Genomic DNA, 72,089 nt, shown 5'->3' with positions numbered 1-72,089 from the left:
TTCACGGAACGTCCTAGAGACCAACGTTTCCGTACTAATGCTAGCTAGAGACAACATAAATAAAATCATAGTCATTGGAACGAATCATCGTTTCCGGAGTACATTCACAAGCTAAAAACTATCAAATCTGTGAATCCTGAGTTGCGGTACGACTGCTCCTCGGTAACGCCAGGGGGTCCTCCTCCGGATCCTCCTCGGGGTCCTCCTCCTCATCCTCCTCGGGGTCCTCCTCCTCATCCTCGCCCAGCTCCCAGCTGGGCAACAGAGTCTCTCTCTGGCCCTCGCCTGTCTCCTGCATGATCTGGGCTGAGCGGAAGATGTCGTCCATAATCTCACGGATCGGATCGTCTCTGGTGCGGATCCTGGCCGTGGTACGAGGCTTGATCGGAGCTGGAGTTGGCACGGGTTCAGGACGAGTAATCCTTATCGTACCATACTGCGCTGTATCGTCATCCTCCTGCATAGGGTATTTGCTCCTATCTAGAAACTCCCTCATGTTGGCCATGACCCTGTCGACATCTGCCATGGCAGCCTCAAACCTTGCGTCTATCGTAGGTATCAGTGGTGGTGGAGGAGTAGTAGCTCGGATCACTGAGTCAGGAGGCGATGGGAAATCCCTACGAGCCCGTGGACGAGAAGGGCCTGTCTCGTCATCGTGCCTACCACGGCGTCCTAGAACTGAGGCACGTGGTGGAGAATCTCGTGGCAAGGCCATCGGAGACTCAGGGGCAGTAGCGGGTGTCTCCGCTGGCATAGGCGTCCCCACTTGTACGTAGTCTCCCGGAAGGATGTAGGGCCCTAGAGGGGCGCGGCCCCACAAAGTGAAACAGATCTGAAGCTCCGCAATAAAGCTAGGGAAGTCTCCCATGAGGTCGTGGTAATCTTCTCGGCGAAAGATGTAGTGGGCAGAGATCTGCCTAGCCCATCCCTGCCACTCGGAAGGTAACAGTAAGATCAACCTCTGGATACCGTCATACCCTGATACTCCATGTGCACTCGCCTCAACCCAGTGTCTGTGAAAACCTGCGAGGAACTGTCCGAGGTTATCCCCGTGACATGGAGCATAGGTGCGGTAGGACTGCTCGACCTCCTCTGGACTAGCCCATGGGGGCAGTGGTCGTCGTCGGGTGAAAACAGTCCTCGCCATCTAACAAAGGAAGTTCTATCGTCAAAAATAGCACACGACAAGTAACTTAAGGCGATAAGGTTCTAAATATCTAAAATCGGAAAACAAGTTCGGTTCAATAACCATAACGTGCAAAAATACCTCATCATCTAAATCTAGCATTTACACAAGCCATACAGGTTCTTAATACTTAATTACAGATTACCAATTCGACTATCATATAGTTCTAGTGTCGTTGTTTACCGAACTTAGGGCTTGTTATGTGATGATGATATTTTCTTAAATCTAGCAACGAGCAGTAAAAGTTTCAACAAAATAAGTTCAAAAGGCCAAGCTAATTCGAGATCTCATCGTAGAAAAACACTCGAATATTTAAGCTATGCCCCTGCCATCAACGTACTATTGGCGTTCGTTATGCTGCTCAATCTTCATGCTCGTGGTTTCATCATGCGACCCTTCGTGTGATTCTTCTTTCTCTATTTCGACCGTCATTGTCGATGTCATCGTAACATGAAGAAAAAGTTAAGGCATCTCCCTAAGTTCTCTTCTATGTTCCGTCGTGAGAGTGAGCATATATAACTTAACAGTTCTAAGTTCTTGTGATTCATACAATAGTCATACTTATTCATGCTTCATACATTTCAAGAAATTAACTTAATTAAAACTTGAAAGTACTTACCATAACCTCCGTTGAACGTGACGAGATGTAGTGCCAAGCTTTTGTCAACTAGTTCAAAAGTGTATTAACTTACTTAATCTAGACTCAACTTAGAAGGAATGAGTAGTACTCAGAGCAAAAGAAATGCTCTGATACCATTCTGTCACGACCGCACTTGCTAAGGATAGCAAATTCGGGAAAACCGCGACTAAGGGAGGGAATTTAGGAGCGGGATTTAGAAAGGGCATATTCGTTTTCTTGATGACTCGACTTGTATAAAGAAATCAATCGAAATATCTAGATATCAACGAAGGCCACAAGGGGACCGTACATAATATTATCCCAAAACGGGGTACTCAATGGTTTTAGTACATTATTAAATAATACACATTGTTTGACAAATGACATAATATCTTAACATAATCAGTGTTTGCAGCGGAATAACAATAACTTGAGTATATGTATGAAGACATATACTCCACTCTGAGGTTCTCGTCCTAAATTGACAAAAGCTTCGCTTGCACACTACATCCTCGATCACAGCTCAACCTGCACATTTAAAAATACATGCAGGGCTAAGTACAAAAGTACTTAGTGGACACTTGCCGAAATTTACATACATGCATAATATTTTATTGTCAAGCCTTTCAACAGTAGTAATATACGAGGGTTTTCCTTTAAAGACTCGTATTTACCAAACATAATATCATTTCTTTCATCAATAACCCGCGCAGGTATTTTATATCATTAATCACCATATCAGTAACTCGTGCCGAGAGGGAGGCCTCCCTCTACGGACACTATGATCGGCCAACCCGCTAGATGACTCACGATCACAAGGTGTACACTAATTCCGAAGGGATTTGCGGTCCCATCCAGAATCCGAATTCGATTAACATCAGATAGGCAATTAATAATAAAACATAAAGCATTTAGGCATTGACAATATCATTTAAATTCATAAGCATAAAGTCTTAACAATTCTAATATATAATTTTAGTTTATACGTAGAAAGCCTACCTGAATAGCAGACTCACGGTTTAGCTCTAACTCTGGTGCTTGACCTTTAATCCGAGAAAATAAAATAAGATTCTAATTCTCGAAAAATCTCAATAAATGAGGATGCGTGAAATGATTATGCATGACTCATATTCCTTTAATTAATTTATGAGATGCTAATCCTATTTAAGGAATTAAAGCTCGTCTTATGAGGTCGGATTATTAATCTTTAATAATCTACTCATCTTAAAATAATCTAATTCACTTACTAATTAATAATTAGTAAGTCTTAAATTTTTCTCTAATTAAACTTAATAGAATAATTATGAAGGCCCAATTAAAATAAAATAATCAAGGCCCAAAAGGAATTTAATTCGAGTCCAAAAGAACAAATTCGAAGCCCAGTGCATTAATAATATTAGGCCCAACATCAATTAAATTCTAGAGCCCAACAAATGAGGCCCAAGATAATAAAATCATGAAGCCCAATAAGTGAGCCCATCATCACCCTTAAAATAATTAGTAAATTTTAATATTAATCACTAATTAAAAATAATTAGGATTAATAAAGAAGCCTAAAATAATAATTCTTATTGGGTTAAATAAATAAATTTCATTGGACTTAATCAATTAAATCGTAGGAGCCCAAGTAATATAAATTCGAGACCCATTATTAATAAATAATAGGAGTCCAAGTAATAATTAATGTGGACTGGAAAGAATTAATCTTAGTCCAATAGACACTTTAATCGGCCCAAATGACGAATTAACAGCTGGGCTGAACTAAACAAATCTGAAACAGGCCCAATAGAATTAAATAAATTCCAGCCCAAGAACATTAAATAAATTCGGCCCAGATAGAAATAAAAAGATGGCCCAATGAATTAATCCCCGGCCCAACAAATAAAATGAACTAGGCCCAATAAAAGAGTCCAAAAATTCTCCCCATAAGTCTTCACTCTCGGTTCTCTCACTACCGACAATTCGCCTCTCTCTCTCTCTATCTTAATTATCGGTTCTCTCCCTTTTTTTTTTTTAAAGCAGAACACACTCTCTCTCTCAATTATCGGTTCTCCCTTTTTTTTTATTAAAGTAGAACTCTCTCTCTCTCTCTCAATTAACAAGACTGAATCTCTCTCTAAATTCTCAAGAAACGAACGCTGCTCAACATCTCTCTCTCTCGCTCGATCCAGCTGTCGCCGCCCCGCGTCCTGGCCGTTCCGGTCGCCAGCGAGGCCGGCGTTAATCTGTCGACCACGCCGCCTGCTCCCTCATCTCCTCTCCCTCGATTTTTCTCCCCCCTCTCTTCTCCTCTATCTCTCTCGCTCTCTCGGCCGCTGGACCCAGGCGCAGCAGACACCACCACCGCGGTGTGCCGCCATCGCCGGGCCGCCGCCTGCTCCCTCATCCTCGCAGCAGATCCGCCGCCGCCGTTCAACGCCACGGCCGCCACCTGTTCTCCCTCTCTCTCTATCCCTAACTCTCACACACGCCGGCAGACACGGCGTAAGCCGCCGCCGCGCCTGGTGTATCTTCTCCAGCCGAAGGCCGGAGCTGCCGCCGCCACTGCTTCCATCGACCGGCAGCCTAAGGTAAGCCCTAATTTCTTCCTTTTCTATTTTCCCCCTTTTTCCATTTTCTAAATTAAAAATCTGAAATACTCATCTCTTTTTCCCTCTTTGGCAGATCGGAGACCACCTCGGCTCCGTCGCCGACCGTCGACCGCCGGCAGCCACCGCGGCTGCCGTCCCCTGACCTTGACTCACACACACAGTAGGGTTCAAGCCACAATTCAGTTCACAAAATAGCATAGGATTTTGAGCAAAAATCAAATACTGTAAATTTCAGTTCATACGTTAATACATGTAAATTTTTCTTTTGGATCATTCTCGTTTGGTGGTTCTCTGATATATTGGATAAAAGGGGAATACCTTGAATAGGTGTGGTGGAAGATATTTATTTCTGCAGATTTTATTTATCACTAAGATTAGAAACGTCAGTTGTGAAAAAAAATAAATTGAAAGAGATGAATATCCTCATTCTATTACCTTAACTTGCTGTGTGAAATTGAGACTGCAGAATTTAGAAATGGTGAAGTGGTGAGGTTTGGGTGAAGAATGGTGTAGATTATAAAAGAAAAATGGGGTGGTGAGGGTCGTGGAAATTCTTCAACTTACAAGTATGAACACTTCAGCTAGCTTTGTATGACTGAAGAATTTCTTCAGCATGCGTAGTAAATTCTTCAGCATGCTTAGGATTCAGCATGCTTAGGATTATTCAAATTAAAATATCTAAGAGATTAATATATTAATTATATGGTTCCAAACTCATTTAAATACATTAAGACATATAAGCCTAATTCTTATTGAAGCATAAAATCCATTTGAGCTTGCTTCTAACATAAATTAAATTACTCATGGGCTTAAGTAAACAATCGATAAAAGATTCATATTTAACACTTCAGTGTTAAATTCTCCACAATAAATTAATGGACTCAAAATATATTTTGAGTGCATCATCTATTGAAAATAAAAAAATAAATCATCACATATATAAATTATCAAATTCATATAAATTCGTATTTTATTAATGGATGCTGAACTCTAATCACCATAATCAATCCTTAAATTAGTAATTAAAAGTATATAATCCTTAATAAAAAGTCGGGTCATTACAGTGTTGAGCGGTGCCATATAAACCCATGTAAGTCTAAAGAATCAAACTAGACTCGACTCTTTTAGAATAAGGTTTCTAGGGCCAGAGCGAACGAACCGCTCTGATACCACTCTGTCACAGCCCGCAACCCTTAATGACAAATTTAGCCGGGATTATGACTTGGGATAAGAATTAATGAGTGGGAACGGATATGGACTATTACTTAACATTAAAGTATATGGAAATGTCACTCATAAATAAAATGCTAGGATCATATATGATCATTTGGATACTTATAAAACATACACATAAAGGAGAACTGATTAAGGTGGGTTACCCAATAACACGTGTCACAACTTCATAACATAGAGTTATTCTAATCAAAGTGGTTTGTAGCGGAAAACGTGTGAGATATACATATGAAGATGTATACTCAAGGTTACATTTCTTGAAATGTCAAAGGAACACCCGCTCAACATCATTCCATTCCATCAGCTGCTCAACCTGCATATTTAGAAATACATGCAGGGCTGAGTATAAAAATACTCAGTGGGCACATATGCCTACTATGAAATATAACATGCTTCGTAAAGATTTAAATTGTCATGCCATCATAAGCAGTACAGCAAGGGGTTTTTCGCTAAAAAGGCCCAAGCTTACTAAATTCAGTTGTGATTCTTAAAGTTCGACTGCAGTCTAAGTTCTCTTGTAATCTATCATATCTGGAACTGTGTGCCGGAGAGGTGGCCACCTCTCACGGTCACTTGACCGGCCAACCCGCTAGATGACTCACGGTCACTGGTGTACACTAGCCCTGGCAGGATAGCTATCAACTGCTCAGGACCCGAATTCGATTGCATCATTGGCAAAGCCAAAGCAGATAGATATCATACTAAAATTTAAACATTTTATGGCAAGACAATACTTGAAATAACTTTAACTCAAAGATTTTGTCATGAAATAACTTGCTCAAAGGTAGCATTAAACTCGTTTGATAGATATATAAAACTGAAATTAACAGTTAAATCATCTCACGCATTCATTCGTATAAGAGGCCTACGACACGCAGGGGATCTCTATATACGTATAGTAAAAGTAATGCCCACCTGATTGCAGTGTTTTGCTACTTAAGACAATGATTCTCTTTCCTTAGCGCGATAGGTTACTCAGACGCTTTTGTTTATTTGAACCTTTGATAACACGAAAACATGTGTTCGAGTGAATAATAGAAAATATAACAACAAATGCAGTGAATCACTATTCACTCATTTCTCTAACTACCCATATTTCCTTAAACGACTATATCTAACTCATATACAATCGTTCTTCCTTTATCAAAATATTTCATGTACCTTTGAGGATGTAGGAAATTCCATTTTATATTATTCATTTATTTATCTATTATAAATAAAGAATAATTCTATAAACATAAAACGTTTTCCTTTTCCCCATTTAATAATGCCAATCACCAATATATATATATACACATCAATAGCTCATTTATAATCTAAAAGTGATTTTTTATCAACAATAAAACTTTAAAATCCTTAATAGGAATTATTTTGAATCATTTCCATCTCAACAAAACTGTATAGATTCAACTTCAACTAATAAACTGTTTTTACTCCGAACTCGTATGGAGTCGAATTTCATATCAATAGAAACCTCTTTGAGTCTAGTTTAATTGAAAAAAAAAGTATGTTGAAAAACTCCAAGTAGTTTAAGAGATATAGCGATTTTCCCATCGCCTACCAGATTCGGCAGTTTCTGCCAACTGAAAGTCCAGATTTTTGAAAAAATAGCAAACGTTACCGGAATAACCTCAAATTTTATATGCAGATAGCTAACACATATATCTTCATACAATAAAACCTTGAGAGCTAAATATCAACATATGGTTACTGAAATAATTAACCTAATCATCTGCCTCACGACAGTTTTAGCAGATACGGGCAGTAGACTTCTCGAATTTTAAAAGGGTAGTAAACGAGGTTCAAATGATATGAAACTTTGTACAAATATTCACCACACTCCCATCTATACCCCAGAAATTTCCCATAATATAATAGAAACGGGAATGCATCGAAATAAGGGCGTCAACTTACCCTTGTCCAAGTGAGCACTAATGGAAGTTGTTCGTCGGGGGTTTTCTGGTCGTCGTTCCGCTATGGTGTTTAACCGCGAAGGTCTACGACTTAGTCTTCCTCGTGCGAGGTAGATCAGGCTACACAACGGTGGTTTCTCGATCCTTTTTCATCGTAAGGATAGTGAGAAACGAAAGCCGTAAGTTGGCCGGTGGCTAAGTCGGGAATTCGACGTTGGCCGCCGAAGGATATTGCGGTCTTTGGTCAGGGAAAAACAGAGAAGGCTTCGACCTTTCGATTGTTGGATTTGGTAGCCTGAAGATGGAGGAACGAGTACACGTTCTCGGTTCAGAGCCTAGTGGCCGGTCGGCGAAGAAACAGCCCGGCGAAGGGAGCTCACTTGAGCTCTTGCAATGAAAAATTTAAGAGTTTTCAATACAATGGAGTATTGCTTTTGCGGGAGTGAAAGTGATGAGTATTGAACTGACAATTGTGAGTTTATATAGAGGAGCTTCCGCAGACAACGGAATTTATGATGGTTGAAATTTTTGAAGGGAGTAGGAGAATTTAAATGCAGCTTTTGAAAATTGTAGATTGCTGTAGATTTTCTCCTGCCATCTTTGAAAACTTGTAGATTGCTGAAGATTTTCTCCTGCCATCTTTGAATATCTTCTCCTGAAATTGGGGCTTTTGGGGTGTGATGGATTTCAACAGCTTTTGAAAACTATGGATTGATCTGCTACAGGAAACTTTGGGGTGTGATGGAGTTCAGATATGGTACAGGAAGAAATCTGCAATCTTTAGAAAAACTTCTGCAGTAATGGTGTATTGGAGGGGAAGGTTTGATGTGACTATTTATCGAGATCTAATTTCTCATAGTTCGTATTCGTTTCTTAATAATTATCCAATTCTTGCTAATTAAATACTCGTCGTATTAATTAAATCCTTAACTTGGGATTTAATACGTGAAAGTCGGAATTAATTCGCGACTTAATACTAAACACATATAGCGTGAAATAATAAAATTATTATTCACATAAGCTCAAGTTATAATTCTAACAATTCGATTTAAATAACACGATTTATGAAATCGGTTATAAATCTAAAATTTCTAATACTATTGATTAAATCAATCAACTGGTAATGCAAGGTCTCAAACGTGTAGCTAAACCAATAATTTAATTATTGGTTTGATTCATGATTGAATATTAAATCGCAGCTCTGTATCTCTTATACAGACTTTTGCTGAAATAATATTATCTGAACAAAATAATCACAATAAATAATTAAAAGAATTTTATAACTAATGCACATATTTAATCTAATATATATTTAAAAGAGCGGGGCATTACATACTACCCCCCTTAAAATAAATTTCGTCCCGAAATTTGTATACCTGGTATTCTAGCTTGTGATACTAGTCATTCGTTTCATTCATCTCTTTTGTAGCCTTTTCCATCCTGTGATGGTCCCACTACATGACGAGAACAATATTATTGCCTCGTAACACTTGAACCTTGCAATCTAGTCACTAAACTGATTTCTCTTCATAACTTAAGCCCTGAGCTTGGACTATCTCATCTTTCTTAATCACATACTTTTCTTAACTGCGAGACGTAATATTCAGTGTATACATCCACAATCCTCCACTAACCATTAGTGCACTATTCCTGACTTTCGTGAATCCTTTCGTTTTTCTTATTCTTGAGGCGAGACACATTTTCTCACCAATATCCATTTTCATTTCGTGCTTTCATAATCCTTTCTTGCAATTCACACTTAACTATTGATGCAACTACACAGCTTGATATTGTCTCCGGATGGTGAACAATTACTAAACCGAACAAGGCAATCACCAATCAGTACTTCATATTTAGTGGTGAAACATCTTATCTTAATTTCCAATTGATGGTACCATCATAATTCTTCACTAATTCGAATCGTCTCTGTTGTCTTACATTGAAATCTCTTTGCTCGAAAAAGCACTTCAAATTCTTGTCAGCTATAAGGACCTCACACTTAACTCCGTAGAGATAGTATCTCCAAATTTCCAACACGTGCACAACCACAACGAGTTCTAAGTCATAAGTCAAGTAATTCAACTTTGGGGCTAATGAGACATAGTGCTCAAGTTCTCTGAAGTTTAAAACAAATACTTGCTTCCTATTGATGGAGCTTTTGAACAATCACCCTTCTAGTGTGAGGTTGTTGGCTTTGAGGTTGGGTTGGATCTTAAGTCTTATTCTAAAGTTCTTTTTCTATGCTCGAATTTTCTGTTGTTTTCTTCATTCCATTTTCTTTCCTTCACCACATCTTGAGGTGGTGTATATCCAGATTGTGTCGGAGTCTTCCCATTCTCCCTTGGTAGCAGTGATTCGATGGTGAGAGTCTTGCTCGTTGGTTGCTCCTACGTAATATTTCTTTGGCTTGGTAGGGGAATTGAATATCTCATGACGCCATTCGTTTGCGAACTCCTTCACGCGTTTCTCATAAGTGTCCACCACATTTGGAGCACGTCCTGACATTTTGTTGAAAACTCTATCATACTAGTTATCTGCCCTGGTTCTCCACTTGGGATTCCAGAAGTTGCTTTGTTTCTACCGACTGTCGGTCAAAAGATAGGTTGATGCTTAGTGTATCTTTCTAACTGTGAGAATATCACCTTCTAGTACTTCGAGAACTGACAGCAAACTAAGTCATTCTAGTCATTACTGTGCTTATCGTGGTAAAATAAGATCTTATTGTGACAACTACATAGTGTGAGTCTATACATTGGGATGACGCCCTACTCAAGGTCAAACTCCTAATTGACAATCACCGAGATCTTAGTTATATGGGCTGGCCAGACCCAGCACAATGAATCACTCAGTCAAATGGGAGCTTCGCCCCCAATCATGTCAACTTCTTATCTCTTATAAAGCTCTAAGTCAACTTCTAACTTAAAGCACTTACTAATAAGTACTTCATCATAAGTTACTGATACCATGAAAGTCCATTCTATGTTGTTCTAGCCAAGCTATCACGACTAACATCATAATCATAAGCAACATAAGTTCTTATGTGAAAAACTTAATCTCACCGCTATTGAAATAGCTCAAGTGAATCCTTAGTCTTAAAGCATTGCCTCTATGTTGTAACATCTCTATGTTAAACATTTCTATCTTACCAGTCTTTACTTAAATCGATCAAGCGGTGCTATCACGATTAACATTCTCAAAGCATTCTTGGGTGGTACTCAAACGGTTTGTAAGAGGACCCATCATTCTAATCGTATAGGCAGCTAGCCTAAAACGACAACATAAAGCTTTCTCATTCTTTCATACATACATACTTCTGTTTCTTTTGAAACCTTAACATATATGGACATTTAATGTCCCTTTCATGAAAACTTTGCTTATGCCGGAAAGATTCAAGGAATCTAACTCGACCATACATACATACATACATTGATTCGTTAAGGGCTCGGGTTGTCCCAAACACGAAATACATTCATTGAGTCGTTATGGGTTCGGGTAGTCCCAAACATGACAAAAAGCATTCACATAGCATCGTAAACATAAGGCGCACATTTTCTTGAAAAACTTTCATAACGTCTGAAATACATATATGTATATTTTTGAAACTATTATTGTACCTTTGTTGCGGCAGTGTGACTGCGAGCTGGGGGTTACTGACATTCTTAGAAGTCTAGAGATACTATTCTAGACTTGACATCAAAAACTTATGGTTATCAGAGACATGAAAGGAAACTTATGCTCTATCTCATATTCTATCTCCTTACTTAACTCTATATAAACTCTCCACTCATCTCAAATCCTTAAGTTCAAGGATAGGTTTCAAGAAAATCATGGTTCTAAGTCTCGATTTGTCTCTCATATAAGGCTCTTCTAATCTCATTCAAACACATAGACAACACAATCACCTAAGGCCCATAAGAAAACACAATCAAACATTATCAAAACATGCTCTGTGTTTACACTGACTCAACTTCAAAATCTAACCTGTTCTGACTCCGACACCTCTTGGACTCGAGACTCATACCAAAAGAAAGGTCTTCGAGTCTAGTTTCATATAAAAAAAAGTAGAGTCAAAAACTCCAAGTATTGTAGGAAATATGACTGTTTTACTACAGTCTACCATATTCGGCAGTTTTGAGCAATCGAAAACTTGGATTTTTGAAAATTAGTAAACGTTGTCAAACTGGGCTCAACTTTGGTGGATATCTAGCTAACACAATAAGGTTAATACCATAAAAATGTTGAAATCTAGATCACACAGGAAGCTACTGAAATGAATGACTCTTTCTCCTGTTCTCTGAAATTCTCGGTAGTAATGTGCAGTTTAGGTTTTGTATTTTATAAAAAAATAGTAAACGAAGTCCAAATGACTTAAAATTTTACCGGTGTGCTTAAGACTCATGTAGAGATTTGCTATAAAATTTTCAAAGCTATTAGACATCTAAAAACCATCGATCACAGATTCACAGTAGGTCAGTAGGCCTACGAAATTCACCAAAATCTCATCTCAAACTCTTAAATGCTCAACCCAACATCCCTTCAATGAAAACCAATCAAAGCTCATTTTAAACACATATAGCACTTGAAAACATTCAAACACATTATAATACTCATCATACTCAATCTTGACTCTCTTCTTACATCATAACCTCAAATCTTAAGTAAAACATTTCAACGAACGCATCATTAAAATTCTCTTCTCATTTTCGTGCTCAAAATTACTCAAATACTCAAACATGATCTCATTCATCATATAAATCATTATACACATATAGATTCCCTTTTATCATGTAAACTAAACTCTAATGAAACTTCATGTATCATCATAAAACTCTTAATAAAACATGACAAACTTTCACATAATGGTCATAAAGCAATTAGACCTCATTTTATCAATCATCGACTTCTCAAAATATGAAAACTCAAAAACTCATACAAACTAAACTAAGTAAAAAATTTTCTTAGCCAACAAAAGACTTACTCAAACATAATTATACACTAATATCATGCTCAAATACATATATCTTAAGCCAAAATCACTTAAATAACACATAGGCAAAAAGTCCTAATTTTTATTAAAGTAAACTCTTTGAAATTTAATAAACACACATGATACCTTAATCCATTCATAGATCTATCAATCTTAGCCAATTAATCTCACATATAACCCATCAATTTATAAATTAGAGCATAGATACACATATCCCTTATTTTATTAAACTAACTCATATCAAAATCATCAATTGACATCATATACTCAATTTACTCCATCAATCATCATCATATACATCTCATGGACTCATCTTCATCATCTATTAATCATCTTAACCATTGACTCAAAAGTTCCCAATTTTGGGTAAACTAAACTCCATCGAACTTTCACATCTCAAGGCATATACTTCACACATAACATCATACAATCTAGATCTATAAAAATAAGAATCACTTAAAACTATCGTAGACCAATTAACTTAAGTCCTCGTACTCGAACACTATATTACGATCTTAGCTTGAACTCTGAATTTCTATCATAATGAGTGGTCGATATCATTTATAGGACAAAGACTAATCTCAACTAATTACAATGAGACACAATTATACGAAGCCATAATTTGGGTAGTATACTACGTCAGTAGACTAACACTTCTTAGTCTTATCAATCAAGGGGATCTTATTATGACAACTCACGAGTTGCTAGGCTCAAACTCAACACAACATCAAAGCAAGGTGTTGTAGAAATTGTTCAAGAGAATCAAAAGAATGACCAGAGGGTATGAAATGATTAACTACTAGGTCGAACAAAATGACCTCGAGTATGAACCCATCTGCTTTTCAACCGAAAGTTGAAACACATGGATTTTCAACCCAAAAGACGTCTACTGAGATTTGGATCATGTGGACTGGCCAGGTCCAACATCATCACCTCCCAGTCACACGGGAAACATCGTCCCGAACTTGGAGAGCCATGAACATACTATACATAACAAAACATAAGCTCATCATGACAACTAAACTTATCTTAAGGTTCCCTATCCTATTGATCTCAAACCCTAAACCTCTCTTAAGACATATACACACAGACATACGTACACAGGCGAAACACACTATTCTTAAAATCTATCGTATAGCAAAAGTCGATTCGATGTTCCGTCGCACTTGAACATTCGAACGTAGAGACTATGGTTCAACCTTTGATGCAACGTTTACCTTGAATTCGTCGCGTATCATCATTCTGTGCTTTTCCTTTACCTCGTACATATCTTTTCATTCCTCTTTGTAGTTCAAAAGAATCATTGTTTTCTTGAGGGAGCTGAAATGCTCTAAGTTCTCTTTCATTCTTCTACATCATCACCTTAAGAATCTAGATTGTAGAGATATCCTACTAACCTAGTAGTCTATGTTCTTTTTGAAATTGTGATCATGCAACTTATAGCAATCTATGTTCTCTGGGAAAACATATGTCAATTTTTCTATTATTCGTCTGATCATAACATCATAGATTGCGAAAATATGCCATGAAAGACAAAACATTCAACATTTCATCATAGCATGCTCTTTACATAAACATATTCATAAAACATCTTAGAACAATAACATCTTTAACACGTTGAACTACAGTTACCTTCTTTCCTTGATTGAGCACGATGCAATGGAGTGTTGAGCGGTGCCATATAAACCCATGTAAGTCTAAAGAATCAAACTAGACTCGACTCTTTTAGAATAAGGTTTCTAGGGCCAGAGCGAACGAACCGCTCTGATACCACTCTGTCACAGCCCGCAACCCTTAATGACAAATTTAGCCGGGATTATGACTTGGGATAAGAATTAATGAGTGGGAACGGATATGGACTATTACTTAACATTAAAGTATATGGAAATGTCACTCATAGATAAAATGCTAGGATCATATATGATCATTTGGATACTTATAAAACATACACATAAAGGAGAACTGATTAAGGTGGGTTACCCAATAACACGTGTCACAACTTCATAACATAGAGTTATTCTAATCAAAGTGGTTTGTAGCGGAAAACGTGTGAGATATACATATGAAGATGTATACTCAAGGTTACATTTCTTGAAATGTCAAAGGAACACCCGCTCAACATCATTCCATTCCATCAGCTGCTCAACCTGCATATTTAGAAATACATGCAGGGCTGAGTATAAAAATACTCAGTGGGCACATATGCCTACTATGAAATATAACATGCTTCGTAAAGATTTAAATTGTCATGCCATCATAAGCAGTACAGCAAGGGGTTTTTCGCTAAAAAGGCCCAAGCTTACTAAATTCAGTTGTGATTCTTAAAGTTCGACTGCAGTCTAAGTTCTCTTGTAATCTATCATATCTGGAACTGTGTGCCGGAGAGGTGGCCACCTCTCACGGTCACTTGACCGGCCAACCCGCTAGATGACTCACGGTCACTGGTGTACACTAGCCCTGGCAGGATAGCTATCAACTGCTCAGGACCCGAATTCGATTGCATCATTGGCAAAGCCAAAGCAGATAGATATCATACTAAAATTTAAACATTTTATGGCAAGACAATTCTTGAAATAACTTTAACTCAAAGATTTTGTCATGAAATAACTTGCTCAAAGGTAGCATTAAACTCGTTTGATAGATATATAAAACTGAAATTAACAGTTAAATCATCTCACGCATTCATTCGTATAAGAGGCCTACGACACGCAGGGGATCTCTATATACGTATAGTAAAAGTAATGCCCACCTGATTGCAGTGTTTTGCTACTTAAGACAATGATTCTCTTTCCTTAGCGCGATAGGTTACTCAGACGCTTTTGTTTATTTGAACCTTTGATAACACGAAAACATGTGTTCGAGTGAATAATAGAAAAGATAACAACAAATGCAGTGAATCACTATTCACTCATTTCTCTAACTACCCATATTTCCTTAAACGACTATATCTAACTCATATACAATCGTTCTTCCTTTATCAAAATATTTCATGTACCTTTGAGGATGTAGGAAATTCCATTTTATATTATTCATTTATTTATCTATTATAAATAAAGAATAATTCTATAAACATAAAACGTTTTCCTTTTCCCCATTTAATAATGCCAATCACCAATATATATATATACACATCAATAGCTCATTTATAATCTAAAAGTGATTTTTTATCAACAATAAAACTTTAAAATCCTTAATAGGAATTATTTTGAATCATTTCCATCTCAACAAAACTGTATAGATTCAACTTCAACTAATAAACTGTTTTTACTCCGAACTCGTATGGAGTCGAATTTCATATCAATAGAAACCTCTTTGAGTCTAGTTTAATTGAAAAAAAAAGTATGTTGAAAAACTCCAAGTAGTTTAAGAGATATAGCGATTTTCCCATCGCCTACCAGATTCGGCAGTTTCTGCCAACTGAAAGTCCAGATTTTTGAAAAACTAGCAAACGTTACCGGAATAACCTCAAATTTTATATGCAGATAGCTAACACACATATCTTCATACAATAAAAATTTTAGAGCTAAATATCAACATATGGTTACTGAAATAATTAACCTAATCATCTGCCTCAGGACAGTTTTAGCAGATACGGGCAGTAGACTTCTCGAATTTTAAAAGGGTAGTAAACGAAGTTCAAATGATATGAAACTTTGTACAAATATTCACCACACTCCCATCTATACCCCAGAAATTTCCCATAATATAATAGAAACGGGAATGCATCGAAATAAGGGCGTCAACTTACCCTTGTCCAAGTGAGCACTAATGGAAGTTGTTCGTCGGGGGTTTTCTGGTCGTCGTTCCGCTATGGTGTTTAGCCGCGAAGGTCTACGACTTAGTCTTCCTCGTGCGAGGTAGATCAGGCTACACAACGGTGGTTTCTCGATCCTTTTTCATCGTAAGGATAGTGAGAAACGAAAGCCGTAAGTTGGCCGGTGGCTAAGTCGGGAATTCGACGTTGGCCGCCGAAGGATATTGCGGTCTTTGGTCAGGGAAAAACAGAGAAGGCTTCGGCCTTTCGATTGTTGGATTTGGTAGCCTGAAGATGGAGGAACGAGTACACGTTCTCGGTTCAGAGCCTAGTGGCCGGTCGGCAAAGAAACAGCCCGGCGAAGGGAGCTCACTTGAGCTCTTGCAATGAAAAAATTAAGAGTTTTCAATACAATGGAGTATTGCTTTTGCGGGAGTGAAAGTGATGAGTATTGAACTGACAATTGTGAGTTTATATAGAGGAGCTTCCGCAGACAACGAAATTTAAGATGGTTGAAATTTTTGAAGGGAGTAGGAGAATTTAAATGCAGCTTTTGAAAATTGTAGATTGCTGTAGATTTTCTCCTGCCATCTTTGAAAACTTGTAGATTGCTGAAGATTTTCTCCTGCCATCTTTGAATATCTTCTCCTGAAATTGGGGCTTTTGGGGTGTGATGGATTTCAACAGCTTTTGTAAACTATGGATTGATCTGCTACAGGAAACTTTGGGGTGTGATGGAGTTCAGATATGGTACAGGAAGAAATCTGCAATCTTTAGAAAAACTTCTGCAGTAATGGTGTATTGGAGGGGAAGGTTTGATGTGACTATTTATCGAGATCTAATTTCTCATAGTTCGTATTCGTTTCTTAATAATTATCCAATTCTTGCTAATTAAATACTCGTCGTATTAATTAAATCCTTAACTTGGGATTTAATACGTGAAAGTCGGAATTAATTCGCGACTTAATACTAAACACATATAGCGTGAAATAATAAAATTATTATTCACATAAGCTCACGTTATAATTCTAACAATTCGATTTAAATAACACGATTTATGAAATCGGTTATAAATCTAAAATTTCTAATACTATTGATTAAATCAATCAACTGGTAATGCAAGGTCTCAAACGTGTAGCTAAACCAATAATTTAATTATTGGTTTGATTCATGATTGAATATTAAATCGCAGCTCTGTATCTCTTATACAGACTTTTGCTGAAATAATATTATCTGAACAAAATAATCACAATAAATAATTAAAAGAATTTTATAACTAATGCACATATTTAATCTAATATGTATTTAAAAGAGCGGGGCATTACAATAATTAAGTGTTATTGGAATATATCATAATCTAGTCCATAATATCTTTCACAATAAATAAATATCGCATTTATTGATCTTAATCATAAATAAAAGAGCGGGCTACTACATAAAAATTACGGGTATTCCAATCTCACTTGTCAAGATACAACCGTAGATCTTTTATATAGCAATAGACCCGCGCGGTTCTATACTAAGAGCATCTCCATCGTTAGTGTGAAGCTCAGCTCGAGCTGATACCATGGGAAGGGTGGCGGGCTGACGTGCCGCTGCGACTCGAGCGCAGCAGAGCCCATCATGTGGGGCTGTAATAGCCGCCATTTTTCTTTATTTTTCGATATTTTATATATATTAATTATTTAGTAGAAATTTAAAACTTTTGAAATTTTCTAAATTAGGGGATTTCTAGTTGTGTTTAAAGGTATTCTACCTCCATTGAGAACGTGAGATTTACCAATACCTTTTAAAACGTACACACACACACATACACACACACACACACACACACACACACACACACATATATATATATATATATATATATATGTATGTATAGGGTGGAGATCTACAAATAATCCCCTTAGTCTAAAGATTAAATAATTAATCTTAATCGTACAATCTGAACAGATTAATAGCCAGGATTACATCTAATTAATTATTAGTTTCTTTTTAATTTTTTCTGAATAAGCTAAAAAATCAGTAAAAAGTACGTTTAGGGGTGTATATGTGTAACACCCCGCCCATTTATATTAAGTTTAGAATAATTTTTGAACTTAGATTTAAGATGATTCACGCCGGATTGAGAAAAAGAAATTATTTTAATTCCAACAAAAATGATTTACAAAAGCATTTGTAAATTTAGTAATTAAATTTATATGCTTTGCATATTTATTTAATTAAGCATTTTTATGAGTGAGCTTTAATTTTATTTGGGCCTTAAGCTTTTAATTGCTTGAGTTTGAGTATTCGAATAATTCGAGATAATTATTTGAATGAGAACGGTGAACTCGGAAGTGAGATCTGAGTCCGTTACGACGTTTTTGGAATTTTTGACTTTTTGACGATGAATAGTAAAATACTGCTATTTTGTCTTTTTGTCGACTTTCAAAAATCTTACGTGCACGTTGTCGAGAAATATTCTTAGTTTTTCGATACGTGTCCAATAATGAAAGTTTTTATTTTTGGACGACGAGTGAATAGTAAACCGGAATTTTTCAATAAACGTGTAGATCTCGTTTATCAGAATTTCGAGAACGAGCTTACGTTTTCTATATTTATATAGAATTACGAGTTTAATGAAATTGAGTAGAGGTCGAGAGGGCAAGTAACGAAGAATGTGGGTAATTAGTCGTTAAAACGAGACGAAACGGGATATTTAACGACTAAGTGGGATAATATCTTAAAAGATCTAACCTTACCCCACCAAAACCACCCCCTCAACCGCCCAACTCCCACTCCCTATAAAACCCATGGCTGTTGGCAGTCCACCCCATTCACTCACCACCTTTTCTCTTACACACACAAACACCAAGAACACATACCACCATTAAAGCTTTGGTCAAGCTCCAATCCTAACCCAGGGATTGGATAATGGTATTAAGGGCTGTTATAAAATCGTTGATCATGAACATGATGAATTCTAATATTATGAAGTGTATAATATCGTTGATCACCCACGTTAGCACGTAATAACTTGCTCCATCTTTTTAGGCTCACGATTTAGACGATTACTTAATGCGGACACGAAAATTCTCTTTAATCGGATTTAATGACCAAATCCGAACCGCCTCTGTCAAATCATTTACCCTTATGCCTTTTCACGTTGTACACTATTTAGCCATGCATTTTCACCTTCTCTTATTAGTCTCTCCTTTGCTTAGAAAATTTTCCATTTCTCTGAAAATTCCTCTTTGAAATTTTCTCTCATCGAACTAACCTTTCATATCCACGAAATAGTTGTGAGATACTTTCTAAACCTTTTAGAAAAGAAGTTTTGATGAATCCAGAACAAGAGAAGGTACTTATTTGATGGAAGGATGGTAATGATCAAAAATCAAAAGATTATCATCTTATCAAAGAAGATGAAAGCTTGCCGGAGCAGAGGACAGAAGTATTAAAAATTAAAGATCCAAACCAGTCGTGTCCGTCGCGCTCCAGACGTGATCCGGATGAATGTTTCAAGTCCATCCTAATGACTGTCTCAAGGTCACAAATCATACCTAATGTACATCCCCAGGAGAAATCAGCCTCGTCCAACCTGCCTGGGATGTCAAGCCATCCGACTGTTGAACAATCAGTTCTGCAGGAGTATCCTATGCAGTCGGTGGCTGAGATAGACCATTTCTCATCTGCAAGTGACTTAGAGATAAGAATGGTTCGAGATGAATCATTCTCCCAGGATGTAGGGCTGCAGTTTGTATCAAATGCATCTGCTAGGTCGCCCCTACATTTGTCTTTTTACAGTCATCTTCCTGCTGACACGTTCTGTGTCTCCTCGCCAAATGGGAGTCAGCAGAAAGAAGACCGTGTGGAATCCACCACACAACGAAGGTTGCAGCAGTCCCCTTTGAAGCAAACTGCTACTCCGCAACCTTCCTAACCCCACTCCGACATGATCAATCCACTTCTCCACCCATTCACGCGGAAAGTCTCTGGGACCCATGACCAAGATCTCTATAGCAAAAAGTCTAAGTCCACTCTCTCATCATGGACTCAAGAACCTCAAGGAGATCTGGCCCCACGAGCTTGTGGGATTACTTGCATGCTTTGGAGAAAATGCAATTTAGGTAAGAGGCCGTGGATCAAGGAGAAACATCTACTCTCGCCCTTGCTGAAGAAACTGAAGATGAGCAACACACTGACGAAAACGCTGCATCAAAACAAAGAAATCTTCAGTCAAACAGTGACACTAAAGAAGCACAACATTCGGAAGCTGCTGCTGATGAGGATGATAATGTTTCCCTTATTGGCACATTCGACTAGTTCTTAGAGGACACTGAAGATACCTCTGAAGAAGAAGAAGACGAAGTGGATGATGCTCCAGAAGATGAAGATATCATGGAGAAAACTTCCACTGAAGACATGGACACGAGAAGGAACTCGACTGAAACAAATGTTCATACAGTGGATATGACAACATAAGATATATCCACTGAAACTCGTAAAATGATCGCTGCTGATTTGCCAACTGAAGCTGATTCATCCAAGGCAACGCCGACCAACTTAACCTCAACTAATGATCAATCATCATCAGTTGAGAAACACCAAGGAGACAAGGGCTCAACTGAAACTGATCAGAAGCCAAATGAAGTCTCCTCCTCCACTTCCGTTGCTGCTAAAGAGATGCCTACAATTGAGGGGGAATTCATCAGTTCAAAGGCAATCACTCCATTCAAAACGGCGAAGAAGTCCTACCTGGAGAAACTGATCTTAGCGCAACAACAACAGATCAAAGATCTCCAAAGGCAACTTGAAGAAAGGACCGCATATGCAGCACAACAAGTTCGAAGACTTCGCAGAGTGGAAATTCTTGTCGAGGACCTTTTTAGGGACTCCGCAAGTGAGAAGCGCATGGTCGGTCAATACCTACGATTTGTAGATAACCGATCAGAAGCAATGCAAGAGAGTCTTTTCACTCACATCAAGACCATGTTACCAATCATCGAGAACTTTCCACAACTTGCTGATCAGGTAATGTACACTAACCAAGAGCGCACTGAAGCAAATCAGATGGAGTTTGAGTGGTACATGGAGATCAACGCACAGCTCAGCCATTTGCGCCACAAGATTACTTCCTTCATCACTGAACAAGATGTCAATCAATCAGTGAGAAATGGTCTTCATGCCTTTACCGTGCAAGAGATGCTACCAATGCAGAAAAGACTACAATCTCTGGAAAAAAGTGTCACGAGATATAGTCTACTACTGATCACGCCAACACCAGCAATGCACGAAGATACTTTAACTCACAGTGGGTTCCCGAGGCTCATTTTTTTGATGATGCTAAAAAGAGAGAAATGATAAATGAAAGGCCAACTGAAGAGAAAAGAAAAGGAAGTCTGCGATCCCTGAAGAGCTCTGATTCTCCAGCTCAAGAAATTGAAGAAATAATGGAGTCTATCCAGACCAAGCTCAGAGCCAAAGACAAAGGGAAGCAAGTTTCAACTGAAACTGGAATGGCCCACAAGTCTACATCTCAAGATTAACTGAAGAAGAGGCAAAGAAGTGATGATGAGAAGAGCTCACATCGGTCAAGGAAACTACTGGAACTAGGCAAGATTGCCTCACCATTCACGCCGAGGCTACATCAAGAGCTTCAGGGATATCAGGACTCAGGGCTTCTGACTTCCCATCTTCATGGAAATCAACTAAAGAACCTTGACACCTGGGTTCCAAAAGAGATAAGTGACTGGTGGATAAGAATAAAAGAAATATGCATCAACTGGCTCATAGCTGCCAAGTTCAACCAGAAGAAACATCAGTCTGATGCTTGGAAATTCTTCATGAGAAACTGGGATGATCAAGCTCAGTTCAAACGACTGGAACAAGCAAGGAAAGCAGCTAAGATGGCCTTTGTTCCTCCTCCGCTTCTCAACATCGTCACGCCTCCAAGACGAAAAGGACTCACTGACAGAGTCATTATTGAACGAGAAGTACGAAGCATCGGTGAAATTTGGAGAATCACTGATCCAGAACTCTACGCTCAACGGAGAAATTTCCACTACCAACTCTACCACGTTAAACCATAGAGTTTATAGGTTTGCTTGTACAATTGCCTTAGGCAGTAAGTAAAATTTTCACCTGCTAAGTGCAATGTACTCTTTGATAAGCATTCTCTTCTATTTATTTGAATACAAGCTCTTTTGTCTCTTGTTACCATTGATTTCTTGTCAAATGTCTGGCATGCTTTCTTCTGTGTTCTGTTATCTCTTCCTGCTGAGGTTATTTTGTTAAATGTGTGTATGTTCTATCTGCTTATGCTTTTCAATCATATGAGTTGCCTGTGCTTTAGAATCTTTTATGCAAAGTTTTGGCATCATCAAAAAGGGGAAAATTGTTGAGAATAAAGAAAGATATATTTAAACCCTTATGTATCAGCGCTGTACACAGTGGAAATCCCATCTTGGGTCGGATCACCCGTGAAAATGCCAGTTTTGGGGCCCGATTCCAGCCTTGCTGTAATACCTGCCATTTTTATTATATATATATATATATATATATATATATATATATATATATATATTATAAAGATTATTTGGTAGGAATTTAAACTTTTATCATTTGCTAAAATTAGGAAATTTCTAAACATGCTTAAAGGTATTCCACGTCCATTAAGGATATGTGACTCATTAATGTCTTTTAGTATAATAAAAAAAAGTGCATATGTATATGAATATATATGAATACTAATAATTTCTATATCCATTAATTGAATTTCAAAAATGGGATTATTATTAATTATATATATATATATATATAGGGGCGCGCTCCAGTGAGACCCCCAATTTTTCGTGTAACATGAGTACAATGAATAAGACATATAATACTAATGAACAAAACGTATATCTAATGAACAGGATGTATATACTGATGAAAAATAAATTTTAAAAAATTCGTAATGAATAAGACATATATACTGATGAACAGGGCCGTATATACTGATGAACAATTCAGTATATACTGATGAATAACAAAATTTAAAATATTCTGCTCCCTCCAAGATTCGAACCCTGCGAAAAAAAAATCACCTTCCAGATACAATATCAGCCATAGGATTGATAAAACAAACGCACCAGATCGTGCCCTAGATCTCACTAAAATTAGGGGGTCTCATTGGAGCGGCCCCCTATATATATATATATATATATATATATATATATATAGGGGCGCGCGCTCCAGTGAGACCCCCTATTTTTCGTGAAACACTAGGACAATGAATAAGACATATAATACTAATGAACAAAACTGATACCTAACGAACAAGATGTATATACTGGTGAAAAACAAAATTTTAAAAATTGTTAATGAATAAGACATATATACTGATGAACAAGACAGTATATGTCGATGAACAATGCAGTATATACTAATGAATAATAAAATTTAAAATATTTTGCTCCCTCCAGGATTCGAACCCTGCAAAAAAAATTCTCCCTCCGGATACAATATCAGCCATAGGATTGATAAAATAAACGCACCAGATCGTACCCTAGATCTTACTAAAATTAAGGGGTCTCATTGGAGCGGCCCCCTATATATATATATATATATATATATATATATATATATATATATATATTATCCTGCTATTTTTTTTAGTAACGTTTGTGATATATATTTATACATATACATATATATACATTGAGCTAAGTGATATTATATGTCGGTCAATCATATTATGCTTATATGAGCATAAAATGATATTATTATATTTTTCATTAAATAATGAAAAATTTAGTTACCTATATTCTATGGGCAGAATTTAAAGAAGATATCATTCTTGATAAAAGAAATAATCGTTTATATTAAATAAGCAATTTTGGTTACTTTTGTGACAATGCATAATATTGGAAACTAGCAAATGCAGCTAAATCACAAATATATTATTATTGCATTGTTAATAGCCCACAATTTAAATTTTTGGCAATAAGCTATGATGCAATTACAGCTTGATAATTGAGCTAAGTTTGATATTATGGGGATGAATTACTACCATTTTGGAATAATTAAATTATTCATATTTTATATGCATCACAAATTATTTTATTTATTTATTGTAATATTTTTATGGATAGATCATATTTTTGTGTAATACCAAGTATTCTGCTATATCGTGTTCACGAGAACTGAATATATTACTCCAGGAAACAGCGGTGATAGCCTACGAAAAGAAGGGTGGGCGGCAATAGTAATCTAAAGATAACGATAAGAGACAACCGAATGTTTTAGACATTCCCTGTAGTAGCCCGCTATTTTATTTTATGATTAAGATTAGTAAATGCGATATTTAAATTATTGCATCCTCAGTTATTTTTAATCCAATGATTAATTTCCTGTTAACTTAGCCTAGATATTTGAATTTAATGCAATTGCATGTTATGATCGCAATCGAATTATTGAGCCAGTCAATAATTTATAATTTTAGATTTATAACTGACTTAGTAAAGTCAAGTTATTTTTTTTTACTTGCAATAGAAATATCATTTCTATGTATTTACCTTTATCACTCGAGTCGTGGATTTATTTCAGCTTGTGAAGTGAATTAAATCTACGGATTTAATTTAGATTTATTCTACAAGTCACGATGTTAATAGATGAGAAGTCAGCGATCAAAATATGAGAATTTTTAGAGTATTTTGTAATTTTAGCAAGACCCGAGATTAATAACAGATATAGATTTACCAACAGAGAATGATTTATTTTATTCATCACATCACAACTTTACAACTTATTATTCCCTACATCCTTATTTCCTACCTACTACATCAAGAAAACAAACCAAACTTCCTACCTACTATATCAAGAAAAGAAAAGGAAAGGCATGCGTGTGGGAACAAAATCAGCCATTTTAGTAGACTACTCAAGTATAGCCATTAATGCACTCCTTCAAATAAACATATCAGCAACAACTCTCTTCCATTTCACTTCTCATTTCCCCTCCATTCTGCACTAATAACCCACGTGAAGGAGGAACTCCATTCATTGCTCTTCTGCCAAACTTTAGAGTGTATCTATCAACTGATTCAATCACACAGCAGCCACCCAAACACAAGGATCCACAGGTATATACTAAGCTTCCCTATTCAATCCATTAGCATTTCATCCAACAAGCATGATCAGTTAATGAATACTAAGTATATAATGAGTATATGCATAAGGGGCTTAGCAATCACGAACTCAGTAAGAATTCCTATGATATAGAAACAACTACATGTTTAGTTTAATCTCTTGCATAATCAAATAGGAAACAAGATGATTTATGGGCTGCACCAACTGGAATAACACTAGAAACCAAACTGATGGATTTTCGTTTAGAACACCTTAAACCTGTGTGAGTGAGAGACTTGAAATCGGACGGAGGGGAGGCTGCCCTGTTCCGCCGAACCGAAGAGCGTCGACGGAGGCACAGCTTTACTGCTCGCCGGACGCGGTCAGAGAAGAACCCCGACGACGACCACAACTCTGATCCCAGGGTCGGCAACGCGACGACGCGGCGACCTTCGCTGCTTCCAGAGCAACAGTCGCAGCGACAACGTTCACAAAGGAGAAAATAGGTGGCGGCTTCGGCTTTGGCTTCGCTTCCTGGGAGAGAAGGGGACGACGATGGCCTCGTCGGACTTCAGAAACAGCGACAGCAACGGCGAAACTTCGACGATTGATGACCGGAGAAACTAGACTGTAACCATTCCAGATTTGGGGAATTAGGACTCAATCTTTGAGTGGCCTCTCCTAAATCTGAGAGACAGCAGCAGAAGTTCGTGCCGACGACACGAAGACGCCGGAGCTTCAGGTGTAGCGGCGGCAGCGGCAATTTCTGATTTGGGGAGGAAATCAGGGCTCCTTCTATATTTTGCCTCCTTCCATGAATCGAAAGGGAGAATAGATGGAGAGAGGAGAAGAACGGGAGGGATGAACGGCGGTCGACGGTCGCCGGGCTCCGGAGCCGCGGCGGCGGACTCCTTGGCTGAGAACGAGAGAGAGAAGAGAGGGAAGTAGCCGATTTTGAGAGTATAGAGAGAGAGATCGATTTTGAGAGAAATGGGAGAGAAAAAGCGTGAACCGTGAAGGAAGAAGGAAGGATTTGGGCTGAAACTTTGGGCCAACTTGTGGGCTAAAATTTAATTGATGATGGGCTCCTATTTTATTAAGTTGGGCCAAATTCTGGGGCTTTATTTATTTTAGTATTTGGGCCGAAAGTTGGGCCTTATTTATTTTACTCAGATGGGCATCTATTACATTATTTCTTTGGGCCGAATTTATTTAAATTAAAGCCCACCTATTTTATTTTAATTGGGCTGTTATATTATCTTCGTTGGGCCTCGTTTGATTTATTTAATTGAGCCCAGTTAATCAAATTATTTATTTATTGGGCCAAGATTTATTTAATTACTTGAGCCGATGAATTATTTCAATTGGGCCTCTCATGTTAATTATTCAAGCCACTTCTACTTAATTAATTATTAGGCTATCTTATGTTGGGCCTTTTAATTATTCGAACTTATAACATTACTTTTCCTCATTATTAAGCCGATTAATTATGAGGTTATAAAGCGAATAAGCCTAAGTATTTATTCCTTTTCTATCGACTACAAAGAGCAGGATTTATTTAATGGGCATATTAGAACACCTTGTAGAAAACGGATTAATTTTAGTTAATTATCCGGCTTCATGAGATGAGACTTAATTTTTGTTTAAATCCGATAGCCTGGATTAATAATAGAATTTCCCGATTATTATTTCTGAATAATAATTCATAAGAGGATCATGCATCGTTAATTTCGTATTCTCATTATTTGAGGATTTTGCTCGAGCAGTATCTTATTTATATTCTCGTAATAAAGGTCAAGCACGAGATTAATAATCAGACAAGGAGCTATTGTACCACAGAAAGTTTCTATCAGGTGGGCATTACTTTTACTATACGTATATAGAGATCCCCTGCGTGTCGTAGGCCTCTTATACGAATGAATGCATGAGATGATTTAACTGTTAATTTCAGTTTCATATATATATCAAATGAGTTTAAATGTTACGTTCAAGCAAGTTATTTCATGATAAAATCTTTGAGTTAAAGTTATTTCAAGTATTGTCTTGCCATAAAATGTTTAAATTTTAGTATGATATCTATCTGCTTTGGCTTTGCCAATGATGTAATCGAATTCGGGTCCTGAGCAGTTGATAGCTATCCTGCCAGGGCTAGTGTACACCAGTGACCGTGAGTCATCTAGTGGGTTGGCCGGTCAAGTGACCGTGAGAGGTGGCCACCTCTCCGGCACAAAGTTCCAGATATGATAGATTACAAGAGAACTTAGTCTGCAGACGAACTTTAAGAATCACAAATGAACTTAGTAAGCTTGGGCCTTTTTAGCGAAAAACTCCCTTGCTGTACTGTTTATGATGGCATGACAATTTACACTTTTGAAGCATGTATTTTTTTTATACTTAGGCATACGTGCCCACTGAGTACTTTTGTACTCAGCCCTGCATATATTTCTAAATGTGCAGGTTGAGTAGCTGCCGATGGTGATGAAGTGACGAGCGGGACTCTTTTGTCTTATTATGTATTAATGAACTCTAGGGATACATGTCTTCATACATGTAATCAGAACCTTATTCCGCTGCGTATTCAGAAGTTTTATGTTATTTTGGCTAAGTCGGAGTTATCCGAACTTACTAGTTATTTGAGTCTATACGACTAAACCTCCGTTATATTATAAATATCCCTTTTGTTAACAATGATGAAATGCGATCCTTCCTTGTTTGATTATTCCCCTTTCTACCCCGCTTCTAATCTCCCTCCATTAGTCACGGTTTCCCCGGCTTAATTATCCTTAATTAGGGTCGGTCGTGACAGAGTGGTATCAGAGCAGTTCATTTGCTCTGAACCCTAGAGTTAGCCCATTTTTCTGGTATGATCACTAGAATATATGAGTCAGTCAACCAAAGCTCATCACTTCATCACATCGTCATGCTCAGCAAGAAAGAAGGTGGTAATGATTTTAAAACATTGAGAAGTTCACGTTTTATATGAATGTACTGATGCTTACATTCAAGTTTTATGCTTTATTGATTGATTAGATATCTCAATGAACTTAGATGCGTTAAGAATGCATGATCACTGTTACGAGAAGAACAATAGAAGCTAGAAACTCAGTTATGTTTCACTATAGCCATGGTGAAGAGCTAAGAAAGAGGAAGAGAATCCAATGAAAGCAGTGCAAGCGGAGTGCCACGCACGAATCACTGAAGCAGGCATAGTTCTTCATTCAGGTTGTTCACACGAGACGGAGCACCTAATCGACTATTGCCTTATTCAATGATAGTTTAAGTATGATATTGCTTATAGCGATGAGTATGACTTATGTAACCAGTTAGCTAATCCCTAATAAGTTGAGACTCACTTCTAGCCTCGATTATCACTAGCTATGACTTGAGGATAACTTTCATGATTCATCAATGAACTTCATAATTAGACTTACCAGGGGTCAAAATGCTTTGTATATGATGTTAATAATTCGATTAAAGCTATCAGCTTATAGTTTCAGGTATTCGGAACCATTCTGCTTACAGTACCTATCATATTAGATGAGGACATGACTGAGAATCCCTATTGATTACGATCACCTACTACGAATTGGAAAGACGAGATGTGATATGGGTACTGACAATTACCAACCATTATGATTGATCATAAAAGTTTACGCAAGTGGGTAAGACGAGGGAAGTTCTCGAAGATGGTTCAGAGTTTAATAATAGCTAGAAGCGCCGACAGTGGATCAATGCTGAAACAAATGAATTAAGATTCTAATGAGACCCTAAGGATATACTCAAGATAAGTATACATACCTTAACCTATCGAGGACATCGCCTCAGTTAGAACGTCTTGGATTAGGTATTTAGTCTGGTAGCCGGAATAAGAGCATTGACTAAGGTCATTCCATGACTTAGCATTACATATGGTGACACATACCCTATAAAGGTGCTCAGATGAGCAAAGGCTATTTCCTTATTGAATGTGTGATGATTCAGAAGGTCTTTTGCAATAACACGGAAGAGTACTTCAAATTATATGGTTGCATTTCAAGCGCTATGTGAAGAAAACACTAAGTACTAGGAGTACTACATAAAGATCATGTAGAGGAAGATTGTTGAGTAAGGTCGAGCCTACCTTATTTCGCCTATAGAAGATGTTTAAGGATTGCATTAAACTAGGAGACAGACTCCAAGTTTGAGAAGCTCTAGAATATTCTCAAGGACATGTTCAAGATGTTAAGAAGAAAGTGGTGATTTTAGACCAAATATACCTTTTGCAGCCAATGAACAAGAGTTGCCAAGTTCGGAAAAGTATTTTCGAGTGACTGAGAAGTAGTTGTGTCAGACCTGGCCAGTCCACATGACCAAAATCTCAGTAGTCGTCATATATGGGTCTCTAAACCTATATATTTAAACTTTCATCTGAAAAGCCAAGCGGGTTCAAATTATTAGGTCATTTCGTTTCGACCTTTTAGTCAATTCATTTCTACCCTAAGGCCATTCCTTTTCAATTGTTTGACAAAATTGTTGAAACACTTTGCCAAATTGTCTTTTGTGATTTAAATCATTGTGGTTTATTAGTTGTTAGTAGATTTCCGGTGACCTAAAGACAAACAAGTATTCACCAGATTAAATCCATCTAGCACGTATGCCTCGACCGAAGGGTCAAGCACGTGATCCAACTAGACCATCTCTTATGGATTTAGTAGAACGTTATTTGTGTTTTTCAGAAATGTTGATTGTTCTGATGCTTTTTATGCCCTTATGCTGGCTTAGTTGTTTGACTAGTACTAGTACTGAAACGCTGGTTCACAGGGCGTAATGTGACTAAGTTCTTTTGTGATAACTGCTAGACAACCAGTCCACCACGTGTAGTACTTGGATAGATGAGTAGATCTATATCCAAATGTTAATGAAATAGTCTTTATTGATGTAAATTTCCTATGTCTATTCAGCAACCTATTTGGTGTTTTGCGGCAAGTCACTTCTGCCACGTGTTACTTATATACTTGCATGAGAAAGAGTTCGAACAAGATTTGAAAATCAAGAAACAAATTACAGAAGTGATGATATGCATCTGTATGTTTTATAATGCGTTAATGACTATATGTCAACTCATCAGTATGCCACCAAATGAGGGTGTCCGAGAGGAAGGGAAAAAAAAAATCCCCGAGATAATGGAAAAGGCCCAGTACCGGGGCCAGAACAAGCCCCACTAGCCATACAACAAAAATGTAGAATATAATAACTATTTCTACGAGAAAATCCACTTGTCTTCGATAAGATAGAAGATCCTACGAAGGCTGAGAAGCTAGTGAGCGCATCTTCAATTTCTTACACAGGAACGTCTCGCGTATCCTTTCAACTGACTTATGGTGGGAAGCAAGGAGGAAGACAATGACAATTGAGTAGTTAGGAATTTTAAGGTGGGAATAGTTTAAGACTGTAATATATGACAAGTATACACCCAAAAGCTATCGCAAAAAGAAAGAAATGGAATTTAACAATCCGAAGCAAAGAAGAACAACAATTGCTCCATACGGCATGATGTTCTGCGATACGTCAAGATATGCGCTAGAGCAAGTAGACACATATGGAAAGATGGTTAAAAGAATTCTGTGTCGGACTGAGGCAAGAGATTAGAATGGCTTGGGCAAGCCATGGTGGATCGTCTTACGTGGAGTCGCTTAGCAAAGCGTTATGCATTGAGGCAGCAATGCTGGGAGAGATACCAGCAACTGCGCCTACGTCTGCACCTCCACAAACTCGGGCTCAAAAAAAAAAAAAAAAAAAAAAAAAAACTTTTGAGAAAAAAAAAGAGAATGGGATATAGTAACCCTGGCCAAGCTAAGAAAAGGGTCATGGCAGGGGCAGACGTCCCAGCAACGTGGCTATGACACCTCAAAACAGATGGGGGATAACAAGTATGGGACTCCACCCTACCCAAAGTGGAACAAGAACCATGGGAAACTCTCCAGGACTGGTAATGAAGGATGTTGCATAGTAACTGGAATGAACATTATACAAATCGTTACCCGAATAAGCAACAAAGGGCGGGTCTCAAGCTAAATTCGCCTGTTCAAACTCCGCATTTGAGCAATCCAAGCTTTGCCCAACCATACCAAGAGCAATAACCATGCCAGCGGCAGCAACAACAACAATAATAGCACATGTGTGATTGAATTTAGAGTTGAGCATAAAAAAATTATTCAAATTGGAGTGAACAACTCGTATGTTATGCCGATGAGAGACATATACATAATTTTAGGAATGGAATGGATAGTTGAGAACTATGCCACCATCATTTACAATGAAAGTCAAATTTCTTTTCGACCACGGGGAAGAAACTGACACGTTTTCATGGGATCAGCATGGGTATGAGAAAGACGATCATCTCCGTCCCTCAAGCAACAAAGATGATAAGAAAATGGTGTCCACCCTACCTTGTGTAGTTGCACAGAAAACTAAAAACCGAGAAAAGTATAGGAGACGTGACAATCGTACGTGAATTTTCAAATGTTTCCTGGAGATTTCACCGGGGTGCACCCGTTCTTTTTGTAAAAGAATAAAGATGGCACATTGAGAGTGTAAATAGACTATAGAGAGTTGAACAAGGTGACACTCAAGAACAAGTATCCTTTGTCGTGGATAAATGACCTTTTCGATCAGCTCAGATGAGCAAGTGTGTTCTCAAAGATAGATTTGAGATTTGGATGCCATCAACTAAAGATTCAATCAAAAGATATACCTAAGAATGACTTTCTGAACCAGATATAGCCATTATAAGTTCGCAGTCATGCCATTCGGATTGACCAATGCATTAACCGTTTTCATGTAGCTCGTGAATCAAGTATTCCATCCACACTTAGACAAGTTGTCTTAGTTATCATAGGCGGTGATTTGATCTAATCGAAGAACGAGAAAGATCTTAAGGAACACCTGAGGATTATCTTAGAAACGATAAGAATGAAATGCCTTTATGCCAAGATTAGCGAGTGCGAATTTCGGCCCGATGAAGTCACATTTCTGGGACATAATGTCTCATTAGAAGGGATCTTAACATGAGACAGAGAAGATGACTAGAACCAATTAAAGACTAGGAATGTAGTATTAACTGCCAACCGGGCGAAGTTAATATTGTAGCTGATAACTTGAGTTATAAAACTCAATTTAAGTTGGGATCTCTCCTCACCCAAGAGGAGGAACTCATGAAAGATTTTTGTAGAATAAAGTTTAGAAGTTGTTGATGACCACAAGAATCAGTAGAATGGATTATTGTCACGATGGTAGTAACACCCAAATTAAAAAAAAAAAAAAAAAATAGAAGCGCAAAGAAATGATGAGACCTTGGAGAGAATACATTTATCAATAGGAATAGGCAAGCCTGGACGTTACCACTAGACGTCGGATGCTGCGTTAATGATTGAAGAAAGATTGTGTATCCCACACTAAGAGAAACTCAAAGATGAGATAATGAGCGAGGCTCATGACACACCATATACTAGCCACCAGGGAAGCACAAATTATACCAAGACTTGAATGGACAAATTCTAGTGGGAAGGTATGAAGAAAGATATAGCTTCACTTGTTGAGAAACTCCTAGCATGCCAACAAGTGAAGACCTTGCACTAAACACCGTATGGAAAGTTACAGCCATTGAAGATTTCAGAATGCAGGTGGGAGCACATTGCAAGAGAGGTAATAGTGGAGTGACTCACGAAATGCGCTCGTTTTGTACCAATACTGATCGCATACGGATCAGACAAACTAGCCCAATTATATGTCTGAGAAATTGTGCGTTGCACGGCGTGCCCGTGTCAATTACTTCAAACAACGATTCGAACACCCAGACTGTAGATGAACTTGCATAAGGAATTAGGCACAAGATTTAATTTCAGTGCTATCTTCCACCCACAAACAGATGGACAGTTTGAGATAACAATTCAGATTCTCGAAGACGTGTTAAAAGTAGTAGAACTAGACAGAAGTGGGAGTGAGGAATCAATGTTACCATTGATTGAGTTTGCCTATAACAATAGTTATCAGGCAAACGTCGATATGGCGTCTTATACGGCATTATGTGGAATAAAATGCAAATCACCATTTTATTGAGATGAAATAGGTGAAAGGATAATTTGAGGGCCAGACATGACTGGCGAAATGATTGAGATAGTTTGTCATATTAAGAGAAAGAATAAAAGAAGCACAAGATAGACAGAAATCGTATGCTAATACGCGTCAAACTAAGTTAGATTTTAAAGTAGGAGGCAAAGTCTTCCTAAAAGTATTACCCTCCAAGGGAATAACTAGGATTGACGTAAAAGAAAAGATTACACCACAACTTGTGCGACCATATGAGATTTTAGAAAATAGGCCCAATAGCCTATAGATTGGTGTTACCGCCAAGTTATGAGAATGTCCAATGTTTTTCACATATCCCAATTCAAGAAGTATGTTTTGGATCCAAATGACGTGATCCACCCAAAACGAAATGGTCCTTAGCTCAAATTTGAGCTATGAAGAAAAGCCAAAAGACATCTTGGATCGTTAAGAGCAACCGCTTAGAAACGAGTTCATCACTTTGGTGAAAATCCATGGAGACACCATGGATAAGAAGAAACTACATGAAAGTTTGAAGGTAAGATGCTAGAAAGATATCAGAACTGGTGCGATAATATGCAAATTTCGGGACGAAATTTTTGTTAAGGGGGGTAGTATGTAGTAGCCCGCTATTTTATTTTATGATTAAGATTAGTAAATGCGATATTTAAATTATTGCATCCTCAGTTATTTTTAATCCAGTGATTAATTTCCTGTTAACTTAGCCTAGATATTTGAATTTAATGCAATTGCATGTTATGATCGCAATCGAATTATTGAGCCAGTCAATAATTTATAATTTTAGATTTATAACTGACTTAGTAAAGTCAAGTTATTTTTTTTTTACTTGCAATAGAAATATCATTTCTATGTATTTGCCTTTATCACTCGAGTCGTGGATTTATTTCAGCTTGTGAAGTGAATTAAATCTACGGATTTAATTTAGATTTATTCTACAAGTCACGATGTTAATAGATGAGAAGTCAGCGATCAAAATATGAGAATTTTTAGAGTATTTTGTAATTTTAGCAAGACCCGAGATTAATAACAGATATAGATTTACCAACAGAGAATGATTTATTTTATTCATCACATCACAACTTTACAACTTATTATTCCCTACATCCTTATTTCCTACCTACTACATCAAGAAAACAAACCAAACTTCCTACCTACTATATCAAGAAAAGAAAAGGAAAGGCATGCGTGTGGGAACAAAATCAGCCATTTTAGTAGACTACTCAAGTATAGCCATTAATGCACTCCTTCAAATAAACATATCAGCAACAACTCTCTTCCATTTCACTTCTCATTTCCCCTCCATTCTGCACTAATAACCCACGTGAAGGAGGAACTCCATTCATTGCTCTTCTGCCAAACTTTAGAGTGTATCTATCAACTGATTCAATCACACAGCAGCCACCCAAACACAAGGATCCACAGGTATATACTAAGCTTCCCTATTCAATCCATTAGCATTTCATCCAACAAGCATGATCAGTTAATGAATACTAAGTATATAATGAGTATATGCATAAGGGGCTTAGCAATCACGAAGTCAGTAAGAATTCCTATGATATAGAAACAACTACATGTTTAGTTTAATCTCTTGCATAATCAAATAGGAAACAAGATGATTTATGGGCTGCACCAACTGGAATAACACTAGAAACCAAACTGATCATGGATTTTCGTTTAGAACACCTTAAACCTGTGTGAGTGAGAGACTTGAAATCGGACGGAGGGGAGGCTGCCCTGTTCCGCCGAACCGAAGAGCGTCGACGGAGGCACAGCTCTGCTGCTCGCCGGACGCGGTCAGAGAAGAACCTCGACGACGACCACAACTCTGATCCCAGGGTCGGCAACGCGACGACGCGGCGACCTTCGCTGCTTCCAGAGCAACAGTCGCAGCGACAACGTTCACAAAGGAGAAAATAGGTGGTGGCTTCGGCTTCGCTTCCTGGGAGAGAAGGGGACGACGATGGCCTCGTCGGACTTCAGAAACAGCGACAGCAACGGCGAAACTTCGACGATTGATGACCGGAGAAACTAGACTGTAACCATTCCAGATTTGGGGAATTAGGACTCAATCTTTGAGTGGCCTCTCCTAAATCTGAGAGACAGCAGCAGAAGTTCGTGCCGACGACACGAAGACGCCGGAGCTTCAGGTGTAGCGGCGGCAGCGGCAATTTCTGATTTGGGGAGGAAATCAGGGCTCCTTCTATATTTTGCCTCCTTCCATGAATCGAAAGGGAGAATAGATGGAGAGAGGAGAAGAACGGGAGGGATGAACGGCGGTCGACGGTCGCCGGGCTCCGGAGCCGCGGCGGCGGACTCCTTGGCTGAGAACGAGAGAGAGAAGAGAGGGAAGTAGCCGATTTTGAGAGTATAGAGAGAGAGATCGATTTTGAGAGAAATGGGAGAGAAAAAGCGTGAACCGTGAAGGAAGAAGGAAGGATTTGGGCTGAAACTTTGGGCCAACTTGTGGGCTAAAATTTAATTGATGATGGGCTCCTATTTTATTAAGTTGGGCCAAATTCTGGGGCTTTATTTATTTTAGTATTTGGGCCGAAAGTTGGGCCTTATTTATTTTACTCAGATGGGCATCTATTACATTATTTCTTTGGGCCGAATTTATTTAAATTAAAGTCCACCTATTTTATTTTAATTGGGCTGTTATATTATCTTCGTTGGGCCTCGTTTGATTTATTTAATTGAGCCCAGTTAATCAAATTATTTATTTATTGGGCCAAGATTTATTTAATTACTTGAGCCGATGAATTATTTCAATTGGGCCTCTCATGTTAATTATTCAAGCCACTTCTACTTAATTAATTATTAGGCTATCTTATGTTGGGCCTTTTAATTATTCGAACTTATAACATTACTTTTCCTCATTATTAAGCCGATTAATTATGAGGTTATAAAGCGAATAAGCCTAAGTATTTATTCCTTTTCTATCGACTACAAAGAGCAGGATTTATTTAATGGGCATATTAGAACACCTTGTAGAAAACGGATTAATTTTAGTTAATTATCCGGCTTCATGAGATGAGACTTAATTTTTGTTTAAATCCGATAGCCTGGATTAATAATAGAATTTCCCGATTATTATTTCTGAATAATAATTCATAAGAGGATCATGCATCGTTAATTTCGTATTCTCATTATTTGAGGATTTTGCTCGAGCAGTATCTTATTTATATTCTCGTAATAAAGGTCAAGCACGAGATTAATAATCAGACAAGGAGCTACTGTACCACAGAAAGTTTCTATCAGGTGGGCATTACTTTTACTATACATATATAGAGATCCCCTGCGTGTCGTAGGCCTCTTATACGAATGAATGCATGAGATGATTTAACTGTTAATTTCAGTTTCATATATATATCAAATGAGTTTAAATGTTACGTTCAAGCAAGTTATTTCATGATAAAATCTTTGAGTTAAAGTTATTTCAAGTATTGTCTTGCCATAAAATGTTTAAATTTTAGTATGATATCTATCTGCTTTGGCTTTGCCAATGATGTAATCGAATTTGGGTCCTGAGCAGTTGATAGCTATCCTGCCAGGGCTAGTGTACACCAGTGACCGTGAGTCATCTAGCGGGTTGGCCGGTCAAGTGACCGTGAGAGGTGGCCACCTCTCCGGCACAAAGTTCCAGATATGATAGATTACAAGAGAACTTAGTCTGCAGACGAACTTTAAGAATCACAAATGAACTTAGTAAGCTTGGGCCTTTTTAGCGAAAAACTCCCTTGCTGTACTGTTTATGATGGCATGACAATTTACACTTTTGAAGCATGTATTTTTTTTATACTTAGGCATACGTGCCCACTGAGTACTTTTGTACTCAGCCCTGCATATATTTCTAAATGTGCAGGTTGAGTAGCTGCCGATGGTGATGAAGTGACGAGCGGGACTCTTTTGTCTTATTATGTATTAATGAACTCTAGGGATACATGTCTTCATACATGTAATCAGAACCTTATTCCGCTGCGTATTCAGAAGTTTTATGTTATTTTGGCTAAGTCGGAGTTATCCGAACTTACTAGTTATTTGAGTCTATACGACTAAACCTCCGTTATATTATAAATATCCCTTTTGTTAACAATGATGAAATGCGATCCTTCCTTGTTTGATTATTCCCCTTTCTACCCCGCTTCTAATCTCCCTCCATTAGTCACGGTTTCCCCGGCTTAATTATCCTTAATTAGGGCCGGTCGTGACATTCCCTTACGCTATCTGAGTTACTTTACATTTAATAGACTTCACTCTCTCTCTGCGAACTACCTTTTCCAAATTCATAAGAAGCTTGTCTCTTCACTCTTACACGCACAAAGTCATCTCTCTCCTCTATTTGCCAAAGAAATTCTCTATTTCCTCTCCTGTACCAGCACCACCGCCTCACCATCCTCTTAGCAACACACACCAGTCTCTCTCACCTCCGTAACCACCGAACGACGAAGGGCTATATAAGGTGGCTGTTAATTTTTTGTTGTGATTTTTGCAAAGTATGACAAATAATAATAATAATAATAATAATAATAATAATAATAATAATAATAATAATAATAATAATAATAATAATAATAATATTCTTACTAATGCTAAACACGACACAATAGATCATCCAATCATATCTCCATAAATCATGACCCACATTGATTATGTTTCTATGTTTTGTCTAACAAATCAAAATACCAATATACCAATCAACTATCAACGAAATTATGAAATACATATTAAGTAGAGTAAGGTATTGATTGGTATGCATGATTAATGGGATTTTTGTATCATCTTTACAGCTAAACAAAGGAGACGAAGAAGAAGCCCTATCTCATGCATGCATGACGTCAGATCTAAGAGAGAGAGAGGTGATAGTGTGAAATATGTAATTTGGCAACATTTCATATATATCTCCAAAAAATGTAACAACTTTTTATTATCGTCAAACCAAAATCAACTCCATTATCAAAGCATCTCATTCAATATAATATATTAAATATATAAGTTTCATATATATCTCCCATCAAATGTGTATCCCCGTGGCCTATATAAACTAACTTTTGGTGTGAAATTTTTACTTATACTCACTTCTTCTTTTGATATTCATGATTTCTCTAATCTCAAACATGCCGACCATGTGGTCTTTAGTAAAAAAATTGCAACCAAATAATGTCAGATCTGCAATGAATTAAATATGGGGCTATTTTATTTTGGAAGGGAAAGTTCTCACAGACCATAATGCAGGATGACACTGATACCAGTTGATCCAAGACTACCGCTCAAGTTTCAACGGCAGCAGTTCCCTATTATTGTTTCTTATGCAATGACTATAAACAAAAGTCAAGGTCAATCACTCTCTCATGTGGGTTTATTTTTGAATAGGCCTGTTTTTAGTCACATTCAGTTTTATGTAGCTATTTCTAGAGTTACAAGTCGAAGGAGTCTGAAAATCTTGATATGTAATGAAGACAAAGTAGATTATTAATTTTACAAATGTTGTATATAAAGAAGTGTTCCAAAATTTATAATAATAATATGACAAGTTTGCAATTGTCTTTTCATGTATTATTATTTTCACCTTTATTTTTAAGTAATTTAAAATGTTAGTCTTAAATATATTTTAGCAGTAACATAATTGGTATAACAATTGTATAATAAAATATTTTTAAAATCATTTATTTTAGAGATTATACAAAAATGTCTTTCAGAATGTTACAATAAAATGCTTATTTTGTTCGATGTCTTACTTAATCAGGTATAGACATCCTATGAACTTTTACGTAAATGGATGAATTTTAAAATAAGTTATGATATTTTTTATTATTAATTTTATATCTTTATTTTAATTTTAATAACTTTCAACAAAAATATATTCATACTTCTTTTAAAAAATTAGTTAAGCAAAACCAAATTTTAACAACATATGTAATCCCGTGCATCGCACGGGTAAAACACTAGTTCAAGCGTTAAAACTCGAATTCGCAACCAGGATTTATTTTGGTTGTGAATTCTAGTAGTTGTGAATTTGAATTTTAAAATTTGAATTCACAACCAAAACAACTAGTTGTGAATTCGAGCTTTAAAACTCAAATTCACAACCATGATTTATTTTGGTTGTGAATTCAAGTAGTTGTGAATTTGAATTTTAAAGTTTGAATTCACAACTAAAACAACTAGTTGTGAATTCAAATTTTAAAATTTGAATTCAGAACTAGCAATAAAGTTGGTTGTAAATTCAAGAATATTTAGTTGTGAATTTATAGATCTGGTTGTGAATTCAAAAATATTTAATTGTGAATTCATAGATATAATTGTGAATTTATGAATATCATGTTGTGAATTTATAGATTTAGTCATGAATTCAAAAACATTTATAGATACTAATCGCAACTTTATTTCTCTTTCATCATCATCTACTTCACTGCCACATTTCATCCACCAATACTACTGCCATTTTTCTCACAAATTGAACTGCAATTACTATATGGCCGAAGCACACAGCCTTTATAAACCTTTTCAAGGACATTCTTTTCACTAAAACCATCGGTGGCCAGCTGCAGTTCTCTCCAAGAAAATCTCTTCAATTGACCAAATTCAATTCTCTGGTCGACGTCACCTGAGCACACAATTTACAAGATTAATGAAAGAATAAAACCAGCAGCACATGGTTTCAACTTTGATGTTCTTGGAAATTCGATGAGGGCAATAGTAAAATGCCAACCAGAAATTAGTGGAGAACCCATCATCTCCTATGCAATCATCACTTAACTCACAACTTGAAGTAAATTGCTATGGCCGAAGCACATTAGCTGCTTCACCACCCATCATCTCTTAATTGCAATCATCCAACAACTCACAAATTCAAGTGCAATTGCTATCGTCGAAGCACATAGCTGCTTCACCACCCATCATCTCTTATGCAATCACCCAACAAAATTACTTGATACACGATTTAATTTCAGATCGACCACCCACTACCTCGTTTTCTTCAACTCGATGAAGCTCCATTCGAGATCTGAGCTCGCCCTCCCCATCTAAAATCTGAATTCTCCCCTTCGCCGCCTCATCCTACGCTCCGCCGACTTCTGTCAAGCCATTTACGACGCCACCGCCAAGGTAAGCGTCGCCGACGCCGTCTTCCTCCACTCTATCTCCCGCCGAAGCCTGGGACCGCGAGTCGCCGTCAGCTTCGACGCCGCCACCGCCGCACAGAGATACAGAGAGAGAGAGATAGGGAGGGAGCGGGAGCGTTTCTGAGAGAGACTGGGAGGAGAGAGATAGAGATTAGGGTTAGGAGTGGGTAATTTTTTAATTTTAATCTTAGGGTCAATTTTGTCATTTAATATAAAAAGTGGGTACTATTTTTTTAAATTTTTATTTGAATGAATAAATTTTAATTTTACTAAAAGAAAGTGACTACTCTTGACACTATAATATAGTATATATATATAAAGTGTTTTTTCCCACTATTTTTCTCTCTCTCTATATATATACACATATATATTTTGTAAACATAATTAAATTTAATTTATGAAGAAATATTCAATATACATTTTAAATTTAAGTTCGTGACAAGATCTTCAATATGGTATAAAAGTCGTCAATTTTTTTTTAAATGAACAAGTTATGAAGATTTTAAAATATTTTATTTTCTTTCTCTTCATTAAAAATTTACAATTTTTTTATTTATGTTTGTATAAAATAATTTTTATTTAATTATTATGACATGTAATAATAATAATAACAACAACAACAACAACAATAATGTGTAATGCTAATTTTCATTATCAAATAATTTAAAATTATTAAATAATTATAATTATCATTACACTTTATACAAAGTTGAAAACTTAGGTTTTTAAATTCAAAATTTTATTGAGTAATTAATGTGAATTATTTTATTTTATGTTTAAAATATATTTTGCATTATTTATATTTATTAATCTAAACTTGTCATTTAATTGCGATTTTCGTAGGGCATCGCAATGGTGAATGTACTTATTAAACCATTAAAGCATCCAAATAAGACCTACCTACTATACGCGCGCGATGCAGCTAAACAAACTAACTGAAATTAAAAGCTTGAGCTATGTAACTTAAACTTCTCAACCATTAATCCACTTTCTCTTCTCCTTGGTCTTGAAAATGATCAAGAAACACAATGGGTTAGAATTTCACTTTTGGTCTCGAAATTCTTTAATACAATTTTGATATGTGAGCTTTGAGCTGAATCGATGAATGGCTTGAGTGATGTTTTCAATTGAAGTTATAAAGAAGAATTTCCTTTTAGAGATGAAATTTCTTATTGACATTTTAACAATTTCACTTGACTACTTTGTTGTTGGTGCCATCCATGCAAACTATTTTTCACCATTGGTTTGTGAATTATGTGATTTTTTATTGCTTGATTATTCGTATATAAAGTATAGTTGTTTTAAATTTAGCATCGAGGTAGTGTTTTACTTCTTGTAAGGGTGTGTGATTGAGTTGTTCATTTTATGTGATGTAAACTGATATAGAATTGCATTACTTGATCATCTACACTTCTGATAGATTCTAAAGAATGATTTGACTTTTGAATTCGCAGAATTTATAGTTCACTCATCTATAGTTACTTGATAAATTGAAGGCAATATTGGTTCATTTTTAAGCTGTTATTGTTTTTATTTACAGAGGATTCGATCTCGTCAGTAAACGGTGGGAGAGAATAAGGTGGGTGAGGGCGGTGACGAAACAGTTAGCGCACATGATGGCGGAGCCGGCGAAACTGATGGGTAGTGACATGGGAGAATGAGAAAATCAAGGATAGCGGCGTAGTTGGGCGGCGATAGCTATATGAGAGAATGAGAAAATCAAGGACGGTGGCAAAGCTGGGCGTTTAGCAATAATGTCAACAAAAAATTACTACTCCCTCCGTCTCATTACAAATGTCACACTTTCAATAATGGGATATCCATTACAAATGTCTCATTCTATTTTTGGCAATATATTTTCTCTCTATATATAATATTTAAATAATTTTCATCAATCAACTTTATCTACTTTCTACACATTTCTTAATCTCCGTGCCCAAAAGTAATGAGACATTTGCAATGGGACAAGGGGAGTATTAATTATTAAGAATAAATAAAATTTAATTAGATTATTACAAAAAAATAATTTAACCTTAAAACTGTTTCAAAATCACTAATTATACATATAATAATTTATCCACAAAATTAGAAAACATATTTAAAATACTAAGCATTAACTCCTTAAATCCTGTGCCCTAAAGAAATGCATCATCTTCGCTGGGATGGAGGAAGTATATATTTTTTTAATTTATTAATTATTTAATTTACTCACTAGTTATATTTAATACTATATTTCTATTTATGCACTTAAATGTCATTTAACTTATTATTATTATTATTATTATTATTATGGATGTGTGCTAGTTTTGTCTATAAAATCAAAGTTTATCTCCTAATATTAAGAGGGTGTTTGTCTTATTTTTTTTAGAAAATTTATAAGCTTCAACAACTTATAAGATATTTTAAAATTTTATAATACATAATCTTTAAGAGCTTATAAATTGTCAAAATATATAAATAATTGGGCTTATAAGTTAGAGAGAGAAATTTTTGTTAGTGAAAAAAATTAAAGAGAATTGAACTCCAAAGAATAGATGAAAATAAATAACCGTGGTTGAATAATATTTATGAAATAATTATTGCACAGAATATTATAAAAAAATAAATTAACATATAAAAACTTATTATTTGGAGAACTTATAAGCTCTTAAAACATATTTTTAAAATTATAAACTATTTACAAAACTTATTTTTCAAACCACTTAAAAACAGCTTATAACGGATTCCCACTGGGCTTTCATTATATTGATTTGGGCCTTGAAAGTAATTTGCGCCACTGTCGAAGCCGCAGCACACACAACACACACCGACGAATTGCGATTGACGAGATTCCAGCTAAGGAAATCGTAATCAAGAATTTGAGGGCCGCCACCATCTTTTGTGATGAATAAAAAATAAAGTGGAAGATTCTTCTGGCAAAATAAATATATGAGTAAGAACAGAAAGGCTCTCTCCATTTTGATGCGTGCTAGAATGCGCCCGCTTTCCCCCACCACCGTAAGTCTTGTTGCTTTGACCTCAATTTTTTGTAGGCTAATTGAATTATTTTTCTTTTTCAACAATTTGATCTGGTTATAGTTTGATTTAGTTTTGTTTGGGGTCTCACGGATTATTGATTGCTGAGTTCGTGTGTATGAATGATCAGAACAGAATAAATCAGATGCAATTCCCGCCAATCGATGGTGTTGGGAATGGCAGAGTTTCTACTTCTCAGGATGCCTCCGCCACCTTCCACACGTATGTAATTTTTGTGTGATAATTTTCGAATGATTTTGTAGTTTAAGCAATCGGCCACACAGAGAAAGCATGCTTGCTTCATGTTATATATTGGGATAATTGCGCCAAAATACACTGACTTTCATCCAATTTTGGTTTTGCATGTGAACTAAATATTCTGACTCTAACTACAGGATATATCAATTGTTCTGATTTTTCACAAGGTTGTGAGTTTTCGGTGAATTAACACCGTTTGTCTAGCTAAAGTGGCGTAGGCGTCCAATTATGTTATTTAGTACATCCTATTTAGTACATCCTTCGACATTTAAGGCGTCCACCTCAGCATTAATTTGGAGGCAATTGACAACTGTGTGAAAAATTAGAACAAGTGAAAGTTCTTTGGAAGTATAATTTTTTTGTTCATGTACAAAATTAAAATTTGATAAAAGTTCGTGTATTTATGCACAAATTTTCAATTGTGATTAATAAATCCTAATAAGGGATTGGTGAAACTTAATTAGAATGCAGGTAGTTCGGGATGGGTAAGCTCTGGACTCAAAATAGCTGAACATTATCTTGTCCGGTCATTTGCTACTTCCAGATCTTCACTGATAATTCATAATGTTAATTAAATTCTTTGCTGAATTAAAGAATTCTCCTATTGTAGAGCTGTTACTTTTGATCTCATGCATAAACATTATCAAATAAGAAATTATTAAGTTTCTTCCTTGTTCAAATTGGATCCTTTTTGTTTTAGTTATATATGACTATTCTAAATGGAATGACTAGAAAATTATTTGAAATTTTCCGTGTTGCAACTTCGTATGTATGTACTCGAATAGTCATTAGGTATTCTACCATCATTGAGCTTCTCCTACAGACATCAGTTACTAGATGTCTGCATGTATGCTGCATTGCTTCTCCATTAACTACTAATTTTCAACAATTTTTATATACAATCCTTTTTATTATAGAACAAACATGTGATATATAATATGTAGTGGAAAGGTTAACTCTTGAAGTGTATGTTTCAGAGACTTTAAGAGAGTGCAACAGTCGATGCATGCTGCTATTTCTATGAACAAGACTGAGATTCTAGATGTTGCACTAGATGATTTTTCTGAGGTGGGTTAAGATTTCTACACATACCAACAAGTTATTTTAAGTATATTTGGTACTAATTTCACAATAGGAATGCAGGGTTACTATGCCCTTCCCAAAGAGAACCGTCGAACATTATTGCTGACACTTGCTAGAGAATATGATCTCAATCGGAAGCAAGTCCGTGATTTGATGAAACAATATCTTGGGCTTGAGCTTCCAAGCAGTAAGATGCATGTTATTGCTTGTTCCACTTGTTCTTTGTGAGTGTTTGTAGTCTTTAACTAACTTGTTGGATTCTTTTAGGTGATAAGCCTGTGGAAAATCCACATGTAGGCGAGGGATCATTCTCTGCTTTCTACAGGATTGAGCGGAATTTGAGGGAATCACTTAAGCCAATGTATGAAGTTCTTTTTGAACGGTTGAACACACACCCTGGAGGACTAAGATTCTTATCAATTATGAGAGCCGACATACTATCTTTTCTCGCGTAAGGTTATGCACCAAATTACACTTCCACATTTTTCCATCTATTTCATTTTAGTCCTAGGATAAAACTTTATGGATGGACAGTGACTCTGGGTGTTGAATAGTAAAATGAAATAAAAGGAGCATGCTTTGATATATCATAAGTATTCTTCCTTAAGGGGGCATTTACATTGTGTGATACATTAGATAGATAAAACATATTATTGAGTATTTGAAGGATTAGATGATAAAAAAGGGTTCAAATTAATTATGAACTCCTAAAAGAGCCAACACATATTTTATAAAATTTTCAAGGGAGGAGAACATTGCGCTGCTTAGGGCATTGGACTCTTACTTGAAAGAGAAGCTTATTACATGGCTCAGTCCCGCAAATCTTCAGCTACATCACATAACTTGGGATGATTCAGCTTCTCTGTTGGAAAAGATTGTAGCACATGAGGTAGGTTACATGTTATTTGCTATAATCTCCGTTGACTTCTCCCACTTGTATTCTACTAAAATGTGGGAGTTCCGTCTCTGGTCATCTATAGGCAGTACATCCAATCAGTAATCTTTTAGATCTGAAGCGAAGGCTGGGTATGGGACGCCGTTGTTTTGGGTACTTACACCCAGCAATTCCAGGTTAGCTTTCTTTCTTATCCATGTGCATTCGAATTCTGATTTATTACCCCTTTGGCACTTTTCACAATGCTCACTATAGATAATTAATTATTTTGAAGATGCAGAATGAGTTCTCACTTAGATTCAAGAAGAGACAACATGTATTTTAAGTTTTTAACATAAATTTTAGTTTTTCCTTGACACAAGCCAATACCAATCTATATATCTAAGCTTTATTTCTTACAAAATCGGCATTATTAAATCCCCTTTGTGACAGACGAGCAGTGTACCTCTCATATGAGTAGGAGAGGTCTCGATTCAATTCTCACTACTCTCCTCTACTGAAAATAAAAATAAAAAATTATGCAAATTATTAATGAACATAAAACCTAACACATCATGCAAGAGTCTGTATATGTACTTATAGAAGATGTGGTGTATATTTAGAGGTGTTATTTCTTTAAACTATACATCACCAGCTTGTTGTAGCTAAATAATACTTCCGTCTACAGGCGAACCATTAATTTTTATTGAAGTTGCACTTATGAAGCACGTGGCTCAAACAATACAGGTGAACATTTTTCTGCCCAATATTCTAGTGAAGAATTGAAGCTATGGTTCACTGATGACAATGTTACTACAGGAAGTTCTATGGGATGATCCTCCAATACCTGAATGTGAGGCAACATGTGCACTCTTTTACTCCATCTCTTCTACGCAGGTGATATGAATGTGATAATTACTTGCAAATTATTTGCGAATTTTCAGAAATATATTTTGCCTTCAACCTTCCTCTTCACTGGACTAGATGATTCTCTCTAAAAGTTCTTTGAGTTCTAGATACAATTCTGAATGAATTTATGCTTTCATTGGCAATAAGTATTTATTTATTTTTTTTTTTTTTATCATCAACCAAATATTAGCATACGCATGTCATGTTTCACTTGGATAGTCAGTAACTTAACATGATATAGTATCATTGTTTCATATAAATATTTTGAACAATCATCCTTAGGTTTGTCATGGCAAATAAGATAGTATAAACCAGGAAAAGAAATCCTAAAAAACCTTTAAGAGTTCACAGATCGCACCCTTAAGGCCGGGCCTAGTTAAAACCCCCCTGGCTAAAACCCCATGGGGAAAACACCAGGTGGATAATAAGAGTACTGGTCTAAGTTACACGTCTGGAAACAGAAAAGAACAATAGATCACTCATAAAAAGAGAAGTAATGAACTCAAGCACGTGCGTCCACCAGCCAGCCTTGAACGAAGGTCTGGCCATGCATCCTTAGGTTTGTCATGAATGGATTTGTAAAAATTTTCTCATAAGAATTTATGTTTGCATGGATCTGCAGCCAGGTTTATCCGGAATCAACCTGGGAAAGTTTCTTATAAAACGTGTGATTGATTTGGTGAGAAGAGACATGCCAACAATTTCTGTAAGTTTGTACTTTTTAGATATATTTTTTGATTTTGTCAGGTGACACTTTTATGTAACTTCGTCAAATGTGATTGTGGGAGGTTAAATCCCAGGCTCAAATCAATTCTCTCCCCTTTCAATCTCTATGCTAATCATGCGCCCCTCAATTTCTTAACACCGTTTGGGGCGAATTTGTCTTCTAAACAAATATGTAATTCTATGGGAAATATTTGCATTAAGCTCTGTTGCAGAGAAAAAATATGACGTCCCCTAGGAGATATAATTGGACAGATTCGGAACCATCTCTTGAAATATGTTACTCCTACCAATATGAGAACTTGGCGAATTAGTCCAGTTGTTGTGGACTGATTATGAGGAATTCAATGCAATACTCATTCTAATTTTGTAAATTCAACAGGACCCTTTCGGAAAGAGCATTATGTTCAATTTTCATTTTCTTGAGAACCTGTTTGAAAGTTACCTCATTCTACATCTATAATAGTTATCGAACCATGAAGCTCCTCATGGTTAGCTTAAGACAAACCAAAAACACCTCACATTAACTTCAGTAGGGTACTATGAGCATGTAAATGTCTTAAGCTGGATAGTTTATGCTGCACACAATATTTTTGGCCAGTAAAATGAGCTCCCCTGTTGATTTATTCTTGCTGTGTCAGATTCTTGTGAAGTTAACTGAAGAATTCATGATGATGTCTGTAGTTTTTTTACCTGATATGTCAGATTCTTTTGAAATTAAGTTGCAGAATTTATTCCCTGCAGACATTTGCAACACTTAGTCCTATACCAGGTTACATGCAATGGCTTTTGTCAAAACTGGCACCAACTGAAATATCTGATTCAACTTTCAGTGAGAACTTGCTAACACCAGAAGAAGAAAGTGCTCTCCTCGAGGCTACCGAGTAAGCATATGTGTGAAATTATATGCAAATATGTATTACTAAGAACGAATCTTAATGGGTCTTTTTGAGTGCAACAACTTTGACAGTGAATGCATTCCTCTGTTCGAATGACGAATTTCAAAATGCCAAATCTCTTTCACATGTTTCAAACAAAAACTTTACCACTAAATTAACTACATAATCTGATTAGATTCACTGCACTTGTAACAAATTATTATAGAATCTGCATTACATTTGCTACGTATTTCACCCAATTTCATGATAGGACTCTACACAAGCTGAAACTAAGAGAATAAGAAACTAATACACGGTGGATTCATTTGTTCTATTCTCACATTAATTTCTTTTGTTCTCCTTCAAATCCTGTAAAAGTTTCTTCCAGTTTGTTATTGTTAATGTATTCCTCCTTGTTTGTTTAATTTTATTCTGAAATTTAATTATTTTTGTTCTTTAACACTAATGCACTCTCCATGAGTTCATCTCTAATGCTATATTTATACTTTATCAGCTTCACTAAGATGGTATCATCTTATAATTTCGTTTCTTATCTTTAGAGAATTTACCATTGGAAAAAATGGGATGGAAGTAATGCGAAACTTGTTATCAACTAGTGACCAGTGGATTAATTCGGAAAAGTTGTCATCTGTGTTGAGAACTCCTCTTACGAGGCTCTGTGCCAGGTGCGTTTCATGAACTGAAGATAGCCTATGTTTTTTTTATTCTTTTATATATATATAATAAATTATTTTATTACGGAAATAAGTATGAGAAAAATCAATTAGATTTTCAGTCTATTTAGTCACACAAGGTACATACATCCTTTGCTGTGAAGAGATTGATTATCATATTTACAACATATGTAGTTCATAGTGGTTCAAATAAGAACCACTATATAAAGTATACTATAACATAAGAACGGAGAACCATTTTCAATCATTCGATCATCAAGATTTACGATAGATGCATCACTTGGATTTGAATCCTGGATGAAGCGATTTTTTTAGTGCTTTAATTTTAACAGCCAATGTATTGTTCTACGAAAAATATAGTTCTCATCACACCCTATATATGTATGTGTGGTGTGTGCAATGTTTTAAAGTGAGTTTTGCGAGGTGAAACGTTTTTCATCTGCCCACGAGCATAAGTTTCGAAATGGGGTGAGGTGTAAGAAAAGCGGAATTCATATAAACACACAAATTATACTCCCTCCGTCCCATTACAAATGTCTCTTTACTTTTGGGCACATAGATTAAGAAATGTGTAATTAGTAAATAAAGTGAGTTGGTGAAAAGAGAGAAGTAAATTGGGATTTATAAAAGTAGGTATAGAGAGAGAGTAGGTGGTGGGACCAATAATTAATTAGTCTCTTAACTATTTGCCAAAAAAAGAATGAGACATTTGTAATGCGACATCCCATTATGAAAACTGAGACATTTGTAATGGAACGGAGGGGTACCTAATATCATAAAACACATAAAAACATAGCAAATATTCCAAAACACATAAAAACATAACAAATATTCGAGCATTCGTAAGTTCTTAATTACTAATAACTCTATAAAATTTTAAATTAAAGTCAAATAGTAATAAATCATCAAATGTCCAAGAAACTTAAATCATTCATCCTCATCCCCATCTCCATCACCATCATATTCATTTTTTTCATCCTCATCAATCAATCCAAGGTTTCCACCTATATGATCATATAATCTAAATGTTAAAAGTTCTTTTAGAATATCATCAAACTTCTTCATTTAAGAATATAAGTGCATATAAAGTATCTTTAGTTTGTTTCCTCTTCCTTTGTCCACTTGAGCTATCCGCTTGGATTGTTTGCGCCCATTCATCTTCCTCACTTTGGCTTGGGTTAGCTACCCACTCATCACCAGAAGCCGGATCTTCAACAATCAATGGATCAACATCATCCTTTCGTTGTTGTATCATCAAATACTTGTACTTCAATTTCCTATTGTACATGATGTACACTAAATCGTTCAATCTCGCCGCAGTTAGACGATTTCTTTTCTTTATGTGCACATGATTGAACATACTCCAATTTTACGTTCACATGCGGATGCTGAGCAAGTAAGTCCAAGGACCCTCATTGCAAATGTTTTTAGCTCCGGAATATCATCTATTGTCCCACCATTTAACTAATATAGAATAAAACTTTGTATTAAATATTTATGATTGAAAATGAAATTAAATGATTAAATCATTTAATAACATCCGGTGGACGTGTCATGTACGATCCTCAAGATGATCGAATGCCAAACGATTCTCTCTTATAATACACTCTGAATGCGTGGAAACATTTGGACTCTACCTGTATCGAGGATTAAGATAGTATCCAATTGCATGCAAGTCTCTGTGCAACTTAGTATCCCACTTCTCGTCAACAATGTCCCAAATTTCCTTGTACGCACACTTTTCGCTCGAAGTTCATGGCTTTCTTTTCCTTTGCCTCATCCATAGCCCCATAAATAAACCTTATAGCCAGCGTTCCATCAATAATCCTCAAAACTTCTACAAGTGGCATAGTGGTTTTAATGGAGTAGTCAACACTAGGCCAAAATGTGTTATTGTTCATAACAATCTTCTTTACTTTCTTTCCATTAGATTTCTTTTCCCAAGCACATCCCTCTCATTCTCCCTCTCATTCTTCCTCTCATTCTCTCGATATAAACATCGCTTGCAATGGTTTCTTTAAGTCAAGCATGCTCTCTAGTGTCTAGTAGTCAGTGGTGAATCGTGTCACAGCGGGCCAAAGCAAATCTTTTCTTGCCGTAAAAGTTTTGAGGATTGTTGATGGCGAAAAGACGTTGGCTCTGGGGTTTATTTATGTGGTTATGCATGAGGCAAAATAAAAGATACCCATGAACTTCGAGTGAAAAGTGTGTTCGTACAAGGAAATTTGGGATATTATTGATGAGAAGTGGATACTTAGTTGCGTCGAGAGTTGCATGCAAGTGGATACTATCTTAATCCTTGATACAAATGGAGTCCAAATGTTTCAACGCATTCAGAGATCAAGAGTGGTTTGTATAAGTGCTTGGATCGACTAGTGTCGAGTCAATTATAAGAGAGAATTGTTTGACATTCAATCATGTTTTAGGATCGTACATGACACGTTCACCGGGTATTATTAAATGATTTAATCATTTAATTTCATTTTCAATCATAACTATTTAATACAAAGTTTTCTTCTATATTAGTTAATTGGTGGGACAATTTTAGAGATGATGTTCGGGAGCTAAAAGCATTTGAAATGAGGGTCCTTGGACTTACTTGCTCAACATTTGCATTTGAACGTAATTGAAGTATGTTTAATCATGTGCACACAAAAAAAATCGTCTAACCACAGCGAGGTTGAATGATTTCGTGTATATCATGTATAATAGGAAATTGAAGTACAAATATTTGATAATATATCAACGAAAGGATTTTGTTGATCCCTTGATTGTTGAAGATCCAGCTTCTGATGATGAGTGGTTAGCTAACCAAGTCAAAGTGAGGAAGATGAATTGATGCTAACAATCCAAGCGGAAAGCTCAAATGGACAAAGGAAGTTATATTCTTAAATAAAGAAGTTTGATAATATTCTAGAAGAACTTTAACATTTAGATTATATGATCATACAGGTGAAAACCAAATTGATGAATATGATGGGGATGAGGATAAATGGATGATTTAAGCTTCTTGGACATTTGATGATTTATTAATATTTGACTTCAATTTAAAATTTTAGAGACTTATTAGTAGTGTGTTTTATGATATTAGGTATAATTGATGTGTTTTTATATGAATTTAGTTTTTTTTACGCCTCACCCCGTTTCGGAACTTACGCCTCGTGAGGTGCATGAAATACGTTTCGCCTCAGAAAACGTACTTTAAAACATTGCATACATCATTAAGCCTTATAGTCCCAGTTTGTTCTAACATCTTTTTCATGATCCTGGTTAATGATATGAAACAGCAAATCATTTCATATTTTTGTCATTTCGGTACGTCCTACAAAAGTGTGCACATCTCATTTTCAGACACTACCCCGCCACAAAGCCCTTATTTTTTATCCTCACTTTCTCAACTTATTCACAATTTTACTACACATTGCTCACCGCAAATCCCTTATGTTTTAACATAGCAGTACAACAAAAGTAGGTCTCTTTCTCTACTCACAAGCATTTATTAAAACCCATGATTGAGCTTGGTGTGGACGCTATTCCTGGACATAGGGAGCATTATAGTTACTGTGGACACTTTCTATTTATAGAATACATTTAAACTTTAATTTCTACTTCTGGCTTATTTATGCAACCTTATGCACTTTGGGAGCTGAATTAATTTCTATTTAAAAATATACAATTGAAACAAGTTAGTTTGTTTGAAGGCAATTCTTGATATCGAAGTTAGTGTCAAATCAATTTAATTGCCTCAGAGAGTGTCATAGTTTTAGATATTCATTATATACTTGCTTAAAATTATAAATTTATACCACATCCTCTAACATTTCAATATTATTCAATGGATTTATTAAGTAGTCTCACTCATTTGAATTTTAATCTATGTTTGGCACAACCAAGAACTCTATCTTGCTTTTATGTGAACTTAGTTTCAAAACCATAGGTTCGTTCTTTTCTATTGTGTTATTATAATATCTTATTCTCATTTATTCTCAACTATAGGTATCTTCTTCAAGAGAAGAAGAGAGGAAAAGCTCTGGATTCCGTTGGAAATTTCCACTTGCAAAATGGAGCGGTTGGTTATGCATCTTAAATATTAAATATCCACAATAGCACTTCTTCCCACTTGTGGTGCTTTCTTTTCTTTCGATCTTTAGGGAACTTCTGAATTATACACTTTAAACTTTTAATGCTAAGCTTTTTTGCGGGCAATCTCTTCCCCTACCCCCTCATTAATAAGAATAAAGAAAGGAAGAAATATGAAGCATATATATGAATCAATAATTATAGTTGAAGAATTAGTGTTGGAGAGCTTTATTCTAATCGGCTGCTGATTATGTCGATACAGATGGTTGGAAGAATTAATTGGATGGCGGATCGATCCGAAAAAGGCCTAGAGCAAAGTGCAGGCATAATGGTGAACTACATTTACGAGTAAGACTCACTTCTGAAACTTATAACTACATTTACGAGTAAGACTCACTTCTGAAACTTATAACTCCAATTATTTTGATCTTGACTGAACTAATAAAATAGCATTTTGCTATTGTAAAGATACAAAATAGCCATTAAGATAAAAAAATAAAAAATAAAATCCACTTTTACAATTCACTCTTCTTATTATAGTAATTCAAAATAATGAAGCTCCGTGAGTTGACATTTTTTGCTTATAATTCACGACCAAAATGCTTCTTCGTCGCGAATTCACCATATTTTGCCTACAATTAAGAATCACGGATAGTGGTGGATTGATCTTATTTTGCCTACAATTCACAATCATGAAGATTCTTTGTCATGAATTGATCTTATTTTGGCTATTTTTCCTACGATTCACCACCACAAAATTTCTTAGTCGTGAATTAATGGTAAAACAGTACTTTACATACACAAAATTTCTTAGTCATGAAGATTCTTAGTCGTGAACTATGTTGCTCGGACTCTCCTAAAATGGGAGAGTACCCGTGTCCTTCGGGTACGACACGGATCCGGGTGCGGGATACGCACCGGGTTCTTCATATTTTGTGCGGACTCGGCGGTGGAAAGAAGGAGAGATGAATTTTTTTTCTCTGTGGTGAAGAAGGTGAACTAAGGCAAAAGTGAATGTGATAAAACAGTACAGCTAGCATATCACTATTCTAATAAAATATTATTAATTAAGTGTGAGGCAAATTAGTGTGGTGTGCAGGAGGTATACAGCTGTATATCATTTATTCTAAAATATTAGGATATTCTATTACTATATCAACTAATCTATTAAATATTAATTTATATACAAATTAGTGAATTACCCATTATCTAAATTCTAGAAGTCAGTTCGTCACTTACCTTAGCTATCCCAAAGCCGCCAATTTATCCAGCTTTAGTGATTTAGAATAGAAGGACTATCACCTGATAAAGCTCCTTATTTTATAGTTTGATGATATATTTATGTATTTTCTTGCAAATTATTATCTATAAAATATTTTTCTATTGTCTACTAAAGAATTATCTTTTTATTTATCAAACGTATCCCCGCACCCGTGTCCTAATTTCGGATCCTTTTTAGCCGTGTCCACGTATCTTAAGTTTAGAAAAATTAAGAGTCCGACACATATCCCCGCACCCGTGTCCGACACCCGCACCCGAGTCCGAGCAACATAGGTCGTGAATTGATCTTATTTTGATATATTAACTCTTTGTGATCTTCTTGTAAACTTGTATTCACCCAACATAATCTGCTGATAGCCTATTTCTGCACATTAATACTACTTTCTAGCCATCTATGGTTATGAAAATCGACATTTAGTACCTATGCTCTACTACAATTTAGTGAAGTTTCGTTGCTATCAACTAAATATGCAGGGTTGAGCATATCGAGGAAAATGCTCAGTCGTATTTCGGTGTTGGGGAAATCAGAGCTTCCGATGAAGTCAGATCCTACCTCGAGGTAAACTGTTGCTGTCGAGAAATTCTTCCATCTTTGTTTACATACAGTACACATGAGAAATTCTTCATCTTTGTTTACATACAATACACATTTCTCGATTCGTCCTCATCCAAACGCAACTGTTCATAAAGTGAGGATTGGTTAATATTTCAGGCACATCAAGAGGATCACCAAGAAGAAATCAAAGATTAAAAGGTTGACGAAGGCCTCAAGCATCTACTCTCATAGTAAGCATATTTTGCGATATGAAGTAATACCAATGTTTCTATAAGAATTCATCCTTTACTTATGAGAAGCTATGGCCTGCATCTGTATATTTTATTCCAGAACAAGTATAAAGTTAAATCAAGCTGCGTAATCTCAGGCTTCCCTGCAGGCTTGTATTTCCTTGTTATTTTTATTTTTTTGTATTTGTATTTGTATTTGCAAATTGTCAGCAGTAATACATAAATTTGTGTTTAGCAACATTGTATTTGTATATATTTGGTTAGTATGTCCCTTATTTGGACAAATGCTAATTTTTTCAAGAGTCAAATGTTTGCCGGTTAGAACAATGTTGTGTTGTCCCCTCTATGGTAAACAGGCCTTAAGCAGTTATTATTGATTAATTAAGTACAATTATGTAATCCATATAACTGCTAACAATGACAGCGTCGTTGGAGGTATTTGTTTGATTTGATATTTAGAGGGGTTATTGAGTATTTTTATCTTTAAAAGTAGGATTTCTTTGATCACGCTCTTTCAATAAGGTATGAATCAAGTAAAATTGGTTTAGAAGATAAAAATAATTAAGGGCATTAGGATGTTCAAAAGTCTGAATTCATCTAAAAAATAAAAGATAATCTCATTATTTTTATCCATGAAGACTAATTTTTTAAATTAAACGTTCCCTTAAGTGTTCTAGAATGGGAGGATGTAGAATATAATAAATGTAAGAATAAAACAATAAAGTGTGGCTAATTGGTAGAAATCATATCTTTTAACCAGAGCATGTCACGGATTCAAGTTATCACGTAGGAATTATTAGTAACCATCTTTTAGAGAAAAAAGGAAAAACAACTTAGGTGTAAAATCATGCTAGAAAAATTGTTGGTAACAAGTAAGTATATTGATATATTTTTATCTTAACCATTGTATATATATTTTTTTACAAATTTCAAATTATGTCTAAAATTTGTAGACTGTTGAAGGAATCGTTTTATTTTTTCAAACGAACAATAACTGAGGAATTTTGTATTTTAAAGGGTGTCAAATTTCTTTTAATACATCAAAGGACTTATTGCGCCTCTTATAGTGTTAACAATGATATTAAAAAATATTTGGCAAAACAAGCTCTTAAACAATTTAAAAAAATAAATAAAAAAAAACTCTTCAAAAATAAAGTTTTTCAATCCCAACTTATTTTCTTATAAGCAATAATCATTTTATAAAAATAACTCAACTATGATTTATTACATTCAGTATATACCTTTCTAATTTCATCTCTAAAGATTTTATCTCCCTAACTTATAATCTATGTTGCATAGGTGCGGGGGGCGGGTGCGGGAGCGATACGATTCCAGTGCGGAGATACGGATTTTTCAAAAATGGTAGGGTGCGATTCGTGAATGATACGTTTGTGTTATATATATATAACATGGAACATTCAAAGAACTAAATCACAACATAGTTCAAAGTTCAAAGATACAATTAAATCAAACAAAAGTTCTTATGTTATCCCATTAGTCAAAAACGAGTTTATCCTCCCAAAATGAAAGAGTAAAATTAGAATCTCCTCCTATACATGTTAAAAACATCATTCGTCACGCCCTACAACTCATCCTTCACGTCCTCATCCTCCTCGTCCACTGCTACATCAAGGCTGACAACAAACACAAAATAAAAGGAATTACCTAACAACAAAATGCAAAAACTAACTGAAAACAAAATACAATAAAATAATATAGACACTAACTCACCTATTAACATTCCACTTCTAAGAATTACTTGGTCCTTTTCCTTCTCCATCATCACAAAATAATATAGACTCCAACTCGGGTTCATCAAGAGATAGATTAGCAATTCCAAGAATTCCAATATCATCCATGGCATCAAATGCATCCCCTGCCACATCCCACATCTGAGATTCACCTTTCATATATTGTGGAGTTCTTCTTGATAGCAAACGGAGATTGCTATGTACATAGACCAAATCCTCAGCACGTTCTACAGTAATATGATTTTTTTTTGTAGAGTGGATGAATGAATAAGTACTCCAATTCCTTTCATAGCATGATGAGGAAGAAACTTGACCAAGTAATCTCACAGCAAGAGGTCGAAGATGTGGGGCTCCTATACCATAAGCTACCCACCATTTCAGTGGATCCAACTTCAATCTATCTCGTATAGAATCTTCATCACCAAACTCTTCAAAGCATCCAAAAAAATTAGCAAACTCTAGTGTTAATGCTGTTCGTGTTTCTGCATCAGGAAAAAGACGTTTGATATAATTTTTTTTTTCATTTTAACAATATCTGCATCGTGATTTGGTGTTTGAAGATACGGATGCTCTTTTATCCAATCCTCTGTAATGCACCTGTAAAAAATTAGAATATTAGTTGTGTTCAAAATATAAAATATCAAATATATAATAGAATTACCTTGGAGTCAAGGAATGAGCCAAGCAATGTAATTGAGTGTTGCTTTTACTCCACCTATCCTCTAACACGTTGCATACAACATTCCAAAAGCTGGATTCCTCTAAGTCACTCTTCATCTCATGCTCAAAGATAACTCGTTTCACTTTAACTATCATGGTATCCCACATCCCATAAACCAAGTGCATACAAGGTTTATCCGTATCACAAATTCTCAACATCGAATAAATCGGCTTAGTAAAACGAAGAATATAACCTACTGAATCCCACCAGCCATCATCTAACAATTTTTCTTTCACAATTCTAGCTTTCTCAATGTTATCCTCACGATACATAGACCATTGTTCACTTATCACCATCGATTGCAATTGACATTTCACGTCTCTAAACCTTTTCAACATAATAATCATCGAGGCAAATCGAGTTTCAGCAACCACAAGCAATTTAAGTTTAGAAAACTCAGTGAACATGGCAAGTCTCATGGAAAGATTCATTATGAAGTTCCTAATCATAATAGCACTAGCAGCAATCTCACTTATCCAACGACATTCCGCATATGTGATTTCATTTGACTCGGTATTTTTTGCAGCACAAATATTCTTTAAAGCAAGATTAAGTGTATGCACAACACAAGGAGTCCAAAATACACTAGGATATGCTTGTTCAACTAACATTCCAGCAGCTTTACAAACGGGGGCGTTATCTGTTATAACTTGGACAACATTAGGTACACCAACCTCTGTTATGACATCCTTGATCAAAGTAGCGATAAAAAATTTATCTTTATACTCACCTTGACAGTTTACCGAGCGAATAAACATTGGTCCACCTTCATTTATGGCCATAAAATTGATTAGAGGCCTTCTTTGAGGGTCTGTTCAACCATCACATACTATGGTTACTCCCTTCGACTTCCATGTGCTTTTAGTAGCTTCAAGCAAAGTTTGAAGATGTGACCTCTCATTTTTCAATAATTTGGTTCTTAGTGCATTGTAACTTGGAGGGTTATAACCTGCAACATTACTATTGGCAGCCAAACTGTAAGACTTAATAAAGTGTGGATTTTTAGCGAGGTTAAAAGGAAGCCCAGCTAAGTAGAACATCCTTGCAATCTCACCATCTAATATCTCACGAGCTTGTGCATTGAAAGCTTTTCCTAGCTTATTCAAACAATTTGACAATTTATAAGCTCTTAAGACATTATATCTTATTATTTTTTTTAAAAACACTTCATAAACTTTTTAAAATAAGTTTAACCAAACAACCTCTAAAATCATTGTCAAATAGGTCGAAACTATTAACTCCTTGGAGCATCCACAGTGGTTGAGTAAGCTCCTTACATTATAGGGGGGACCACTTATGAGTAAGTAGTCCACAGTGGGATGACTCATTCTCTTACTCTATTTTTTTAGTTTTGATTTTTGTATTTTTCATTTAACTTTAATTGCACAAATTTAAATAACACAATTACTTAAAATCAAAATTGCATTAATTTGAAAAACCTACAAATTACATAAAAAATAAATAACTTAAAGACATAATTAAAAATTACTTAAAGAAAAACCTACAAATTTCCTTCATCCCTTTGCCTAGTTAGAATCTTCGCCACCCGTGCCTTGTGGAGTTCTAGCTAATCCGTTGTCATGTCGGATGTCTTCATGAACAAGATCAGGTCATCGTGGATCTCTTGCTTGAGCTCATACTTCTTAGCGTACTCGATGATAATTCTTTCGAGTTTGTTGTCGGACTTGTCCAAGTACTCCTTGCATTCGGGTGGAGGCTCCAAGGCTTGCGATGCTGACGCCTTCCCCTTCCCTTTAGCCGCCCTCGCCGCTTTGTTTCCAATCGGTCGGGAAGACGTGATTTCCTCGCCTAACGCCGAGGTGGTGAAGTCGCCCATCTCAAATCTTGGAGGAATGCACGTCTCCATCGAGGTACATAGATTTGAACCTCCGATTAATTCGGAGGAGCTTCCACGCATTCCACATCTTGAAGGGAGCCGCTTTTGCTCCTTGCTTGGTAGAGAATTTGGGCCTTCTCCCGAAGCATGTCGTCGGAATGGCCGGAAGGCCACTTGGTGGTCGTCTCCACCCAAATTGCCTCCCACAACTTCACCTCTGAACTCACCCCAGCCCAGTGAGATTTTATTTGCCGATGGCCGAGGTTGGCGCTAGGGGTTCACCCGGTCAATGACCCATTGCCAATAGGACTCCCCCTTTTGGTCGACACTCCGGATGGCGTCGTTGGTCTCCTCCGCCCAAATTCGGACGATGAGGTCCGTCTCCTCTAGGGTGTAGCTATGACGAGGGACCCTCCCTTCCTCCGATGTCGGCGCCTTCTCCTTTCGCCGCCCGCCTTTCTTCGGCTTCGACGCACTATGTGCGGCTGACGACTCCTCGCCGCTTGGGGGCTCCGTCCCCAAGATGAATCCCAATAATTCGGGATGGTAGTCGCTGGAGATATCGGGGACCCAATTTGGGTCATAGTAATTGGGAATGTATAGATCCATTTTTTGAAGGATTTGAAAGAGAGGATGAAGAGAAAATTGAGTTGGTGTGGGAGAGATGATGGAGATAATTGTGTGTGTGAATAAATGGTGGAGGTACATATATATAGAAGAAAAAAAAACAAAAATTAGCAACGGTCAAATAGGAGAATTAGGGAAAAACAAAAAAATTAACGATCAAATAAGAAAAAAAGAAGGAAAAAAAATAAAAATAAAAATCGGCCAAACAATCGAATACAAATTCAAATTTTCGATTTTTTTTTAATTGGCACGTGCAATGTACGTGCCTAATATAAAAGTCGAACAAGTATTACTCGAAAAATCGAGTAGGCCTCGAGTAAGGGGGAGACTGCATTGACTTACTCGAGTAAGCTAGAACGAATAAGCCACCGTGGATGTCTTATTGAACCCTTTACACAATATTTTTTTAATATGATTTTGGTTTCACCTCTAATTTAAGACATAAAAGATAAAGTGTCTAATTAAAGCACTCTCTTGAATGAATGCCGTGAGTTTTCTTGTCTTCACCAAAAGGGCTACTAGATTTGTGCATTTCATTTCATAACTTGAATTCAAAGTGCAACAATCAACATTTAAATATTTCCTTGTACGTAATGCCATCGCTTTCAAGGATTTTTTTTATTATTTGTAGAAATTGTCCGGCAACAATAATTAAATCTCATAATATCACTCAAAACAAACAATAAACAACCAGTTTGGAATTCTAGTTTTTGCCGGTTTACAAATCAACCAATAATCAATTAAAGAAAAGACAAACGAAACACATGACACATATATAAATTATCCCTAAATAAACAAATTACAACTCATAATCCCGAGCCATCTACCTCAATTTTTATTTTAAATGACAATACAGCATTTTGGCCTTAACAACTTCCATCATAACATGGAATCTTCCCACCATTCATAACATTCAATTTTCCTCCTCTTCAAACCTCCCCACAAAATGAACATATTTTCCAAAAATGAAACCAAATTTATCCCAATAGCAATCTTCTTCCTCACATGCTTCGACGTTGAAGCCAAATGTAAAAACGGATGCGATGTCGCAATCGCATCCTACTACGTTTGGCAAGGTTCGAATCTCACTTACATTGCCAACATTTTCAACCTAAAAATCTCTGACATTCTACGGTACAACCCGCAGATCCCGAGCCCCGATAGTATCCGAACCGGGGACAGGATCCACGTGCCATTCTCGTGCGAGTGCTTGAATGCAGATTTCCGAGGGCACACATTTTCTTACATCACCCAAAAGGACGACACCTATAGTAAGGTCGCGAAGTTTGCCTTTGCAAACCTCACAACCGACTATTGGATCCAGCGGGTCAATGTGTACGACCCGACCCAAGTGCCCGACTCAGTCCCCATCAACGTGACGGTAAACTGCTCGTGTGGGGACCCTAAGGTGTCTAGGGCATACGGGCTGTTTGCCACGTACCCCCTCCTCCCCGGGGAGACTTTGGTGTCCTTGGCCGCGGACACGGGCATCCCGCCCGAGTTGCTAAAAGAGTTCAACCCAAGTTCCGATTTCGATGCCGGGTCGGGGACTGTGTTCTTGCCTGCCAAAGGTGAGTAAGCTTTCTTGCCTTTTTGTATAGCAAGTTCAATTAAAAAGACATTGATGACAATTAATTTTTTTTTCTCTATTATTTTCAATCACGAGTGTTCATATGTTCTATATTGACCAGCCTAACTTATATGGTGATAAAATTTCAGAAAATTTTTATGAAATATGAAGGATTGAAGCTAGGGAACTAATTAAATGGAATATGAACTAGCTGGTGAAGTTATACTTTTTAATTTGTATTTGAATTTCGATTTTTCTATTTCTTTTTATAATTGTTGGTCGAATTGAGAATCCAAAAGATCAATCAAGATCGAATAGTTTGATTATGGGTGCGACCGTGCGAGTGCGAGTAAACACTCATCCCGTTATTTGTTTGAATTAAATTTCAACTTTATTCTTTAAAAAGAATGTTATCTTTAACTTTAATTAAGCATCAAAATCATGCTTCGTTTTAGCTAAGTATAGAGTTGTTTACATAAATACCTTACTTGTTTTTGAAATCCACGGCATATATTTGTGACGAGATAGTTTAATATTTAAAAATAAGTAAATTAAATATTATTGTTTGCTGATGGAGCATTCAACGAATTTATGACAAAATTTGTTGTCTTGTGAGGATGACCGGTTCATATATATTGTGTTTGATTCTAGTATTGGTTGCCTCTCGACAACACAAATGACTTAAAAATTGCACCAATTGCGACTTTGCGAGTGTGATGCCAAATACCCAGTCAGACTCCTCAATCCCTTATCTCTAATACTTTTTCATTTTTATTTTTATTTTTATTTATTATTTATTATTATTATTTTATTATTATTATTATTATTATTATTATTATTATTATTATTATTATTATTATTATTATTATTATTATTATTTAAGAAAAAATACATAATATTATTTTTTGTTCAAACTTCTTATTGTAAAAATTGTCGGGTTGTAATGTAAATATTCAGTGCAATAAATTATACAAATTCAAAGGTTGCCTTTTATTGCTCTCCATGAGATATGATTGCAAATCCAAATTTGAACATAGAACCCGCCGTTCATCGATGAATCTCATAATTCCAGCATAAATATACATGGTAGAGTATCAGATTATTGAATTATCTTAAGCTCATCACCTTTCTTATAAAAGCTAGAGCCCATAATCGACTGTGTCTTTACGTTCCTTCTTTGCCTAATGAATCTTCTTTGGGGTATTTACTATTTAAGATTGATAAATATACATGGTAGAGTATCTTTTATATTTGGTGTTAGGATTTCTCCAACTCTATCTTTTCCAACTGCATATGAAATAAGCAAGTTAGTTCAACCTATGGATGGCATTAGAATATTTCAATATTCTGATTCATTTTTTTTAATTAAAGGATCAATAATGGCTCTACTATCAATACACTCAAATGTAGGATTATTTTTCCACTATCAATACCATTTTCCACTATCAATACACTCAACAATTTTCTCAACAACTTTTATTAATTACACATATTTTTCACCATGCATCAACACACCCAGTTTGATTTGGTCCCACTTCTTTTATAAGAGTATTTTGAACTGTTACACATTTTTTTTTCGTAATTACACACTTTTACTATTATTTCACATATGTGCGCAATAGTGTATTTTACATTGATACAAGATTTTCGCAAAATTGTGAAAATAGCGAAACACTGTTACACACTTTTTTTTTTATAAAAGTGTGCAATAATTGTAAAAGTGTGTAAAAATCAGTCGGAGACGTGATGATAAAAATGCAACTGAGGCGTCAATTCTTGCCATAAAGCTGAGAATCTAGAGAGAATGAAAACCCTCTAGATTGGAGATTTCAAATTGGCAGAGAGATAGGGATATATATATATATATATAGAGAGAGAGAGGGAGAGAGAGAGAGAGAGAGAAATTGGCTGGGAGAGAGAGCAGTGGAGATCGAGGACAGAGGCGGCGTAATGGCGTCGGTGGTGGCGAAGGAAAATGGTGGCACACAATAGAGAGGATGGCAGTGGCGCAAAAATGAGGAGAGAGAGAGAGAGAGAGAGAGACGAGGAGCCTCGTCGTGTCTGTCAAAATCAACGGATGCAATAAGAGAGAAAGGCGACAATAGAGGAGGGGATTTTCGGCAGGGAATCGAGAGAGAGAAACAGAGCGAGAGAGAGAGAGAGAGGCAAAAGGGAGAGAAAGAAGTGAGGAGAGAGAGAAAGAAGACCTGAGAGCATCAGTGGCAATGGGTGCATGTGCAGGGGTAGGAAGGATGGCGGCGGTGCATTTGCAGAGTGGGAGGGAGAAAGCGACATTGCATCCGTAGAGCGGGGAGAGGGAGGAGGCGGCCGCGCTAGGGCAGAAGAGGAGGCGGGGCGGTGGGAGACTAAGGTTGAGGGGAACCACCAAGGGTTGGGGAGTGTTTTTTGAATTTTACTTCCTCCGTCCACCAATTCGTGTTCTAGGAGGAGGGGCACAGATTTTAAGAAAAAGTGTATTGTTTATTTATTGAATGGAGAAAGGGGCACGACTTTTAAAAAATGATTTACTTGTTAAAAAAATAATTACTAAAAATGAGTAGGACACGAATTGGTGAACGAACCGAAATGAAAATTAGGACACGAATTGATGGACGGAGGAAGTATTTTGTTTTAATCATTAAGTATACTGGTACATTTACACCAAAAAGACTAAAATTTTCAATTTTTCATCTTCATGGGTATTATTTGTTTTTACTATATGAAAATATATAGATTGACCTATTAACTAGATCTTCAATTTTATGCAGATCAAAATGGAACTTATCCCCCATACAAGTCAAGGTAGGAGATGCTATTTTTGAATTTTTATTTTCAATTTCACAATTTCTGCAGTTTCATCTAATTCCCTTCTTCGTTTGTTGGTGCAGTTCAACCGGTTCGTCTTCTCATTCCAAATTGTTTGAGAGACATTACTAATTTTGCTCCTGTGCGACTTTCTAACTAGCTAGGGTGCAGGCATCTCTGGCGGAGCTATTGCCGGCATATCCGTAGCAGCTGTAGTGGGGGGGAGCTCTTTGGCAGCGTGTTTCTATTTCGTCTTCTACAGAAGGCGAAAGGTGACACAAGAATCATTGATTGCCCACAGCGACACCACGCATGGTAAAATCTTTGTAATTTACTCCAATTTTGTACTCCCTCCGTCCCACAAATCTTGACACGTTTGATTTCAGCACGAGAATTAATGAGTTGTAAATTAGTGTTTTAAGTGTGTAGTTAATAAAGTATAAAAGTGATAAACTAGGAGAGAGAAGGTAATAAAAGCGATAAAGTAGGAGAGAGAATGTAATAATTATTACCTTATTTGGAAATGTGTCAAGATTCGTGGGACGACCTAAAAAGAAAAACGTGTCAAAATTCGTGGGACGGAGGGAGTACTACATTTTTCCTCAATGGAATTAATCCCATAGAATATTAAGAGTTTTGGACAAATTAAGGACCTTTCGAATTTGATCGAATATTGCATGGGACATTTGCATCTGAAATTCTTAATTTCTTATACTCTCTTCATCCACAAAAAATAATAATTTTTTGTCATTTTGGAATGTCCACAAAAATTAATATCTTTCCATTTTCAGAAACTATCTATCACATGGTAGGCCTTATTTTTAACTCAGAATACAATTAATTATTATTATAAATACTATTTTTTTAAGTGGGCCCATTTCTCCACTCATAACTCTTTTTATTAAAACTCGTGTCGTCCACTTTAGGACTATTTTTGGTGGACGGATGGAGTATAAAAAGCATGAGATTATTAAAAAATTATATTATAACTATTAAGATGGACAAAAATATGCTCATATTTTGCAAATAGCCCCTTATGGTATTCAGTCAAATTCAAAAAAGCTCTTTTAATGTTTTATTTGGGTGAAATCGTTAATTTGATTTCCAAGACATAAAAGTTGTGTTTGGTCAGAAATAAGAAGGCTCATGTTTGGCTTTTAATTTTATTTGTGTTTGATTTTTAAGATACGTCTGGCCGGATATTTGAACTTTATCTTTTAATATAAAAATAAGAATAAAAATAAAAAAATAATTAATTTTATTATTTTACCCTTGAATTCATAATTAAAAATATACTAATTGTGAATTTATTTTTAACTAGGACAATTCACAATAAAAAATAAGTTTGGCCCTGAATTTGTTAATTCAGGATAAAACAATATTTTGCAAAAAAATGATTAATTTTTATCTTCTCTTTTTTTGGTATCTTTATGACTATGTTTTATATTTATATAAAAATGATTATTTTGTGATGAATATAGGAGTTGGCAGAATGGAGATGGAGTCGGAATCAGGTAGAGTTGTTGGCAGTGCCTCTCCGAAGCTGAAGGGCATCACGGTGGATAAGTCGGTGGAGTTCACATATGAAGAGCTAGCTTTGGCCACAGATGACTTCAACTTGTCTAATAAAATTGGGCAAGGTGGATTCGGAGCTGTTTATTATGCAGAGCTAAGGGGCGAGGTATAACTAATGCCATAAAAAAACGTTACTTTTTCATACATCTTTCAAATTCTCATTTACCACTTTGAGGTATAAAAAAAGGAATAAGTTGTATTTACCACTTTAATTATATCTCATTTGCTTTGACATCATAAAAAAGTCGAATTGATCGTATAAGTTTTGGGCAGTTGTTGAACAAGATAGGGTATTATAATTTTATAGTGTCTTATAGAAAGTGAGATAGATAAATATATATATTATCGTTTAAAATAAATATGATATAAAAGTTTACAGTCACCAATTTAAGTGATAATTTTATACATCATTATATTATCATTCTATTTGGAAGGATAATAAGCAAATACAGCTTTAGGTGTGAATGCCCAACCTTGAAAAATCAGAGCCCAACCGAAATCAAAACTTAGATTTTTTTTTTTGAAGTTATATTTTGTTGGGTTAATTATGTTTTGTGTCTTCAATTTTAAGCATTTTTCAGAAAATATGATAAAGTTTTTTGTGTGAGTTGGTAAATGCAGAAAGCTGCAATAAAGAAGATGGACATGCTAGCATCCAAGGAATTCCTAGCCGAACTCAAGGTCTTAACCCATGTTCATCACGTCAACTTGGTAATACTCCAATTAAACACCCTCTCTCTATTTAATTATTTTTATACATATATGGATTCAAATTCAACTTAATTTGCATTAATATCACATTAATTTCTATTTTAAAATCTTCTGCTGAATGCAGGTGCGTTTGATAGGCTACTGTGTGGAAGGCTCGTTGTTTCTAGTTTATGAGTACGTTGACAATGGCAACCTAAGCCAGCATTTACGCGGTAAAGGTAAATAATCAATCTATATGCCGCAATTTGCAATTACAAAATTTGTTTCTTTTTTGTTGCAAATTTATCATAATAAAAGAAGGGATAACAAAAGTCAAAACGTTGAGAAAAATTTAAGGTTATTTTTAATTAATAGTCCCAACTTTGACACTATGATGGTTTCGAACTTAAAATAATTATAAATATAGCATATTCTTGTCTTCATTAGTAGTTCGAGTAAAAAATTTCTACCAACTTAATTTGCCTACAAACAACTTGAAATACTTTTTTTAAACCATTGAAAAACCAACGAAAATTTTTCTTAAATTGCCCAAAAATTATGCGAGTTGGACAACTAGTGAACGACATAGATAAGTACAAGTATATAATACTCCCTCCATCCACGAAATGAGTACCCATATTTCCTTTTTCGTCCGTCCACGAAATGAGTACTCATTTCCCTTTTTTGGCAAGTGTACCACACACATCTCTTTAATTAATACACTCAAAAAGTGGGACCCTTCAATTATTTACACTACACTCCATACATTTCTTAAAACCCGTGCCGTCCACAAATGGGTACTCATTTCGTGGACGGAGGGAGTATTTTTAAATTCGAACCAAAAAATCACCACGATTTAAGAATAACTCCAAATTTTATCACACCATCTATTTTATCCTATATTCTTTAAGGTGAAAAAAATATTACCACATCAAATATTAACCCATAAATTTTTTATCACATCAATACCTAATAATAATATTATCATGGATTAATGAATAAATTAAAATGAGGTAAACGTGTTCTCCACGGTAGAAAATATATAAAAATAATGAAAAAAATGATGAAAATATATGTTTTCTATTGTTTTGCGTCGAAGAAAACGTATATATGTGTGCATGCATATATTGTTTGATATTGAATTTTGGAGATTCAGTTACAGAGGCATTAGGTTGGTCGACGAGGGTGCAAATTGCCCTTGATTCAGCAAGAGGGCTTGAATACATTCATGAGCACACAGTTCCTGTCTACATTCATCGTGACATCAAATGTGCTAACATCTTGATTGACACCAACTTTCGTGCCAAGGTAATTAATTATTACCTACAAATTATATATAATTAATTAATATATATATTAAGATGCATGCATGTAGATTAATTTGTGTTGTTTTAGGTTGCTGATTTTGGGCTTACCAAACTAACTGAGGTGGGGAGTGCTTCCCTCCAAACGCGTCTTGTTGGAACATTCGGTTATATGCCACCAGAGTAAGCTTAGCTTTTCACACCACAAAAATAGCACTTGAAAAATATTCACTTTAATTTGCATCATATTTGATGTTCCACTCTTTTTCTTTTTTCTCATATTTTTTTCTTCAATTTTAATTTTATATGATTTAATTTAGTTCTCTAATGATTAACCAGGGCTTATATCATTCAATTAGGGTATATACTTATCTTTTATCATTTAATTTTATTTTTACCAATTAATAATTCATTATTAAGAAGTTATATAATTATTTTAATTTCAAAATTTTAAAATAAAAAGTTATATAATAAATTTTATTTTTATAAAAATAATAAAATAATAAATACAATAGTGAAATACAATGATACATATAAAAGGAGAAGCTTTTAGTTATTTAGTCCCAATATATCAAAGTTGAAAGTGTACTCTGAATTTGAAAATGGACATGACTTTTAGTGTATAAGCGTATTTCCCTTTTTATTGTTTTATTCTTAATTAATTGACGAATACTTCCGGAATTTTTTTATTGTGATTCACCCTTTAAATAAGACAATTCACAGTAAAGTTAAATTTGATTATAAATTACAATTTAGATAAGACAATTTCACTATCAAACTAATTCTTGGTTGTGAATTTTCGTATGTAATAGACAATTGACAACGAAATTTATTATTGGTTGTAAATTAACTGTAAAATAGTAAAAACGACTCTTTTTTTATACTGATGATTAATTTATATCATTATCAACTTAAAATTATTGTTTTTTTAGTCCAGTAACGTAGGATATGTGTGCAGGTACGCGCAATATGGAGATGTTTCTCCGAAGGTAGACGTCTACGCCTTTGGGGTAGTTCTTTTCGAATTAATATCTGCAAAGGAAGCAATTGTTAGGACAAATGAAGTCGTCGCAGAATCAAGAGGCCTCGTTGCTTTGGTACTAACATTGTTTTTTTTTTTTTTTTGATCGGACAAAGTCATGTTAGATGTTAGTAATTAGTTCCTCATCCACTCCAAGAACCACCTTATCTCTCCATTCACCAAAATCCACCTTATATCTCCAATCTCCAATTCGCTCCCAAGAGACCACCTTATCTCTCCATTCACCAAAATCCACCTTATATCTCCAATCTCCAATTCGCTCCCAAGAGGGATCGAACCCGGGTCACTTCACTTAAGTGAGGATCCGGTGGCCAGTGGGCTAAGCCCCCTGGTTCTTTGGTACTAACATTGTACCTTACATTATTGCATACATCCCTATTTAATTGAAGCCTCGTAATCAAAATCAAATATGTTGGATTTGCAGTTTGAAGAGGCCTTTAACGAGCCTGATCAAACGCAAGAACTGCGGAAGTTAGTTGATCCGAGGCTTGGAGATGACTATCCTATGGACTCTGTCTCTAAGGTAGACCAATCTTTAAGTTAGGGTCAATCGTGCACGTGTTACATTTTGTATTTCATTAAGGACAATTTGTATATGTGTCGTTTTTTTATAGGTGGCACATCTTGCTAAGGCTTGCACGCATGAAAATCCGCAATTGAGGCCGAGCATGAGGTCGATTGTGGTGGCACTGATGACACTGTCGTCGTCGACTGAGGATTGGGACATTGGCTCCTTCTATGAGAACCAAGGCTTAGTTCATCTCATGTCAGGCCGATAGCAATTGAATTTACAAGGGTGGTCGATATAGTGAATTAGACAGATTTGGATCTCGTGATATGCCGTTTGATTGGATGGACTCGGCTCGCTACTTGGTTTTCAGATAATACTACATAGAATTAGTCTTGTCTTATGAGATTTTGACCTCAATCTCAGATAACTTCGAGACAATTTAATCTCGAGTAATCAAAGTTTTATAATTTGATTTATCGTTAAATATTATTATGTACTAACCTCAGATAATAGGTAGTTTCTTTTGTTGTGTGCTTCTTGAAAATTGATGTACAGGGATGCTAGAAAAGATTCCCTCTGACATTTTTTGTTCCTTTATGTATTACTATTTACTTAGTCATTTTTTTATCTCCCATGTATCATCTTGGTGGACGTCGTTTTCCACCAAATAATTCCTGCAGAATTATCAAGAACTAATTATTATAATGACAAGCAGGGTCGATCCCACAGAGAGCAGGTAAATCATTCAATTCGCTAAAATCTATAATTTTGGTGATGCCACCACGCCTTAAATTTGAGCAAATAATTATCAACTAAAAAGCAAATTAAATCAAATAAAATACTCTAGAAAATAATCAATAAAAGGTAACTCGGCTCGAATAAATCCATATCAATTTAATACTCTATTCATCGACTCAAAGATTAACTAACCCCTATCAACCAACCAGTTATAGGATACCGTGATACGCACTAACATACCTCAATTCCTACTTACTGTGTCGATAGACGGCTGGATACGTCAGTCCTGCCTATTTCCCTTGTTAAAATATAACCTAGCTGGATACGACAGTCATAGATTTAATATTCTAATAGCATTAAGAGGAATGAATCCAGTTTAAACCAATTATCCTAGATACGCTAGTAATAATTAATCCACCAATTTATTCCTACTACGAACATGGTAGCTTTATCACTAATCAGTCCTATTTCAACAATTACGGATTGGAGGTGCTAATTGATTGTAATCCAATTAAACCTAAGTTGGCCAGACTTAAATAAAATCAGAATTATCTTTAAACCCAATGAATTAATTGGAATCAATAGGAATCAATTTTATACTCAATTAGGTCTCACAGATTATTAAATCAATACTTCATTATTCTCGCCGAATTAAGAAATTAGCCACACATAATTAAAACTAGAACAATCAAATAAATAAGATCAAACATGAAACAATCAAACGTAAAGAAAATAACGAGAATTATAGTAAAACAAAACCACAATTGAACAATTGTGTTCTGCCACAAATAAACTCCAGCCGCCAATCTCCCACAAATCCGAAGCAAAAAAGCAAACTAATTAATTCTAAGATAAACGAATTGTGTATTGCAAAAGTCAACTCTAATAAAACAAAAAAAAAAAACTTGCGGCTCTTAGTAATTAGAAATTAAAACCTAACATATATATATATATATATATATATATATATATATATATATATATATATAGGGGGCCGCTCCAATGAGACCCCCTAATTTTAGTGAGATCTAGGGCACGATCTGGTGCGTTTATTTTATCAATCCTATGGCTGATATTGTATCTGGAGGGTGATTTTTTTTCGCAGGGTTCGAATCCTGGAGGGAGCAGAATATTTTAAATTTTGTTATTCATCAGTATATACTGCATTGTTCATCAGTATATACGGCCCTGTTCATCAGTTTATATGTCTTATTCATTACGAATTTTTTAAATTTTATTTTTCATCAATATATACATCTTGTTAATTAGATATACGTTTTGTTCATTAGTATTATATGTCTTATTCATTGTACTCATGTTACACGAAAAATAGGGGGTCTCACTGGAGCGCGCCCCTACTGTAACACCCCGTACTTTTCCTCATGTTGTGAGATAGTGTCTTAACACTAATAAGAGTACCGAGATGTCGAATTACGAGACTTTTTTTTTTTTTTTTTTTATGAGCAGATAAGACGGATTGTCTTTTTTTTAGAGATACGAGTGAATAAACCGATGATGGAATTAGAGTGATGAGATTTGAGAAATGAGTTGAGATAGAGATGCTGATTGATTTTAAGCTGAGATTTTATTTTATTTCCAACTACCGGGAATAGAGTTACCGGATACTGATTTATTAGAGATTGACTGTCCTATTAAGAAAAATAGGAATACTGAGTTGGAAATAGAGTCGAGGAAGAAAGAGTGAGAATCTTCGATAAATAGAGTCGGTCAGA

At 35.9% G+C, this 72,089-nt stretch overlaps 2 protein-coding genes, 2 long non-coding RNA genes and 1 pseudogene across 9 annotated transcripts; 3 read left to right on the top strand and 2 right to left on the bottom strand.

The window, feature by feature from the left end:
• The first annotated feature begins 34,525 nt into the window (after positions 1-34,525).
• On the top strand, positions 34,526-37,795 carry LOC131011290 (uncharacterized). The gene is made up of 3 exons (XR_009096842.1): positions 34,526-34,904; positions 36,681-36,740; positions 37,345-37,795. It is a non-coding gene; the product is annotated as an uncharacterized LOC131011290 (long non-coding RNA).
• A 2,051-nt stretch (positions 37,796-39,846) lies between these two features.
• On the bottom strand, positions 39,847-41,247 carry LOC131011289 (uncharacterized). The gene is made up of 2 exons (XR_009096841.1): positions 40,192-41,247; positions 39,847-40,086 (listed from the first exon to the last, which is right to left on the bottom strand). It is a non-coding gene; the product is annotated as an uncharacterized LOC131011289 (long non-coding RNA).
• Positions 41,248-43,334: 2,087 nt separating this feature from the next.
• On the top strand, positions 43,335-55,425 carry LOC131011287 (uncharacterized). Of its 6 annotated transcripts, none has more exons than XM_057939072.1 (17): positions 43,351-43,600; positions 43,749-43,840; positions 44,854-44,944; positions 45,020-45,146; positions 45,227-45,410; positions 45,704-45,848; positions 45,940-46,030; positions 46,522-46,580; positions 46,653-46,730; positions 47,365-47,448; positions 48,210-48,349; positions 48,904-49,029; positions 53,035-53,107; positions 53,381-53,466; positions 54,874-54,958; positions 55,112-55,185; positions 55,286-55,425. In XM_057939072.1, exons 1-16 carry the CDS (start codon positions 43,532-43,534, stop codon positions 55,148-55,150), a joined length of 1,569 nt encoding a protein of 522 aa, XP_057795055.1. In that variant the 5' UTR covers positions 43,351-43,531; the 3' UTR covers positions 55,151-55,185; positions 55,286-55,425. The 6 variants fall into 6 exon arrangements, with proteins under 6 accessions (XP_057795056.1, XP_057795055.1, XP_057795054.1 ...); XM_057939071.1 differs by having other exon boundaries at positions 43,372-43,600; positions 43,692-43,840; XM_057939073.1 differs by having other exon boundaries at positions 43,335-43,600; positions 55,112-55,425.
• Positions 55,426-56,767: 1,342 nt separating this feature from the next.
• LOC131008025 (uncharacterized) lies at positions 56,768-58,871 on the bottom strand. Its single transcript, XM_057934929.1, has 5 exons — positions 58,860-58,871; positions 58,488-58,754; positions 57,598-58,346; positions 56,945-57,132; positions 56,768-56,850 (listed from the first exon to the last, which is right to left on the bottom strand). Exons 1-5 carry the CDS (start codon positions 58,869-58,871, stop codon positions 56,768-56,770), a joined length of 1,299 nt encoding a protein of 432 aa, XP_057790912.1.
• Positions 58,872-60,949: 2,078 nt separating this feature from the next.
• Positions 60,950-70,237, top strand: LOC131011286 (chitin elicitor receptor kinase 1-like; annotated as a pseudogene).
• Positions 70,238-72,089: the final 1,852 nt, after the last annotated feature.

This window comes from Salvia miltiorrhiza, chromosome 2 (assembly GCF_028751815.1).
Source record: "Salvia miltiorrhiza cultivar Shanhuang (shh) chromosome 2, IMPLAD_Smil_shh, whole genome shotgun sequence".
NCBI classification, from domain to species: Eukaryota; Viridiplantae; Streptophyta; class Magnoliopsida; order Lamiales; family Lamiaceae; genus Salvia; species Salvia miltiorrhiza.
Note: the sequence above shows the minus strand (reverse complement) of the source record. Positions and strands in the feature narration are given on the sequence as shown.

Bases quoted from the DNA above. Each gene is read 5' to 3' on its own strand.
- LOC131011287 (XM_057939071.1), top strand. From the start codon at position 43,532: ATGAGTAAGAACAGAAAGGCTCTCTCCATTTTGATGCGTGCTAGAATG. The intron at 45,147-45,226 runs GTAAGATGCATG...GGATTCTTTTAG, and splicing joins TGGGCTTGAGCTTCCAAGCA to GTGATAAGCCTGTGGAAAAT. The intron at 48,350-48,903 runs GTAAGCATATGT...TCTTATCTTTAG, and splicing joins GCTCTCCTCGAGGCTACCGA to AGAATTTACCATTGGAAAAA.
- LOC131008025 (XM_057934929.1), bottom strand. The intron at 57,133-57,597 runs GTAATTCTATTA...CTATGTACATAG, and splicing joins GCTCATTCCTTGACTCCAAG to CAATCTCCGTTTGCTATCAA. The intron at 56,851-56,944 runs GTAATTCTTAGA...TTTTGTTGTTAG, and splicing joins TGGAGAAGGAAAAGGACCAA to GTAATTCCTTTTATTTTGTG.